The 59487-nt window shown below is 46.9% G+C and overlaps 3 protein-coding genes across 4 annotated transcripts; 1 reads left to right on the top strand and 2 right to left on the bottom strand.

The window, feature by feature from the left end:
• The first annotated feature begins 18018 nt into the window (after nucleotides 1-18018).
• LOC109772195 (uncharacterized) lies at nucleotides 18019-25158 on the top strand. Of its 2 annotated transcripts, XM_045228007.2 has the most exons (9): nucleotides 18019-19420; nucleotides 19510-19562; nucleotides 21978-22037; nucleotides 22719-22796; nucleotides 23127-23256; nucleotides 23488-23540; nucleotides 24030-24194; nucleotides 24298-24456; nucleotides 24669-25158. In XM_045228007.2, exons 1-8 carry the CDS (start codon nucleotides 19156-19158, stop codon nucleotides 24442-24444), a joined length of 951 nt encoding a protein of 316 aa, XP_045083942.1. In that variant the 5' UTR covers nucleotides 18019-19155; the 3' UTR covers nucleotides 24445-24456; nucleotides 24669-25158. The 2 variants fall into 2 exon arrangements, with proteins under 2 accessions (XP_045083942.1, XP_040243500.1); XM_040387566.3 differs by having other exon boundaries at nucleotides 24298-25158.
• Nucleotides 25159-25317: 159 nt separating this feature from the next.
• On the bottom strand, nucleotides 25318-28483 carry LOC120963119 (flavonol 3-sulfotransferase-like). Its single transcript, XM_040387567.3, has 3 exons — nucleotides 27797-28483; nucleotides 26819-26914; nucleotides 25318-26716 (listed from the first exon to the last, which is right to left on the bottom strand). Exon 3 carries the CDS (start codon nucleotides 26188-26190, stop codon nucleotides 25378-25380), a length of 813 nt encoding a protein of 270 aa, XP_040243501.1. The 5' UTR covers nucleotides 26191-26716; nucleotides 26819-26914; nucleotides 27797-28483; the 3' UTR covers nucleotides 25318-25377.
• A 122-nt stretch (nucleotides 28484-28605) lies between these two features.
• LOC109772167 (uncharacterized) lies at nucleotides 28606-32441 on the bottom strand. The gene is made up of 2 exons (XM_073497118.1): nucleotides 32081-32441; nucleotides 28606-31318 (listed from the first exon to the last, which is right to left on the bottom strand). The coding sequence occupies exon 2, from the start codon at nucleotides 31187-31189 to the stop codon at nucleotides 28904-28906; it is 2286 nt and encodes a 761-aa protein (XP_073353219.1). The 5' UTR covers nucleotides 31190-31318; nucleotides 32081-32441; the 3' UTR covers nucleotides 28606-28903.
• Nucleotides 32442-59487: the final 27046 nt, after the last annotated feature.

Here is a 59487-nt window from a genome sequence, read left to right as displayed (position 1 = left end):
GCCATCCAAACCGGTTGAAGATATCCCGAGCTACCATCTCCCAGCGGATAGATCCAGTAACCAAATGCTCCCTGGCCTCCATCGGAGTGAGTAGCGACCACGAACGGATCAATGCCGTGGCTCCGAAAATAACCTGCAAAAAATGAATACGTGATGTTCTGTTAAAAACTAAATCATTTCTGCAATTCCAGATAGTCCACAGCAAAGCGCATACTCCAACACGAATATGTCTCGCTAAGTCAGGCTCAATCCCATTAAGCCATGTCCCAAATAACGTGTTGACAGAATTCGGTGTAGTAATATTAAAAGCAATGTGGACCGTCCGCCAAAGAACTTTGGCTAACGGGCAATCAAGAAAAAGGTGCTTGATCGTCTCATCCCGATCACAGAAACTACACCTAGTAGGTCCTGTCCAATTACGCTTTATCAAGTTGCCCTTGGTTAAAATAACTTGTTTATGGACAAACCACATAAACACTTTTATTTTCAATGGAACTTTGACAGCCCAAACATGCTTGGAGGTAGGAATGAAGCTCGAATTGATAACATCAATATACATTGATTTAACTGTGAATACTCCAGACCTAGTAAGCTTCCAGCGTAATTCATCGGGTTGTTGAGAAAGCTGAACCTCCATCAGTCTCCTAACTAGACGGAGCCATGCTTCCCAACGATTGCCCGCTAGCGACCGTCTGAATTGAATATTAAGGGGGATAGATTGAAATACCGTTGCAACGAAAACCTCACGTCGTTGAACAATACGATATAAAGACGGGTATTGAATGGCCAAGGGTGTCTCTCCGAGCCAAGTATCCTCCCAGAAACGTGTACTAGCACCGTTGCCAATACTAAACTTTGTCCTATTAAACAAGGATTGTTTGACTTTCATCAGTCCTTTCCAGAAAGGCGAGTCGGTCGGCCTGACTGTCACCTGGGACAAAGTTTTGGTCTGAAGGTACTTGCTACGAAGGATTTGCGCCCACGTGGCATCGGTCTCACTGGACAGCTTCCACAGCCACTTACTGAGAAGGCATCTGTTCTTAACTTCAAGATTCTCAATACCAAGACCCCCTTGGTCTTTCGGTCTACAGATGATATCCCATTTAGCTAGCCGGTATTTTCTTTTTAGTTCATCACCCTGCCAAAAGAAACGCGATCGATAGAAGTCCAGTCTTTTCCTGACTCCAACTAGGACTTCAAAGAACGATAAGAGAAACATAGGCATACTCGTGAGCACCGAATTTATCAGAATTAATCGGCCGCCGTATGACATGAGCTTGCCCTTCCAGCAACTCAGTTTCTTTTCAAATCGGTCTTCGATGCACTTCCATTCTCTGTTTGTCAGCTTACGGTGGTGGATTGGTATACCTAGGTAAGAGAAAGGTAAAGCCCCCAAATCGCACCCGAACAATTGCCTATAAGCCTCTTGTTCATCGTTGGCTCTACCAAAGCAGAACAACTCGCTCTTGTGAAAGTTAATCTTTAACCCGGTCAATTGTTCGAAAAGGCATAACACCAGCTTCATATTTCTCGCCTTGGCCAAGTCATGCTCCATAAAGATGATTGTATCATCAGCGTACTGAAGGATGGATACACCTCCATCAACAAGATGAGGTACCAAGCCACCTACTTGACCATTCTCCTTAGCCCTTCCTATCAAAATTGCTAACATATCAACCACAATGTTAAACAGGATAGGGGACATCGGATCTCCTTGCCTTAGGCCTTTATGTGTCTGGAAGTAATGACCAATATCGTCATTCACTTTAATTCCAACACTTCCTTTTTGCGTAAACGATTCAACCTGGCGGCGCCAGGCGTCATCAAAACCTTTCATACGCAATGCCTATTGGAGGAATGGCCATTTGACTTTATCGTACGCTTTCTCGAAATCCACCTTAAAAACTACTCCATCTAATTTTTTTGAATGGATTTCATGGAGCGTTTCATGAAGGACGACCACCCCTTCAAGGATGTTTCTGTCCGGCATGAAAGCGGTTTGGGAATGTTGCACCACAGAATGCGCAATCTGTGTGAGCCTATTAGTCCCGACCTTGGTGAAGATTTTGAAACTAACATTGAGAAGACAGATCGGCCTGAACTGCTCTATTCTCACAGCATCCGTTTTCTTAGGAAGCAGTGTGATTGTTCCAAAATTCAAGTGAAATAAGTGAAGCTGTCCAGAGAACAGATCGTGAAACATAGGTAACAAATCCCCCTTAATAATGTGCCAGCACTTTTTGTAGAACTCGACCGGGAATCCATCCGGTCCAAGAGCCTTATTTTTTTCATCTGTGCAATAGCATCAAACACCTCCTTCTCTGAGAACGGGGCAACCAGAATATCATTATCAGCAGCCGATAGTTGAGGCACATCCTCAGTCCTGGACTCATCTAGGGACACACAACTATCCTCCGGAGGTCCAAATAACTGCTTGTAATACTCGGTTATATAAGTTTTTAGGTTGTCCTGTCCTAAAATAGTTCCTTCATCTTGTTCAAGCTGAAAGATCCTATCTTTCTGTGCTTACCATTAGCAATCAAGTGAAAGAATTGAGTATTCGCGTCCCCTTGGACCACTTTGCGGACCTTAGCCCGCAATGCCCACTTCAATTCTTCTTCACGGAGAAGTCCTTTCAACCTCTTCTCCGCCTCAGTTTTAACCTGAAGCTCTGCTGGCTGCAAAATCGTGGATTCAGCCTTTATGTCTAGGGTCTGAATAAGAGAAAGGAGCATGTCCTTTTCAATCTTATACACCCGACTAAGGTGCTTAGCCCACCCCCGTAAGAAACTTCTCAAATACCTAATCTTATTCTGCCAACGCTCGACCGAAGTCCTACCTCCTGCACCCTTAGCCCATTCCCTGGCAATCAGGTCCAAGAAACCTTCGCGTTCGAACCAGGCCATCTCGAAGGAAAAGGTGTTTTTGTTTCCCACATGGTTCGGCTCCCCTGAGTCCACGAACAAGGGTGTGTGATCGGATATTCCACGCGAGAGGGCTTGAACCATTATGAGAGGGAACTTCTGTTCCCACTCCACGCTCGCGAGAACTCGATCAAGCTTTTCATATGTCGGGTTTGGCATAGCATTAGCCCAGGTAAACTTGTTGGAAATATGCCCTAGAGGCAATAATAAAATGGTTATTATTATATTTCCTTGTTCATGATAATTGTCTATTGTTCATGCTATAATTGTGTTATCCGGAAATCGTAATACATGTGTGAATACATAGACCACAACATGTCCCTAGTGAGCCTCTAGTTGACTAGCTCGTTGATCAACAGATAGTCATGGTTTCCTGACTATGGACATTGGATGTCATTGATAATGGGATCACATCATTAGGAGAATGATGTGATGGACAAGACTCAATCCTAAGCATAGCACAAGATCGTGTAGTTCGTTTGCTAGAGCTTTTCCAAATGTCAAGTATCATTTCCTTAGACCATGAGATTGTGCAACTCCCGGATACCATAGGAGTGCTTTGGGTGTGCCAAACGTCACAACGTAACTGGGTGGCTATAAAGGTGCACTACGGGTATCTCCGAAAGTGTCTGTTGGGTTGGCACGAATCGAGACTGGGATTTGTCACTCCGTATGACGGAGAGGTATCTCTGGGCCCACTCGGTAATGCATCATCATAATGAGCTCAATGTGACCAAGTGTTTGGTCACGGGATCATGCATTACGGTACGAGTAAAGTGACTTGCCGGTAACGAGATTGAACAAGGTATTGGGATACCGACGATCGAATCTCGGGCAAGTAACGTACCGATTGACAAAGGGAATTGTATACGGGATTGATTGAATCCTCGACATCATGGTTCATCCGATGAGATCATCGTGGAACATGTGGGAGCCAACATGGGTATCCAGATCCCGCTGTTGGTTATTGACCGGAGAGTCGTCTCGGTCATGTCTGCATGTCTCCCGAACCCGTAGGGTCTACACACTTAAGGTTCGGTGATGCTAGGGTTGTACAGATACTAGTATGCGGTAACCCGAAAGTTGTTCGGAGTCCCGGATGAGATCCCGGACGTCACGAGGAGTTCCAGAATGGTCCGGAGGTGAAGAATTATATATAGGAAGTCCAGTTTCGGCCACCGGGAAAGTTTCGGGGGTCACCGGTATTGTACCGGGACCACCGGAAGGGTCCCGGGGGTCCACCGGGTGGGGCCACCTATCCCGGAGGGCCCCATGGGCTGAAGTGGGGAAGGGAACCAGCCCCTGGTGGGCTGGTGCGCCCCCCTTGGGCCTCCCCTGCGCCTAGGGTTGGAAACCCTAGGGGTGGGGGGCGCCCCACTTGACTTGGGGGGCAAGTCCCCCCTTGGCCGCTGCCCCCCCCCCCTTGAGATGGGATCTCTGGGGCCGGCGCCCCCCCTGGACCCCTATATAAAGAGGGGGAGGGAGGGCAGCCGCACCCAAGCCCCTGGCGCCTCCCTCTCCCTCCCGTGACACCTCTCCCTCTCGCTGAGCTTGGCGAAGCCCTGCCGAGATCCCCGCTGCTTCCACCACCACGCCGTCGTGCTGCTGGATCTCCATCAACCTCTCCCTCCCCCTTGCTGGATCAAGAAGGAGGAGACGTCTTCCCCAACCGTACGTGTGTTGAACTCGGAGGTGCCGTCCGTTCGGCGCTCGGTCATCGGTGATTTGGATCACGACGAGTACGACTCCATCAACCCCGTTCACTTGAACGCTTCCGCTCGTGATCTACAAGGGTATGTAGATGCACTCTTTTCCCTCTCGTTGCTAGAAGACTCCATAGATTGTTCTTGGTGATGCGTAGAAAAATTTTAATTTCTGCAACGATCTCCAACAGTGGCATCATGAGCTAGGTCTATGCGTAGTTTCTATGCACGAGTAGAACACAAACTTGTTGTGGGCGTAGATGATGTCAATTTTCTTGCCACTACTAGTCTTATCTTGTTTCGGCGGCATCGTGGGATGAAGCGGCCCGGACCGACCTTGCACGTACGCTTACGTGAGACAGGTTCCACCGACTGACATGCACGAGTTGCATAAGGTGGCTAGCGGGTGTTTGTCTCTCCCACTTTAGTCGAATCGGATTCGATGAAAAGGGTCCTTATGAAGGGTAAATAGAAGTTGGCATATCACGTTGTGGTTTTACGTAGGTAAGAAACGTTCTTGCTAGAAACCTATAGAAGCCACGTAAAAACATGCAACAACAATTAGAGGACGTCTAACTTGTTTTTGCAGCATATGCCTTGTGATGTGATATGGCCAAAAGGATGTGATGAATGAAATATATGTGATGTATGAGATTGATCATGTTCTTGTAATAGGAATCACGACTTGCATGTCGATGAGTATGACAACCGGCAGGAGCCATAGGAGTTGTCTTTAATTTATTTATGACCTGCGTGTCAACTATAACGTCGTGTAAATTACTTTACTTTATTGCTAAACCGTTAGCCATAGTAGTAGAAGTAATAAATGACGAGACAACTTCATGAAGACACGATGATGGAGATCATGGTGTCATGCCGGTGACGACGATGAGCATATCATGTCACTATTTGATTGCATGTGATGTTTATCATGTTTTACATCTTATTTGCTTAGAACGACGGTAGCTTAAATAAGATGATCCCTCGCAATAATTTCAAGAAAGTGTTCCCCCTAACTGTGCACCGTTGCGAAGGTTCGTTGTTTCGAAGCACCACGTGATGATCGGGTGTGATAGATTCTAACGTTCGAATACAACGGGTGTAAGCCAGATTTACACACGCAATACACTTAGGTTGACTTGACGAGCCTAGCATGTACAGACATGGCCTCGGAACACGGAAGACCGAAAGGTCGAGCATGAGTCGTATAGAAGATACGATCAACATGAAGATGTTCACCGATGTTGACTAGTCCGTCTCACGTGATGATCGGACACGGCCTAGTTGACTCGGATCATGTTTCACTTAGATGACTAGAGGATGTCTATCTGAGTGGGAGTTCATTGAATAATTTGATTAGATGAACTTAATTATCATGAACTTAGTCTAAAATCTTTACAATATGTCTTGTAGATCAAATGGCCCACGCTAATGTTGCCCTCAACTTCAACTCGTTCCTAGAGAAAACCAAGCTGAAAGATGATGGCAGCAACTATACGGACTGGGTCCGGAACCTGAGGATCATCCTCATAGCTGCCAAGAAAGATTATGTCCTAGAAGCACCGCTAGGTGACGCACCCATCCCAGAGAACCAAGACGTTATGAACGCTTGGCAGCAGCGTGCTGATGATTACTCCCTCGTTCAGTGCGGCATGCTTTACAGCTTAGAACCGGGGCTCCAAAAGCGTTTTGAGCAACACGGAGCATATGAGATGTTCGAAGAGCTGAAAATGGTTTTCCAAGCTCATGCCCGGGTCGAGAGATATGAAGTCTCCGACAAGTTCTTCAGTTGTAAGATGGAGGAAAATAGTTCTGTCAGTGAGCACATACTCAAAATGTCTGGGTTACACAACCGCTTGACTCAGCTGGGAGTTAATCTCCCGGATGACGCGGTCATTGACAGAATCCTTCAGTCGCTTCCACCGAGCTACAAGAGCTTTGTGATGAACTTCAATATGCAGGGGATGGAAAAGACCATTCCTGAGGTATATTCAATGCTGAAATCAGCAGAGGTGGAGATCAAAAAGGAACATCAAGTGTTGATGGTGAATAAAACCACGAAGTTCAAGAAAGGCAAGGGTAAGAAAAACTTCAAGAAGGACGGCAAGGGAGTTGCCGCGCCCGGTAAGCCAGTTGCCGGGAAGAAGCCAAAGATTGGACCCAAGCCTGAGACTGAGTGCTTTTATTGCAAGGGAAGTGATCACTGGAAGCGGAACTGCCCCAAGTACTTAGCTGACAAGAAGGCCGGCAACACCAAAGGTATATGTGATATACATGTTATTGATGTGTACCTTACCAGCACTCGTAGTAGCTCCTGGGTATTTGATACCGGTGCGGTTGCTCATATTTGTAACTCAAAGCAGGAGCTGCGGAATAAACGGAGACTGGCAAAGGACGAGGTGACGATGCGCGTCGGGAATGGTTCCAAGGTCGATGTGATCGCCGTCGGCACGCTACCTTTACATTTACCTACGGGATTAGTTTTAAACCTCAATAATTGTTATTTAGTGCCAGCTTTGAGCATGAACATTGTATCAGGATCTCGTTTAATTCGAGATGGCTACTCATTTAAATCCGAGAATAATGGTTGTTCTATTTATATGAGAGATATGTTTTATGGTCATGCCCCGCTGGTTAATGGTTTATTCTTAATGAATCTCGAACGTAGTGTTACACATATTCATAGTGTGAATACCAAAAGATGTAAGGTTGATAATGATAGTCCCACATACTTGTGGCACTGCCGTCTTGGTCACATTGATGTCAAACGCATGAAGAAGCTCCATGCAGATGGACTTTTGGAGTCTCTTGATTACGAATCATTTGACACGTGCGAACCATGCCTCATGGGTAAGATGACCAAGACTCCGTTCTCCGGAACAATGGAGCGAGCAACCAACTTATTGGAAATCATACATACTGATGTGTGCGGTCCAATGAGTGTTGAGGCTCGCGGTGGCTATCGTTATGTTCTCACTCTCACTGATGACTTGAGTAGATATGGGTATGTCTACCTAATGAAACACAAGTCTGAGACCTTTGAAAAGTTCAAGGAATTTCAGAGTGAGGTTGAGAATCAACGTGATAGGAAAATAAAGTTCTTACGATCAGATCGTGGAGGGGAATATTTGAGTCACGAATTTGGCACACACTTAAGGAAATGTGGAATCGTTTCACAACTCACGCCGCCTGGAACACCTCAGCGTAACGGTGTGTCCGAACGTCGTAATCGCACTCTATTGGATATGGTGCGATCTATGATGTCTCTTACCGATCTACCACTCTCATTTTGGGGCTATGCTTTAGAGACTGCTGCATTCACTTTAAATAGGGCTCCGTCGAAATCCGTTGACACGACACCGTATGAATTATGGTTTGGGAAGAAACCTAAGCTGTCGTTTCTAAAAGTTTGGGGATGCGATGCTTATGTCAAGAAACTTCAACCTGAAAAGCTCGAACCCAAGTCGGAAAAATGCGTCTTCATAGGATACCCTAAGGAAACCATTGGGTATACCTTCTACCTCAGATCCGAAGGCAAGATCTTTGTTGCCAAGAACGGGTCCTTTCTGGAGAAAGAGTTTCTCTCGAAAGAAGTAAGTGGGAGGAAAGTGGAACTTGATGAAGTACTACCTCTTGAACCGGAAAGTAGCGCAGCTCAGGAAGATGATCCTGTGGTGCCTGCACTGACTAGAGAGGAAGCTAATGATGATGATCAAGGTACTTCGGATCAAGTTACTACTGAACTTCGTAGGTCCACGAGGACACGTTCCACACCAGAGTGGTATGGCAACCCTGTCCTGGAAATCATGTTGTTAGACAACGGTGAACCTTCGAACTATGAAGAAGCAATGGCGGGACTAGATTCCAACAAATGGCTTGAAGCCATGCAATCCGAGATAGGATCCATGTATGAAAACAAAGTGTGGACTTTGACAGACTTGCCCGATGATCGGCGAGCGATAGAAAACAAATGGATCTTTAAAAAGAAGACGGACGCGGATGGTAATGTTACCATCTATAAAGCTCGACTTGTCGCTAAGGGTTATCGACAAGTTCAAGGGGTTGACTACGATGAGACTTTCTCACCCGTAGCGAAGCTGAAGTCCGTCCGAATCATGTTAGCAATTGCCGCATACTATGATTATGAGATATGGCAAATGGACGTCAAAACGGCATTCCTTAACGGCTTTCTTAAGGAAGAATTGTATATGATGCAGCCGGAAGGTTTTGTCGATCCTAAGAATGCTAACAAGGTATGCAAGCTCCAGCGCTCCATCTATGGGCTGGTGCAAGCATCTCGGAGTTGGAACATTCGATTTGATGAGATGATCAAAGCGTTTGGGTTTACACAGACTTATGGAGGAGCCTGTGTTTACAAGAAAGTGAGTGGGAGCTCTGTAGCATTTCTCATATTATATGTGGATGACATACTGTTGATGGGAAATGATATACAATTCTTGGGAAGCATAAAGGCCTACTTGAACAAGTGTTTTTCAATGAAGGACCTTGGAGAAGCTGCTTATATATTAGGCATCAAGATCTATAGAGATAGATCAAGACGCCTCATTGGTCTTTCACAAAGTACGTACCTTGACAAGATATTGAAGAAGTTCAATATGGATCAGTCCAAGAAGGGGTTCTTGCCTGTACTGCAAGGTGTGCAATTGAGCACGGCTCAATGCCCGACCACGGCAGAAGATAGAGAAAAGATGAGTGTCGTCCCCTATGCCTCGGCCATAGGGTCTATTATGTATGCCATGCTGTGTACCAGACCTGATTTAAACCTTGCCGTAAGTTTGGTAGGAAGGTACCAAAGTAATCCCGGCATGGAACACTGGACAGCGGTCAAGAATATCCTGAAGTACCTGAAGAGGACTAAGGATATGTTTCTCGTTTATGGAGGTGACGAAGAGCTCGTCGTAAAGGGTTACGTCGATGCTAGTTTCGACACAGATCTGGATGACTCTAAGTCACAAACCGGATACGTGTATATTTTGAATGGTGGGGCAGTAAGCTGGTGCAGTTGCAAGCAAAGCGTTGTGGCGGGATCTACATGTGAAGCGGAATACATGGCAGCCTCAAAGGCAGCACAAGAAGCAATCTGGGTGAAGGAGTTCATTACCGACCTAGGAGTTATTCCCAATGCGTCGGGCCCGATGACTCTCTTCTGTGACAACACTGGAGCTATTGCCCTTGCCAAGGAGCCCAGGTTTCACAGGAAGACCAGGCATATCAAGCGTCGCTTCAACTCCATTCGTGAAAATGTTCAAAATGGAGACATAGATATTTGTAAAGTACATACGGACCTGAATGTAGCAGATCCGTTGACTAAACCTCTCCCTAGAGCAAAACATGATCAACACCAGAACTCTATGGGTGTTCGATTCATCACAATGTAACTAGATTATTGACTCTAGTGCAAGTGGGAGACTGTTGGAAATATGCCCTAGAGGCAATAATAAAATGGTTATTATTATATTTCCTTGTTCATGATAATTGTCTATTGTTCATGCTATAATTGTGTTATCCGGAAATCGTAATACATGTGTGAATACATAGACCACAACATGTCCCTAGTGAGCCTCTAGTTGACTAGCTCGTTGATCAACAGATAGTCATGGTTTCCTGACTATGGACATTGGATGTCATTGATAACGGGATCACATCATTAGGAGAATGATGTGATGGACAAGACCCAATCCTAAGCATAGCACAAAATCGTGTAGTTCGTTTGCTAGAGCTTTTCCAAATGTCAAGTATCATTTCCTTAGACCATGAGATTGTGCAACTCCCGGATACCATAGGAGTGCTTTGGGTGTGCCAAACGTCACAACGTAACTGGGTGGCTATAAAGGTGCACTACGGGTATCTCCGAAAGTGTCTGTTGGGTTGGCACGAATCGAGACTGGGATTTGTCACTCCGTATGACGGAGAGGTATCTCTGGGCCCACTCGGTAATGCATCATCATAATGAGCTCAATGTGACCAAGTGTTTGGTCACGGGATCATGCATTACGGTACGAGTAAAGTGACTTGCCGGTAACAAGATTGAACAAGGTATTGGGATACCGACGATCGAATCTCGGGCAAGTAACGTACCGATTGACAAAGGGAATTGTATACGGGATTGATTGAATCCTCGACATCGTGGTTCATCCGATGAGATCATCCTGGAACATGTGGGAGCCAACATGGGTATCCAGGTCCCGCTGTTGGTTATTGACCGGAGAGTCGTCTCGGTCATGTCTGCATGTCTCCCAAACCCGTAGGGTCTACACACTTAAGGTTCGGTGATGCTAGGGTTGTACAGATACTAGTATGCGGTAACCCGAAAGTTGTTCGGAGTCCCGGATGAGATCCCGGATGTCACGAGGAGTTCCGGAATGGTCCGGAGGTGAAGAATTATATATAGGAAGTCCAGTTTCGGCCACCGGGAAAGTTTCGGGGGTCACCGGTATTGTACCGGGACCACCGGAAGGGTCCTTGGGGTCCATCGGGTGGGGCCACCTATCCCGGAGGGCCCCATGGGCTGAAGTGGGGAAGGGAACCAACCCCTGGTGGGCTGGTGCGCCCCCCTTGGGCCTCCCCTGCGCCTAGGGTTGGAAACCCTAGGGATGGGGGGGCGCCCCACTTGACTTGGGGGGCAAGTCCCCCCTTGGCCCCCCCCCCCTTGAGATGGGATCTCTAGGGCCGGCGCCCCCCCCCCCTGGACCCCTATATGAAGTGGGGGGGGGAGGGAGGGTAGCCGCACCCAAGCCCCTGGCGCCTCCCTCTCCCTCCCGTGACACCTCTCCCTCTCGCTGAGCTTGGCGAAGCCCTGCCGAGATCCCCGCTGCTTCCACCACCACGCCGTCGTGCTGCTGGATCTCCATCAACCTCTCCCTCCCCCTTGCTGGATCAAGAAGGAGGAGACGTCTTCCCCAACCGTACGTGTGTTGAACGCAGAGGTGCCGTCCGTTCGGCGCTCGGTCATCGGTGATTTGGATCACGACGAGTACGACTCCATCAACCCCGTTCACTTGAACGCTTCCGCTCGCGATCTACAAGGGTATGTAGATGCACTCTTTTCCCTCTCGTTGCTAGAAGACTCCATAGATTGTTCTTGGTGATGCGTAGAAAATTTTTAATTTCTGCAACGATCTCCAACAAAACTTTCTACCAGAAAAATCTATCTCCCTCAGATCCAAGCTTTCAATAATGGTATTGAACATAAACAACCACCTGCCGTCAAAATTATCATTATTCTTCTCCTCTCTCCTCCTGATGATATTGAAATCACCCCCAACTAAAATTGGAAGCTGCTCGGACCCACAGATTCGAACAAGGTCCGCCAGAAACTCCGGTTTAAGCTCGGGCTGTGCGGCACCATATACCGCCACCAAAGCCCAGTTGAAACCATCAGCTTTAGACCTGACTCGAAACTTAACCGTGAAGTCGCCCATCACTACACTTCAGACTTCTAGCGAATCGCATCTCACACCAAGCAAGATCCCACCCGATCTTCCTCGCGGAGGAAGACAATGCCAATCGAAATCAGCACCGCCCGCAAGAGAGGTAAGAAACTGGGGCGCAAAGTTTTCTCGTCCAGTTTCCGATAGAGCAATAAAATCTAAACGATGCTCCAGAGATGCCTCAGCAAGAAACCTTCTTTTAGCCAAGTCTTTCAGACCTCTGCTATTCCAAAAGATTCCTTTCATAATTCATCATGAAATTTTTTGGTAGTCTGAATCCTAGCACTCCTACGAACTGCAGAATCGGGATAAATCTTCCGTTTCCACTTGCATTTTGGTTTACTAGGTTCTTCCCCCCGGTCCTCATAACCGGGCTCAGCAGTACTAACAGCTGCATTATCTAGAGGTACATCGTCATCCTCAGACTCATGGTTGGATGGTGCTAGATCCGCACACAGATTATCGAGCACTCTGACCCCTAACGCATCAATCTCATCATCATTCATGGGTTTTACCGCTGCGAGATTACGAATAGTCTCTAAGGCACGCTCCGCCTCCAAATCTAAAAGATCATTCACCGAATTGGAAATTTCACTATCATTAGCCCCTAGTGAAACTCCTAATTGGTTTGCATTATTTATAATCTCCTCATTAGAAAAATGCAATAAAGAATTAGATATGTTGACGGACATACCAGTAGAGATCGCAGCATCACGAAGCTTGGCCGCCCTCATAGCGCACCTCTGCTGCATGTCATCAACCTCCGGAAGCTCCTGAATGCGAGCACTCATCCGTCTCCCCGTCGAGACCGGGTCAGGGATCCCGCTGAAAGCAACGACCTCCTCCCTAGTAAAGCCTCGCGCTGAATCCCGCAAAGGGTCAACCAAGGTTACCGGAGGAGGCGGCAGAAGGCTCCCATGCCCCTCGGACAAGTGACCCACACCGAGGCCCTGGGCTACGGGCAAGTCGAGAGAGAGGAGTGCGGGGGCCTCCTGCCCGAGCCCTCCTCCCGCCCCACCCCTTGGCCCAGAGGGAAGCGCCGGGGTCGTAGGAGACGCGGTCCTCCTGACCGCCAAAGAAGAAGGAGTAGCCAGGGCCACCTGCCCCAGACCCCCCCCCCCCAGCTCCACTGGATGCGTGGGCACCGTCGCCACAACCGGAGAAGAAGTAGCCGAGGCCACCTGCCTCGGACCACCTCTCCCAGAACCAGCCGACGTCATCATGTCCGGCGTCGCCGGCGTCTGGATAGGGAAGAGAGAAGTTGAGGCCACCTGCCCCGAACCCCCTCCCCCAAGCACCACCTCGGACGCAGTCATCATCTCCGGATCCTCGGCCACGGGTAAAGCGAGGGAAATAGAAGCAACCACAGGCTCCACCTCCCCAACTCCAACCAAAGTCCTCGCCGACGGTGTCCTCACCAAGCCTCCAACCATGGATCCGCCAGCACCCTCGAACTCCAACATAGGGAGCGTGTGTTCAAACACATCATCAGAATCTACCCGGTCACTCCAAAGTCTGGGAGGGGCAGCGCGTAGCCTCATCAGTCGGTGCCCCCTTAGCCCCCGCACTGTCGTCACCCTCGTGCATATCTACATCAATCCCATTAATCGCCTCAGCAAACAGATCAGTGTCCTCAAACTCGATCTCGAGAGGGAAAACCTCTCCCCTATAAGTCCAGTTGACCACATCAGGTACAAACTCAATATCCAGAACGCTCACTAGAATCCGGGCCACTCCATGAGCACGGGTAAAAGCCATATCCACTTTCTCCGTTTTCCCAACCATAATGCCCATACTGGCCACAACTCGGACATCCTGCAAAGGCTTAGAGGGAGCCCCCGAAAACCTCAACCAGACCTGCGTAAGGGGCTTGCCCTGAGGCTCCACCTTCTCCCACTCGTGAAACTCCAGAATGCACTTAGTGCCAGGAACTCTACACAAACCAAAGCTCAGCAGCCTCTGCAAATCATCCACAGTGGGGAAGTCAACCTTAAAAACATTGGCCTCGAGACTGACCAGCTCCCATTGGAAGTCACCCGGTGCCAGCTCCTGAAGCCTCCGCACAATCTGAGCCTTAGTCACCTCACCCTGGGTAACTTTGATAATCCCGGTGGTCAAACTCGGTGTCTCCTCCGGAATCTCTCTCACGGCCGGGGACTCAAAGAACATCAGCTCAGCACAATATACTCCATACATTGTAAGAGCCGGAGCCTGGTCACGCAAGAACGGGCAATCCCCCGAGGCATGTGCTGGCTTGCCACACGAATCACACAGCTCCGCCACACACTCAGCAATGAAGTGGCCCTTCTCACCACAACGATAGCATAACATCCTTTCCTTCTAACGCGCCCACTTGGACGCCCTCTCTGCATCAGACCTGTCGCTAGCCTCAGTCACAGCCCCAGTCGCAGGAACCTCCACATTGGCCAAGGCCGTCACCACGTCCATCGCCTAGATCAGTGGACTGTGCGTGATCAGTCTCCACGGCTAATGCCGCATGGTCACCAACTGCCGGAGGCGGAGGCTGTCTGCAATACCTCCCACGGCCACCACCCCGACCACCACGATGTCCACGGTAGCCACCTCTCTGGCGGTGATCCGGACCGGAGGCTCCCTCGACAAATCCACCTGGAGGGCCGAGAAACGGTCTCTCAGCAGACCCATCACTCTGCCAGGCATAACCACGACCTCCTCCCATGGATGAGGAACCACGATGTTGTCCATCTCCATACGCATCATAACCATCGTCCCCCCACTGGCCTCGGGGCGGATCATAGGACTCTCTAGTGTTCGAATTCTGCCTCGTCTGCGACGGTCCCGAACGGTTCTGAGCAGGCCTCGCGACGAAGTGAGGCGGAGGCGCGGCATGAGGCTGACCGCCAGTAGGCGTTGGCACAACCCCAAGGGCCGCACCACCCCGGCCTGCAGCAGCCACAACAGCCACGCCCGGCGCCTGAGGGCGAGGCCCTCCCCGACCCGCGGCCGGCTGCGCCACGGAAGCCGCACCTGGCGCCGGAGGCCTCAGCCCGCCCCTTCCGGCCACAGCTTGCAAGGGCACTTGCCCCGGCAGCCGAGCGCCCAAGTGGCCATTGCCACGACCCTGGGTGCCATGAGTCACACCACCACCCGCCGGCGGCCTCTGGCCAAGCGGCACCAGGGCACCACGCTCGGCACCCGCCGCCGGCGGCGGAGCAGCCCCGCCCCGACCTGCTGGAGCAGAGGCGGCGTGCTTCTTGGCTGGCGGCGCCACAGCCCCGCGGCCGGCCATGGCCTGTAGAGGTCGGATCCTCCTTGCCCGACCCGAACCACACGCCGGGAAGCCGCGAATCCCGCACCTAGGAACCCTAGCACCAGCAGAAGACGGCGCACGAGGGGAAGAACGATCGATCGCGTACGTGCATGGGAAAATGCTACGAGTAGGAATAAGGTCCGGTACAGCCTGGGCCACATACCCATCTGACCCTGGCCCATCCCCTCGCGGACCCGGCTCCCTCCGAGCCGGCCCAACGCTGCCCAGCAAGCGATTCAAACGCTGCGATCGCATCTCGGAGATCCCGATCGCCGGAACGGCCATCACGGTCGCCGCCGACACCGGACGAACGTCCCTCCGCTTCGCATTCTTCCTTTTCTTAACAGTAATCCACGACTCCGGCCTAATCATATCAAAAAGCGTAAGATTTGGAAGACTCACCTTAGGGAGGAGACCCTTCCAAGGTCTGAGCGCCGTCGCCGCCGTTCTCCGATGAACTACGCGTCGGATCATCTCTTTCTTCTCGCCCGCGTGAAGTCCGATTCATGCCGGATCGTCCGATGGCAGAACACGGTCGATCGTCGTTGCCACTTCGTCTTCGTTATAACCTGAATTAAAAAACTCACAAATGATATCTGAAGGCGTCGGTGACGGCGGAGAATCCGCCGGGGTCGCATCCCCATCGTCGTCCGCGTCGTCCTCGTCGGATTCGGCAAGAGCCCAAAACCGGCCGCCGAAGCGCCGGCGATCGCCGGCGGCAATGGACGGCGCCGGCGCGGTCGCGTGCACCGTCGTCCGCCCTGTCGCCCGCCCTGTCGCCCCCATCTTCACGAGCAATATTACTCTACATAATTGTTATACTCGCGGTGGCGCTGCGTAAGTCGGCCATGAAGCATTACCTCGGCAACGACGTGTGAGCTAGGGTTACGGTTCGGTTTCTTAGCATGTAATCTTTCGGTAGTCCTTTCAGTTGTGTTTGATAAACTCGTCTCAGTTTGTGTGCATTGTTTGTGATGAACTGCCACGTGATCTCGAACAAATTCTCGCGCGAAATAATTTTTTGAATTATCGAGTACCGTTGAGGGGATATGTTTCGGCTGAAGCTTTTGCAGCCCGTAAAACCAGTTTCGGGGGTACCGCAAACTGGTTTTACGGTTTGGGGTTTTTAATGGATCTGCTAGAGATGCTCTAAGCGGTAGGTTACGGCAGCCGCGTGTCGATCATGCGTTGTTAGTAAAGGCGTCACTATTGAGAGTTTTGACTAGCCAAAAGGACCAGTCGATGAGATAACGTTTAACACGATGATACGAAGAATTGATGGAACAACTGCACGATTTAAACTTGAAATACAAACAGATGTTGATAAATGGAGACGGTCTGAGGGGCGAAGTGCTTTCGCTGAAAAGACAACACCAGTAAAACATAATCCCTGACTTGATGCTCCCCTTCTTAGCGAAGGAAATTAGCAACTTTCTACTACCTCAATAAGGCCAAGGGGCGAGGGGAAGGAGCTCTGATGTCTGGTTCCTGGGTTGCGCTTGCACCAGATCAAGATTAAGAGGACGCAAATGGAATGGATATGCGAAATTACTTCACACACGAAAGATGCTGGGACGATCCTTACACGATGGCTAATCCAACAGCTTTCTGCAGTTTGGTCTTTCACATGGATGCCAAGATATGCAGCGATGTGCATGTATCCTGTGTGAAGTGTCTTGCGTGTATAGTGTGTGAAATATCATGCGTGTAGCAACGTTCATGGATAAGGTGGGAGAGTGATTATTACTTAGTGTGAATCTTCAAGCATCGGAGCGGTCTAGATTCCATGACCATCTGGATCCGAAACTCAAATTGATTATCCGCTTCGTCAAGGACCAAGAGCATGGTACGCAAAACTTGACAAAAGCCTAGTGTCATTCAGGTTTGAGAGAAGCCCACTTGAGCATGCTGTCTACAAGAGAATTATTGGTGATACAAGTCTCCTGGGTGGTTTATATGTGGATGACTTGATTATCACAGGAACGAGCACTGCTAAAATTGCAAAATTCAAGATGCATATGAAGCAATTATTCAGCATGTACCGTTGAGGATTGAGGTAAAACAGAAAGATGAAGAAATTTTCTTGTGTCAATCATCTTATGTAGCAAAAATAATAGAGAAATGTGGGCTTGCAACTTGCAACCCGTCACAGACGAGCAATGCTACACATACGAAGAGTTGTGTTTAATTTTACGTAATTACCCACTTGGCAATCTGTGGTTGGAAGTAGGGGGAGGAGCCCCCCCCCCCCCCCCCCCCCCTCTGAAATTCAGGGGGGAATTAGTGAAGAAAAGTGACGTAAAACTTTACGTAGCTATTCGTAGGTGTAGGATTATGGCGTCAGAGACACCGATGGAAGCGAGGTTCGAGTTGAGTAAATCAAGCAAGAGTCCTCTGGTTGATAAGACAGACTACTACAGTGTAGTTGGAAGCCTTCGATATTTGGTGAATACAAGACCATACATAGCTTATGTGGTAGCAATTGTGAGTCGCTACATGGAAACACCAACTGAGAAACATATGGTTGCAGTGAAGCAAATCTTGAGGTGTGTCCATGGTACAATTAATTTTGGATATCATTAAACCCATTAAGCTACGTATGAAGGGCGACCAACCAGCTATGCCACGTGGCGCAAGCTGATTGGCCGCGGTGAGAAATCTTTTGGACTTTTTTAGATGAAGGTGTGGATTGTTTTTTAAATGTATTTTTTTTAAGATGAAGGTGAGGACCTCTGGTATTTTTTAAATGAAGGGTTATGCAAAGTGGCACTCGCTGGTAGGCTTCGGAGGTAATTTTTCCTTTTTACTTTTTTTTAGATGAAGGTGAGGATTTTTTCTAAGATGATTTTTTAGACGGAGGTGAGGACTCTGTATTTTTTTTAAATGAAAACGTGTGCGCAACTTTATGTGAGAAAGGGCTTGGAAAATTATAGGCTTGTGGGCTATAGCAATAGTGACATGGCTGCAGAAGTTGATGACGGGAAGAGCACTACTGGCACTATATTTTTCTTAGTCGGTAACTTGGGGATCTCAGAAGCAAAGGACGATAGCATTACCATCATCTGAAGACTGAAGCGGAATACATTTCTGCTACTACGGCAGCTTGTCAAGGCATTAGGCTTGCATGCCTGCTTAATGAATTGAAAATGCAATCAGATGACAAGGTTACCCTCAGGGTGGACAACAAATCAGCAACTGCATTATGCAAGAATTCGGTTTATCGCGACAGAAGCGGACCACATCGACACAAGGTACCACTTCATACATGAGTGCGTGTGTGGAAGATGGTAAAATCGAGGTGGAGTACGTCACAACTAAAGATGATCGGTTAGCGGATATTCTCACTAAACCCCTCGGCAGACTCAAGTTCCTGAAAATAAGAGAGCGAATCGGCATACAAAATATATCAAAGATAGGCAACACGATTAGGGCGTGAAATGTTGCAAATAATCATGTTGGCTGGCAGGTGCATCTAGCAGTGAACTGATTGCTGGGAATATCTAACATGCATGTCGGCAGGGCACAAATATCTGAAGAGAAGAAATATCCTGATATAGGAAGTCGGCAAGGCTGCGTACTTACCACTTATAGTATTAGCTTCTAGCAATATGTGTGCTGGCTGTTCACGTGCAGCTCAATGCCACCTTGTATTCTCGATCCTATATAAGGATTGGAGTCCTCCTCGTGCAGCTGCTCCGGTCCTCTTGGTTTGATCTCGGGACAGCTAACTACATTTAGCTAACACTAACAAGGAGTCGAGCCCCAGCTCTATCTATCCCGCACCAGCAATGCCGGCCACCATGCCGCTAACCTTGTCGCTGCCCCGCCTCCTCCTCCTCCACCGCCGCCGCCACGCCAAGGTCCAGCAGCCGCGCTCCCTCGCGCGGCTCCGTTGCGCCCCCGACGAGGTCGCGGCCACGACCGCCGAGCAGCGGCAGGGGGAGGGGGAGGAGGAGGAGTTGGTGCTCCTCGCCTCCTACCGCACCGCCTTCAACGAGGTCATCATGGTCATCGACTCGCCCTCCAACCGCTACCTCGTCCTCGACCCCACCCGTACGTATCACCGGTTGCTCGCGGATTTGGATCGTGTTGGTTTCTTGAATCCAGTGAGTTCGAGCTCCATGTTTGGCTGTCTCGTGCAGGCAACGTCCACAGCATTCTCCCCAAGAAGGGCGCCTGGACCAATTCCTACTGGGTACTAATCTAACCAGAATTTAGATGAGCCGACATTTAGATTACTGCTCTACATCCATCATTTGAGTACCTCGTAGAGCTTTTTTCTTTTTTCTTTTTTGGACAAAACGTATGACGGTAGAGCTGTTTTTTAACATGGCCTCCTTAATAGAGGGCATAGAATATCTGAACAGTTGAGATAATTAAGGTGGTGTTTGGTTCTCTAGTCTTAGGACTTTTTCTAGTCCCTAGGACTTTTTGAAAAAGACTCTTAAGAAGGTGCTTTTAAGGACTTTTAGCAAAAAGTCCCACCTTGCTTGGTTTGCTAGGGACTTTTTCTAATCCCAACACAAAAAAGTCCTTGAAACCAAACACCCCCTAACATGTGTAAATATATTTGTCTTAGCCAGTCATCTCCTCAGGCCCTAAGGAAACACCCCCATTTCCAAAAAGGAAAACGAAAACGCCCCCTAATCGCATGGTCCAGGCCAAATAAGGAAACCTACTAACGTGTTTTCTTTACCATTTTTGTAGAAGTAATTACCCATATATCTTCCACACGAAATTAAAATATTGAGCGATATTTGTGGATGGAGATTCAACTGCCTTGTTCACTATAAATCGAACGGTTCTACCGGTTTTTACTAGTTTGATGATGGGATAGTCGATATGCTTAAAAACCACTAAGGCTAGTTTTAGCTTTTCTCCTTTGATGTATGGTACGGTCCGGTTTCTATAATATATATCAAGTACATTGATGTTTCCTAACTGAATTAAACCAACGAAAGTCAATTTGAGAGACATTTATGTTTAAACTTTAGGTTGCTTTTGTTTTTTGTTTCAAAATTTCAAAGTGTCCAGTCCTACTCGGAAGGGGAAATTTTGAGATTGACGAGGTCATCCTGGTTCTCATGGCGTTATTTCGCCGGTCACGGCATGTTGAACGATATAGGTTGTGTAGCCATACCCCTCTCCGTAAACCCACAATAGCCGCCACCGCTCCACCTGCTCCCCGCCGACAAAGCCACGAGTCCCCTCCTCCTCCGGTGCGGAGTGACTCATATATGTGTTGCGGCATTAAAGTTAGGTCTCTTAGGGTTAAGAGTTTTGTTCCCTAATAACGGCATTGTGGTGGTCCACCTTGATACACCTTGTTGGTGACGGTCATGTTGGCACCATAGAGGAGGTCGGTGGATCATGTAGTCACTGCTCTCCTAGAGTGTTGTGCCTTGGCGTTAAGTTCTAGTCCACACCTTCTTGTTGTTTCTTTACCAACATCTTTCTAGTTCATATTAATTTCAATTATTTTTATCTATTTATACTAATCATCATGAATTATCAAATATATGGAGCTAAATACAAGTTGAAAATTAGAGTCAATGTTTGTATTTAAAAAAGTTAGGGCATTTTTAAGACATTTTAAAACAACACATAGTTGCATTTTATCAGTCTCAAAACAGATGAAATACCATCCTCGGACCATCCCAAATCGTTTGACCAGCGTTGCGCATTTTGCATCCACACCGTAAATCTAGATTAATCTTGATTGAAATTTTAATTTTCAAAAGAAATTACCTGCAATCACATCAGATAAAAATAGTGAAAAATTGTAAAATAGGAAAATAGCAAAAACACAATACAAAGTTTTGAACTCACAACCTAACCAAAGGCTCAATACTAGGAGAGCGTGACATTTCCAATGTTTTTCCTGGCAATTCTAATTGTATAGGGGGTGACAGTTTCTTCGGAACAGCATGGCATTTTTTTGGAGGATGGTGGTTTTGAGTCTTCATTCCAGAAAATGCCATGTTGTTTTAAAGAAACTACCACACCCAACCAATTAAAACTGCCATCAAAACGTTCACAAATGTTACCCCCTCCCAGCGAACGGTCGCCAGATAAGAGGGTCTATGGACAAAGCGTGCTAACCGGTATGAATACATAATTGTTATAAGCATATTACCGAGCACCTAGTAGGCTGTAGGCCTTAGGAATTTATGCTCGATGCTTCCAGTAGGTCTGTTACTCTGTTAGCATTATAAATGTACCCCTACGTTTTCGGTATGACAACAGAAAAGTTGTTTTAAGAACCATCGCACGAAAAATATGTTTTATTGCACAGAAAAAGTTTTAATCAGCTTCCAACACTGCTCATTGCTGGCATCATCATTCATCGCCAGTTGGCCGTGCAATGTAAGGGTTTAATTTCTTAATGAAGGCATCATATATACTCCCTCCGTTTCAAATTACTCGTCGCACAAATGGATGTATCTAGAACTAAAATACATCTAGATACATCCACACCTGCGACAAGTAATTCGGAACGGAGGGAGTATTATTCTTTCACCTCTTGTATTTACATAGTACAATTTTTCTTTCCCTCAAAGCGGCCACTGAATGTAAATTCTTATAACCCGTTTTGTTTTTTATCATTCAGGATGAGTGTGTCAGCCTACCTACCGTTGTTCCACGCGGCCCTGTTGCACTTCTAGGTTTGGTAAATCCATTCTCTGACATTTCTTAGCCATGCTCCTGTTCTATACATGTCATTATTTCTGCGAAGTGAAAGTGATTTTGTGAGATCGGGCTTACATGATCTCGGGTGAACAGTAAAATCCAGAAAATAGTTTTAAAAAACTGTTGTTTTACCGAAAGTGTCGTTCTGCTCCCGAGCTCAAATGAGCTTGGTTAACAGTAAAATAAAAATATATGATTTTTTTTGTGACAAACATTGACAAAAGTTTCAAGTGCTTGCAAAAATTCATCATGGAATCACATTCCTGTAAGGCGTGGCAAAAAAAAATTCAGTGCTCCAAAATGCTTTTGAAAGTAGCATTTTCAGAGTATAGATTTTTTTTTTGGGCCACGGCTTCTAGGAATATGATTCCACGATGAATTTTTGGCAGCACGTGAAACTTTTGGCAATGTTTGTCACAAAAAAAGGATTTTTTTGAAAAAAAAAAATCGATTTTAAACTCTGCGTCCTTGTTTTACGCACTACTTCAGTATTCAACCAGTTGCAACGAGTTTGTGTAAGGTATTGTACATTACAATTCCTAGAAAGAGCATTAGGTGATCTACTTAGACAAGGAACCGTCGTAGCGGTCCTTACTTAAATAATTAGCTATTCACACCTCTTGCAGATGTGATTCGTTTCTTCTCTACATGCTTCTTTCAGGGTGCTGGGACAGCAGCACATATGATGCTGGAAGTTTGGCCTTGGATACAACTTATCGGATGGGAGATTGATCCGACGGTGAAAACTGTTATCACTGTCCTTTCATGTGTTTACTGAATACATGACTGAATGTCTGGAGAATTTTACCAATTTCAGTTATACGGTAGTCTTGGAAACTGCTCAGAAGAGCGTTACTTTTTTGTAATGTTTTTGGGGCTTTTTTGGGTAATGTTGGTTATGCTATTTCAAGAAAACATCCATTATCATTATTCTGTGATTGGTTATGCAATTACAACTATTCATGTTTTTCAGCCTTATTTTTTTGTTTTATGCTTTTCCTGATCATACAGCCATCTATTTACATTTTCATAACTGAAAACCCTGAAAAACTATATCGTTTCATGACAGGTAATTGAATTGTCAAGGGATTATTTTGGTATGTCCACTTTAGAGAAGACCACGGAACTAGGTGGTTCACTTTCAGTGCATATTGGCGATGCACTTTCCCCATCGGCTACAGTCGAAGGAGGATTTGCTGGTGAACATTTTATCTGATGCAAACATAATGCATGTTTTACTGCCTTCTTGGAATTTAATTATGGCAAGCTCTCTAGTGATCAGTTTTCAATGATTATCTGTAGTAAATTTAGACTCTGTGTGATAAAAATTGGTGATAGAATACATATAATTGGCTTTTCAGAGGCTTTAAAGTTTTTAGTTTCGGGAACTGGCTTGCTCATGCCTGACGGTACCTAGCTCATGTCTGCAGGTATTGTTGTTGATTTATTTGCTGATGGAGAAGTCTTACCTCAGCTACAGGAAGTAAATATCTCCCTTGCCATTCCTTTTTAGTTCATTTGTTATTATTCTGCATGTATTTCTACCATGGCTAGCATTTAGAGTTTGTACTTTTCACTATTATCATTGTCTGGTGCTCCTTGCATAACACGACAGAACCATATGGTGGTATGGTCTGCATGTGTGAGTCACCATAGCTCCACCACAAATATCTTCATGGTGGTTACAAATTTGAACTGTTAGCATGTTGTATAAATGAATGCTCATACTCTGTTCGGTCTGGTATGTAATTGGCATTGAAAAACTTTCCAGCATAAATGCAAATGCATAAAAAATTAAAAATGAAATGATCTCTATAACAGAATTAGAGGAACTGTAGTACATAAAGATTTTGCATATTTCTACAAACAGCACACCCGAGATTTGTAAATTGATGAATGGTACTTTTACAGAGTATTTACTTCATTTCGACGAACTTCCGCTGGCTCTAACGTGATGTCAACATTGTTGCAGGTTGACACTTGGTTAGAGATTGCGAAGAAGCTGATGCCCGATGGTCGAATCATGGTCAACTGCGGTGCGGGAGATGCCGCCGTATCTCTTGCTGCCGACGCGGATGTTTCCTCCTGGGTTCAGAATCCCACAATCAAGGCTCTATGCTCTGCATTTCCAGGGCAAGTAAGAATATTTTTTTTTTTTTACCAGACTACTGAACCTGTGTATTTTCGACTGCTGGTGCTAAATGATGTCATGCTGATGATACGACCCTACTATGTCGCAGCTAAACTGGAAGAGGCTTTCGGAGAAGGAGAGCGTAAACTACGTCGCGTTGACGGGTCCCCTTCCGGACCTGGAGGAGTGGTCAGCCTCGGTTCCGAGCGAGTTGAGCCTGAGAGTGAAACAATGGGTGCCTTGCAAGCTCGCGTGAGGATCGATCCATGTAAGTTTTCCTCTGGCTGCGCCTTGCTTGCTTCCACAACTTTGCATGTCTCCTTCCTCCACGGTCCTTTTCTGGTGAGTAGAAGCTTCAGTCAGTCGGCAGGTGCCGCACCCTGGAGCACGCTTGATTATTCGATGCACTAGTTCATCATGAGCCCATCTAACTCGTTGAACTATGTATATTGTTAATGGTTGACTTGTTGCTTGTTTAAGGTGTAGTTAAGGCCATCGATCTGCATTTGAAGAAGTGACATATCATATCAGCGCTCACATGTCCGAGGAAGGAATGGCAGTGGGGAAGGAACGAAGATGATATGGATCTGTCCGGCCCAAATTTATGTTCCTAGTTTGAAGAAGAGCAGAGCGAAGACCTGCCTGCATGTTGAATGGAACTCATGTGTCTACTCCTGAAATCGGGCGAGGGGAACTCCGGAACGCACCACGCTACAATTAATTTTTGTTATGTCCCGCTGATTAGTACTATCTCCGTATCAAAATATAAGATGTTTTTGCAGCTCAATTTAAACCGTAGAGATGTCTTGCATTTTGATACCCGAGGCAGTACATATACCATTCATCACCCCATTCCATGTCTTAGGCAGCGTGTCGCAAAGTGACAAGTTCATTGCCGTTGTGCAAAGGCTTTCGCTGGAGGTCGCTGTTCGTTAGTACCATTTGCTGACGGCTACACGTTACTTCTACACGATTGATCATCGCGCCGCGGTTGAGCTGGATGTATTGTTGTGGTTGCGTCTTCAGGTTCTTCTTACGCAGCTGTCGTGTTTGTTAGGCGCAAGAGTGAGTGAAATGCGTGCGATCCGTTTTTTCTGCGTCGCACAAGGCAGGCTGCTTTGCAAGATGCACCATCCACACTAGTCATGGAGATGCATTCATTCATCTAAATTGTTACTACTACGGTTTCTTACTTCTTGAACCAAATAACGATAACCCCTTTCCTGAAGAAGAACGCGTGCGGGAACTTGACAAAGACGGTCTTCTTGGCGCCGAGGCCCCTCGGCGTCTCGATGCTGCACAGCGTCACGATGTCCGCCGGCAGCCCCGCCGCCTCCTCGATCGCCGTGAACGGCACTCCGAGAATCCGCGCCAGCTCCCTGACGTTGCCGACCGGGTCGCGCAGCATCTCCTCGTACCGCAGGAAGAGGATCCTCTCCGGGCTGGCTCTGCTCGCCTGCCAGTAGCCGAGGACGTGGTCCCAGATGGGGCCGTTGGGGTGCTTGCCCTGGCACGCGTTCTCGAACAGGTCGGAGAACGCGTAGGTGCCGCCCTCTGCCGTCACCAAGCTTTCGTACAAGTGCCACAGCGAAATCAGCATATCCTTGGGCTTCCTGCAGGCGTGGACGATCTTGCAGTCTGGGCTGTGGGCGACAGGAGGGAGTGGTGGACGTGCGTGTTGATCAGCCTGGGCGACGGCAGCGCGTCCAGCTTGGTCTCCTGGCCGGCGCTGAAGAGGCTGTCGACCAGAGGGACGCAGTCGTGCGGGTTGAGGCGGAGCGCCGCTGGAAAGAGAGGACCCCGCCACCCACTGGTGGACCTGCCAGGCGCCCTGGTTCTGGCGCATCACCAGGCCTCCGCGCACGGTGATGGTAGGCATGGCGGAGATGACGTCCGCGTACTCTTCCGGCGGGGAGACGGCATGGTCATCACCGTCGCCGACGCCCTTGAAGGGGACCGGGCCGACGAGCGGGCAAGGGGATGCGCCTAGAGTGGCCGCCATGGTTGTATCAGCAATGCTAGTTAGCTAGCCACCCGGTCGATCTCCAACGAGTTGACGATGCTAATCAACGAGATAACAATGGCGCTAGATGCAATCCAGATTTGACATCAATCCACTTGAATGAAATGAAACCATTCAACAAGGAGAGTGCCGTGCTCCAGCCCTGGCTGGATTGCTGCCATTTCAAAATGAACGGCCACTAGATATGTGCCAATGTGCATGTGCTGTGTCTGCACATTTTTCAATTTGTTGGGCTCAAAGTTGAGCCTAGCCGTATGCAACAGTTTGGTACCAGCGTATAAGATGGACCACAGCAATTCATTCACTAACAAACCACAGCCACGCAATCCAATGCAGATCCCGAACCTCCATTAAGATGAATGGATGGGTACTCCTTTCATGGTTTACGGCAATCAGAAAGGAAAATAAAAAAGATAAAATCAGTAGCAACAGACGAACCGTGTCCGTGGGCAACCGAGACCGCATTCGACCGACTCTCGCAGTCAGGGCAGTCCATTCCAGCATCCTACAAGATTTCATATTCACATGATATAAAGAAAAAAGCAGATTTCATACTCACATCCCGGGAACATAAATGTTATTACAGAGAATCGATAACCAACCGTACCTGGATAACGCCTCGATCATGTCGTGCTCAGGCCGGAGATGCGCCATCCGTACTGTGAGCTCAACATCAGCCTTGCCAGGTTAACTTAGTCTTGCTCTGTTGCCGTCAAAATAGATGATGGTCTAGTTAGACCTGCCTCAACCTCTAACTGACAGTAAAATTATCGATGTAGGTCGTCGGAAATATAAGAGGCAACTAACACGGTACAAACACTTTGTAAGCACACAAGGTTTTCCACCCATTTTCCCGTTCAATTGCTTATTAATTTTTGCGCCTTTATGGTGAGTACGTGATAATGGAAAACTAGCCTTCATAAGACACACAGTAAGACATGACCTTACATATAGCTTGCTAAGCTTAAATCGGATAACAAAAAGACGAGAGACCGTTGGCGCAACATACTACTGTACCTAGGAAATATCTAAAGTCCCTTTAGTCGACATAGCTCCACCTGAGTTGTGCAAGCTCCCCCTACATATATGCAAAGCAGTATATCTGGAGCTAGATCAAGCACAAGCTCACATGTCCATCTCGACTTTGGGTAAAGGAAATGTGATGAATCTGGCTTTGCTTACATTCTTTCCTTTACGATAGAGATTCTTGTTCCTGGTGATATGGACCTAAAAGGGCTATTTCACCAGCAGCTCTTAAATGTTCTTCGAGTAAAGTTAAGGGGAATTTGCCAAAAAGGACATATTCCAATATCTTTACAATAAAAAATTATATAGGCTAGTTCAGCAGACGCGCTGTTTTACTAATAATGAAATAAATGCAAGTACACCAAGCCAAGCAAGGCACAAGTTTTTGCTAAGTCTAATAGTAACAGTAGTTCCAGCGGAAAAGTTTCACATCGACAGTAATACTATCTTATGCAGACATATACAATAGCTAAAGTATATTTTAAGACAAGGAAAACAGAAGAAAAGCAAACGATACTGTGCGAATGCAGGAAGACAGGAGAAAAATGACAGTTGGTACCTTGATTTTTCCCTGGGCTCAGTTATGATAAGAACCGATTTTGCTTCACTTAGCCATGCCAGGCCTGGCCACTCACTGTCAACAAAGGTCAACTGAGGTTGAAGAACCTTGCTTAGTTCCTCAGTTTCCACAACCACAATGACACCTCAGGATTGAACCATGCTTGATTGCTCACTCTCCACAAGTGTGCATCATCCATGAGGCTCACCAAGTAACTGGTTCTGCCTTCGATTGCTGCCAGACTCTTTTCTTTTGGAAACAGGAGGGTTGTACACCGCAGCTGTGGGGCATTGTAGACCGCGGCTGTGAGATCCAGAAAAGGCAATCTGTACATAATAAGCTGTGAATCTAATGTACATGTTTTTGCCCAGAAAAAAGGTTGTAGGTAAGCATTACCTGGACAGTCCGCATACCTGAAAACAAACAGCTGATATTCTGCAAAGAACTTTCTTCTTCATATGTCCAAATATTAATGCCATTCAGGATTTGGTTAACAGTACTCCCTCTGATCCATATTAATTATCACGGCTTTAGTACAAAGTTGTACTAAAGCTGCGATAATCAATATGGATCAGAGGGAGTAAAAGAATTAAAAAAAAACTCCGGAAAAGGGAAAAGCTTCGCTGACAATAAGGACAAAACAATACTGTAATACACTGTTCAGCCACAAATATCAGTACTGCTGGTAACAACCTGGAATAGGATGTTGGTGGAGTACCGATCCAAACCATCCATAATGGTAACCAAGTAAGTGGTATGTTGAGCAACCAGATAAAATAGCAAAACCTTCATCCTCATACAGCTAGAGATAAAACAACATATTGTAGAAGTATCAGCACTTCCAAGTTTTTGTGACATACAAAATGACTATGTCTCTAACTCACATTATGAGCATCACTGTTTAAGTTTTGAGATGACAAGACAGATGCCCAGATGCCATACAAGATAATTTAGGAATGGCTAGCCCCAGACCAACAACTGTATACAAAGGTGATAGTCAAAAGTAGTACAGGCTAGGAAACTATAGAAACTAGCAGATGTCAACAAATATTTGATTCAAAATGGCAGGTCAACAAAGGCATAACCGAGTCAGCATCACTGTTTTAATCAGCATTTAGAAGTTCCCTCTGCCTCCTTCACAGTTTCTGTGATTCCCTGAAGAAGTTCTTTAGAGATAGCAGCTGGATCTACCTCATAGCTATCTTTGGGGACATTTGGAGCTTCTTCCCCTGACATCCTGTAAAAGGGAACCTGGTGTGAAAACCGAAACATCTCTTCTTTTGGAATCCTCTTGATGACATCCTGGTCCTGATGATGCTGGAAAACTGTTCGAAATCCAGTAACCTTAATCAAGGGAATGACAGAAATTCCAATATCTTCATCATAATCATCCAGTACCTCAACCAGATCATAAACATGAAGCACACTATCAGGAGTATCTCCGCTCCAATCAGGGGACCAATTTCGGTACAAAGCCCAGATATCGCCTTTCCGTGGATAAATTTTGACCACCCCACGTGGACCTTTCTCCCATTTAATCTGGTGAGAGAACATGTTGATTATATCAATGGTTTCATATTTACCAATCCTGAAATCACCGCATGTCTTTATGAAGCCGGAAGAAGCCCAATTCAGTGGTCCAAACTCACTATTTGTCCTCGATGCGAGATAACTTATTTTGACCTTAAATGGAGTCAAGGAGATAACTTTCTGAATATATGCATAATAACGAGGCATACCATCTTCATCATCATATGAAGCCCAAATTTGATCACTCTGAAAAGATTCCTCGGTACGATCCTTGTCAAAATCATGGAAATCAGGATCAGGGACAGTATAGGAGAAAGTGTTGTCATCTTCATTTTCAGCATCTGCGCTATTAGCAGAACCATTCTCCTCTGGATCAGCACAGGCATCTTTGTTTGCAGTAGAATCATCTGATGCAAGACTTTCATTACCCTCAACATGTTTGTTAACCACATGTTTCTCGCTAGCTTTTCCATTAACTGTAACTTGGACTGGTTTACTTCTTATCTCCTTCACCTTCTCTCTCAAATCGCTCTTCATCTTGTCAATCAAAATGCTCCTAATATCCTTCTTAGAGAAAGTCCTAGTTACGCTGATCCGAGTAGAAGGCCTGGGTCTCCAATTGGGTATCACGCCATTAGCACCTTGAAACTCAAAGGCTCCACTGTTGGTTGAAAATGGTATAGTTCCACCTGGCGTTCCAACATAATTGGCCCATGCACCTGAGAGAATGGAGGAAGAACCAACTCCAGCATCTTTACCCACAGTTTTCATCTTCTTCCCAGATGCAACATCACCCATTCCATGGTTAACATTCTCGGACACATTTGCTTTCCTTTTTAGAGGATTGTGCTTCCTCTGAAGAGCTTCTTCCCTTCTTGCTGCAGCTTGTGCCTCCTCCCTCTCTCTCTTGACTTTCTCATACGTCTGATGAACCATATTAGCAGCTTGAGCACCAGCAGCAGATGATGCAGTAGCACTAGCTGGACCAGCTGTCCTTGAGAACAGACCCCACTGAAACTTTCTGCCAGTGCTTGCATCTTCAGTTGCACCGCGGATGTTTGAATCACGTACTGCCTGAACAACCTCAGGTGGTGGCATCGGCACCTCTTTTGCTATGAATGGCTCGCGGCAGCTAGGGCAAAGCAGATTGCGATTTAAATACTCTCTGAGGTATTCAAAATTCATCTTGCATTTGTTGCATGAGGTCCAAAATGTAGGTTGTGCTGCTGGAGGTGGAGCTGGAGCAGCAGCCTGATGGCGAGGAAGCGGGCGCTGTGGGGGTGGGGGTGGAGGCGGGCGCTGTGGGGGTGGGGGCGGGGGCGGGCGCTGACGCACTGCAGATGTTGCTGATCCTGTCTTTTCCTTGTTTGCACTTGCCTTGGAAGCGGGTGCTTTGGCTGCGAAATGTTCAAAGCCATTGGCTGCACTTGTCTTATTTGATTGAGATGTCTTCTGTTGCATTGCAATCAATTTCCTTTTTTGGTCAAACAGCGCTCTCTTGGTTTTGTCGGACAGCACCGTCCATGCCTCTTGAACCATCTGGAAAGCACCCTCAGCACCAACTGACTTGTTCTTGTCGGGATGGAGCTGGAGCACCAACTTCCTGTACTGCTTCTTCAGAGTTTCATCATCTGCCGACATGTCCACGGAAAGGATAGAGTACCAGTCCTTCCCACCAGCAATCTTCACCTCCGAAGTAAGGTAAACATCCAAGGTGGTGATCAGCTGCACAATACCTTCAAGATCCGGAAAGAGAGCCTTGGCCTTGAGGGCGAATTTCTTGGCCCCCTGCAGGTCCCTGGATTGGAACTTCCTCTCTGCAATTTCCTTCGCCCTAAGGGCCTCATCCTTGTTGCACTCCATTCCGTCACAGTTCAGAAAAGTACAAACAGCAGCCACGCTCTCGCTATGGATTCGAGAGAGACAACAGAGCGCCACAACACCTCCACCAATCAGCGCTGAGAGTGTGACCAAACAAGTACCTTCCAAGCCCTGCCCAAAAGGGATCAAATGTTACCAAAAATCATAGTATACAACTAATTGCAGCATAAAGATTTGTTGACAAATACAGTCCTCTCCAGCTTGACAGGAATTATAACTACACAAAACCAAACACCTCCCTAGAGTGCATGAACGACAAAGAGGATATGAAGGATCAACTGAAGATACATAATTTTGGTGCATAACTGGAATTATAACTACATCCAACTCAAAAATTGCCCTAGTGCCCAATGGGTGACAGCGGTGGATCTAGATGGTGCCTCCCCCCCCCCCCCCCCCCCCCCGGTGGGATTTAACTAGGAGAATCGCTGGATGAAAACAGCCAACTTATTCGCTTGTATTCAGTTTACACTGGTATTTCAGCAGGCAGTTGTAATTCAGTTCAAAAGAAAGCATCACGTCCGACAATTTTCCAGGATATTCCAACAATTTATAAACAGTTCATGAGCGGGACATCCAACTCAAAAATTGCCCTAGTGCCCAATGGGTGACAGCGGTGGATCTAGATGGTGCCCCCCCCCCCCCCCCCCACCCCGCCCCACCCCCCTGGTGGGATTTAACTAGGAGAATCGCTGGATGAAAACAGCCAACTTATTCGCTTGTATTCAGTTTACACTGGTATTTCAGCAGGCAGTTGTAATTTAGTTCAAAAGAAAGCATCAAGTCCGACAATTTTCCAGGATATTCCAACAATTGTATAAACAGTTCATGAACGGGAAATCAAACTAGCACTGTGGAGCACCGAATCTGCACCTAATCACACCGAGAGAGGAAGAAATCTGCAGACGCTGAAGAGGTCCGTCGCTCTGAATGGATATGGCGGCGGCGGTAGCGGCGGGGAAGCACGGAAAGGGTAGACGGCCGCGCCGGCGGCGGAGAAGCGCGATGAGGAGGCGCCCGCGACAGATACCCGACGCGGGGGGAGAAGCGAAGGGGATATATGGGTGGCAGCGGCGGGGAAGCAGAGGACGGAGAGGCGGCGGCCTCGGCACGACCCGCCGGCGGCGGCGAGCAAGCACGGGACGAGCCCCGTGTTTATGCCCGGAAAAAAATGGGGACGGGGAACAGTGTTTTGTTTTTTGAGATTTGATTTTGACTGGATTTCGACGATTTGCCTTCGTTTACTTTGCAACATATATATATCTTGCCCTAGCTTTTCTTGTCAATTGTTCCTCTCGATTTAGCGTGAAAAGACGAAAATACCCTTGCCCTAGGTTTTCTCGTTGATTCCATATGTAAAGACCAAAATGCCCCTGTCCCCTTTTTGTCCTAGCCTTTCTTCTTCGTCGGATTCAGATGCAAGGACCAAAATGCCCTTTGCCCTAGCTTTCTTGGGGGTTCGTATACAAAGACTGAAACGCCCTTGCCCTCTCACCCCCCACCAACCGCATAACACCGCCGGCCTTAGCTTGTTATATAGATGGGCTTTAGGCCCATAAAACAATTTCAGAAAAAACTCTAAAGGCCCATGTAGGTGTCATGACTAGGTGGTGAAAAGTTTAATACTCCCCGAGGGGTGGATGAAGCTTTAGACCTTCTTAAGATCTTGCTCAGTTGAGGTGGATTTGAAGGGAATTGAGAGGAATTAAATCCCAAGAGGTCTAAATCTCTCTAATTCCCCTTCAATCCTCTTCAATCCCCTTGAGAGAAGGTTTAACTGAACAACGCCTACAAGAGATTCTCTTCTATATGCTATTGGAGCATGAGAATAAAAGTGGTTCATGCGTGCCCCTCCTCCGCCACCCGTCTCACCTCGCTCGTGTCGTGTTTCATGAATGAGTCGAGCTCAAACCTATGTCATGCGTGTGTTATTTTTTGCCGGTTAGGAACGGAAATTTATTTAGTACTCCATTCGTGCTATAATGTAAGACATTTTTTGACACTACACTAGAATAAAAAATGTCTTACATTATGGGACGACGGGGGTAATTAATTACATTATGAGACGCCGGATCATGAATTGTTGTCGACTCTGAGCATGGTCGAGCCCACGTCTCCCTACCATGACCCTAATATATTGAAGGCATCAGCAACCCTAGCAGTCACCCAGATCAGATCGCATTTGCCTCCTCGCACACAACCCACCGGCGTTCCACTCCTTGTTGCTGCTTCCGGTGATCCCATCCCCACCCATCACGTGCACGGCTATACGGGAGAGCAGGCCTCCAGACCCGTGTCCTTTGCGATCCTGCACTAGGAGAAGGGATTAGGTTTTTGGGGAGCGTCTCATACGCGGCTGCTCGCCATTGTTCGTCTTTGGCCGTTACTTCGATTACGTCATTGTCCTCCTTGACATCATCATAAGGCTGACCGAGTAAGAGAAGAAGGGTGCCGAGGATACTGTCACCGTCGCGTCTATGACTTGGCCGTTAGGAGGGTATGATATGTTCATCTCCCTCATGTTTATTTCTGTGTTGGACGTACTAGCTATTTACGTAGATGTATCTGTTATATACGCAACACATGCTTACATGATAAAATATTAATATGAGTTTAACAATGTCAATGACATGTTCATAATTTATTCATGAATAAATCAATCCAAAAATCAATAACTTATCCATCATAGCCGTCACCGTGTCTCAATGTCAATTTGACACGTTTCCCCTTTTGATCCCTTCCCATCGGGGAGTTATGCTAGATGCTCTAATCCTTTTATTGATTGAAACATTTTCCTAAAAGATTTGATGTTATATCTGAGACTGGATGTTATTATTTTTAAATAGCTATTTGGTTTATAAACATATAGCCTTCTTGGCCTTTGTTTTCAGTTGGAAGATTTCTCATAGCCGAGCCTTAGGTAATTTTATCTTTAAAAGTAGATAATTTTTTGTGTATTACAGAAATGTATAAATATTCTAATATGTTAGTATGTAATTTACCTATCAGTATTAATATGATTGTGTAAACATATTGATAAATACTTATTTGGTAAGTGCTTATTGGCTTACCAAAGAAAATATATTTTATTTGGAAAGTCAATAAGTGATTGGGCAGTTGTGGCGGTTTTCAAGGAAAACGGCAGGAAAACCGAGTAGTGATAAAATAAGGGTTTGATGAAGGAGGAGTGGACTGACTCGCAACCTTACGTCTTTTTAAATAGCAAGAGATGTGCAGATTTATACGAAATCAGTGTATTGTACTAGTATTTCATATTACACGGAGGTTTTATATATTTTCTGGACATTGTTTCACTACTAGGGAAAACCTTATACACAGAACTTTAGCAGTAGCGCTTGTTAAAAAAGGGCGCTAGTGCTAAGTACCAGTAGCGCGTGCGTGATAAGGGCGCTACAGATACAAACGTAGCAGTAGCGCGCCTAACTATAAACGCGCTACAACTAAAATTCTCACGACTAAGCCGATAAGCTACACATAGTAGTAGCGTTCTTATTTAAACCGCGCTACTGCTATGTCTATTGTAGCAGCGCGTTTACATAGAAAGGCGCTACTGCTAACGAAAAGAAAACAAATCGAACAACAAATAGAAAAGTAAATGAAAATGAAATAAATAGAAAAAGGAAAAAGGAAAAAATAAAATGTAAAGAAAAATAGATGAGAAAGGAAAAAAAGAAACAGGCTTAGCAGTAGCGCGTTTTGTGAAACGCGCTATAGCTAACGCGTTACCGCTATGTTTCACTTAATCAGCGGTTTTCCCTCCACCCGGCCACCACTTCTCCCCTAAATCGCTCGCCCCCACTTCGCCGTCGTGTCCCCAATTCACCGTCGCCCCACTTCGCCGCCGTCTCCTGCCGACGTCGACGCCCCCGGAGCCACCAGAGCCGCGCGCCGTCGACGCCACCTGAGCCGCCCCCAACGCCACCGGAGCCTCCCTCGGCGCCACCAGAGCCACCCTTGATGCCCCTGTCTCCCTCGCCACAACTGCCTCCCTCGCCGTCACCGGAGACGCCCCTGCCTCCCTCGCCACCACTGCCTCCCTCGCCACCACCGGAGCCATCGTCTGTAAGCACCCCTCCTCTCTCTCTCTCTCTGATGCATAGCACAAACATTGGACATACTAACTAGCTAGGTTAACTAGCTTAATTAGGTTAATTTTCTAGGTTAGTGCAAAAATGTAGGTAGGGCTTTCACAGAGAACTAGTTAGGTTAACTAGTTTAATTAGGTTAATTATCTAGGTTAAGAAAAAAATTATTCAGGGCTTTGACAGAGAACTAGCTAGGTTAACTAGTTTAATTAGGTTAATTATCTAGGTAAACTAGGTTAACAAGCTAGGTTAACTAACCTGCTAGGTTAATTTGGTTCGTTAGGTTAACAAGCTAGGTTAACTAGGCTCTCTAGGTTAGAGGAAAAATTTATTTTCGACCACTATTTTTCTAGGAAAAGAATTTAGGCAAGTTTTATTTTAAAGATGATCCCTTCCTAGACTTTTATTGTTGATTATATCTTTTCATTGAAGTGGTCATGTTATATCTTTTCATTGAAGTGGTTCAATTGTGCCCAAGTGGCCTTTTGTTGTTTCCAGGGAATGAAGCTGAGTGGCCTATGTTTTGACGGAATGTTGATTCATTTCCGTTCCGGCAAATTTCAGGTTCTCGATTTGTCCACTTTTTAGCAAAGGTCATGCCGAAATTTTTCATGAATTTCGGCATGATTTGTGCTACAAACTAGGACATATCGAGTGCCCGGGATTTGCCGCACCGGGAAGGAGTCAACGTTCCTGCAAAACATAGGCCTTTTTCATGTCATTATTCATTTTATTAGGTCTAGAATTAATTGACTAGATTTAATCGTAGGAAACATGGATAGCAACGATGAAGGACAGGTTTCTAGTGATTGCGACGACGTCTACCTGGCGGCAAACGAATTTTTGAGCCTTGCCGACGATCAACCGATGTTGTTGCTGGGCCCACCGGTGTCATCGGGGACTGAGACCGACACGCAGACCGGTGCTGAGACTGAGACCGGCGCTGAGACTGAGACCGACGCCGAGACTAGCGGAGCCGGTGTAGAACCGAAAGCAAAGAGGCAACGGCTTCCTAACAAGCTCAGGACTACTAGACTGGTGGCCACGGAGGTGGACGACGGCAATTTTGAGCCAAAGACGCCCGAGGAAGCGCGCGCGTGCTACGGCAATCAAATAGGCTGCATCGTACGGACAACCGCCACCATCAACGATGAGAAACTACAGAAGATAGACAATATGAGGCCCTCCCTCCTAAAGAAGCTGCACCAGATATTCTTGTTCCCGGGCCGGAACGAAAATGATTATAAAGATCCAGATAAGGACCCGGCAATGAAGAAGATAAACAAACACGCCATGACCAAGTTTAGCGACGCGTTGGCCGCCTGGAAAACAAGGGTGAAAGCAAGGATCATCGACAAAAAGTAACCCTACTCCGAGATTGTAAAGGATAATCCGACAATCACGGCAGAGCACTTTGAAATATTCAAGGTGGCTTGCGAGGCCGAAGCTGCCAAAAAAAGTCGAAGTACATGAAGGGGCTTCAACAGAGGAACATTGGGTGCCACCACCTCGGAAGCCGTGGTTACGGTGGGAAGAGGTCCATATGGGCCAAGGAGGACGCGGAAGCCACGAGTCTGGGCATCCCAGACCCCTTGGCGGAGTTCACCGTCCCGCAGGAGCGTGACGTCCTCAGGGCCCGACACCGTTGGGACCCAGTGAAGAAGGTTTTCGAGACGAACACGGTCACGACGGAGTTCATGAGACTGCTGGTAATTTTAGTTTCTGATCAATTCGACTACACGTTAGTCATATTTGTAAACGATCCTTGTGCCTTTTGCAGAGAGAGCAGCACAGGATTGCGGCCGAAAGCGACTCGCCGTCTGAGGCGTTGGCGAGGCCCAAGTGGGACACTCCATTCAACCGGGCGTTGAACATATTGAAACGACTCCCGATGGAGACTCGACTGTCGTATGGACGCGTGCACGGTGTCGGAGACGGCGCCACGTGGAAGAAGTACTACCGTGAGACCACGGAGGAGAGAAAGGAAAGACGGAGGTTAACTGAAGAAAACATCGACAAGAAGGTTGAGATTGCGGTTGAGAAGAAATCATCTCAGACAGTCGCAACAGCGGTAGCTGCCGCAAAACAGGTTGTTGTAGATATGTCTACTTCCTTGGTTCCGGCCGTTTTCAATTGGACCAGGCAAAATCCAGAAAAAAATGCAGCGGACTTTCCCCTTGCTGACTTCTTGGGGAGCAGCTCGACTAGCGTTGCACCAGCACCTACAGCTGCACCTGCTCCCGCACCAGCTCCCGCACCGGACGTGCTCAGTGGTGCTTCGTCTTTGGCTGAGCTCGACGCCCTCACGGTATCTGTCACACCGGCCCCCTTCAATAAATGTATAATCTCCCGTTTTCGTTGCCTTTCGGATGTCTCACGTTGCAGACTTTTCTTTGCAGGCCGACGAAACCCCGTGCACCATATTGTACACCTTCGGCGACTAGAAGGTGGAGGTGGGGAAGGCGACGATAATGAAGCCGAAGGAACCATTGTTCCACAGCCGGCCGATCCCCCCAAACGTCTTCAAGGTTTCCGTGGCCAGTGTCAAACCGGGCCACGAGAATTTGCCTCCTCTGGTACTAGTGGGGGATGACGACGAGACCCCACGGCGGCTTGGTGATTGTTGCAATGGGTGGGTCCAAGGTAGTTAGAGTCGGGATTCAGAGTCGGATCGGTTTTCCTCAGACAGAATCGAGTCGTAAGATCGAGTCGTGGAATCGAGGATTCTACTAGATTTACTCAAATAAGATATTTTGTATGCACACAAGAAATTTATATGGGTTCTCTAGCGTTTTGACACTAAATATGGAGTAGAGAACGCACACATCAATGCTAGTTGTATTCCACTTCTTTTTATAGCTAACCTACCATCTAGCTCGCATGTATGGAACATATATGAGAGGGAAATATGTAGAACATTTATACCTTCAATGCATGAAATTTACTTAAGTTCTTTTTAGAGTGCGTGAATAGTCGATCACTTGTCTATCTGACCTACAGTGCTAAACCTTGAAGGGTCTTTCTCTCCTTCTCTGATCAATCTTGAAGCATCCTCCTTTTCACACCAATTCCATATGTCGACAAGCCTGATGCTCAATTTCGGTCTAGGGTTTCTTAGAGCTAGATCAAAGGTGTTTGCGAGTGAGCGTTTGGACTTGGGATGGGAATAAAGGTCCATGAGGCATATGAAAAGGGGTTTGGATGATGGCATACTATTTTGCTACAACTAAACAAACAACTTAGATAGGTTAGTAGAATCGGATGTAGTCCATACCATAGTCGGGATTGTACAATTTTGTACATGATTCTATGATTTGGATCGCGACTCAACATGGATTCTACCTGATCCGGATTCATTGTGGGATTTGGATCGACATGCTTCCGTAGGGTCGTGAAGTCGTAGGATTCTAGCAGTCGAATCGGGATTCTGACTACCTTGGGTGGGTCCTGTTGTGGCCAAAGAGTCTGCTTCGTCTGGAGGCGGTCGGGAGCACACCCACGAGCACGCGGTTAGGTATGAACATCAACACCTCACCTACCCAGTTAGCGTCGGCTGTCGTGCTGGGTGATAGCGGAGGGGGTGAGGAAAAGGCTCCATTAGTCGCTGGTGACGTCGCCATAGATGAGGATGAGGATGACGATGGCACTCAACAGTATGTCTATACTGGCGCCTACTTAGGGTTTGAGCGTCATGAGTCGGTGCCTGAATTGCCGTCTCCGGAGGCTGAACGTATTATGGACGACCTTCCGGTAGTAAAGAAGTCTAGGAAGTGACCGAGGAAAGGCAAAAAGCTGATTCTATGATCCAGCCGCCTCAGCAGCCTCGGGTTCAAGACCGTATAGATATCCCCGGTGCGGATAAATGGCATATCCGGTCAACCAATCCTACCTGCAGCAGCGCTAGGGGCCAGATTCGGCGATCTAAGGAGACTTCATGGCGATGTGCTGTGGATAGAGAAAGGCCTCATCGCCTCAAAATATCCAGGATACCCACTCTACGTGGTTAACGTTCCACGGCAATTGTCGTACGTCGACACATTCCCCGCGGAGAAGTTCTTCCTTCGATTCGATTACATATTCGACATGTTTCACGGGAAGAAGCTGGATTTTACGTTTGTCTGCCTTTATGCCTTGCACATGAACTACATCATCGGTGTTGAGTAGATACCGCATACCTGTGTCACTGACCCGTACTTCATGCACGGGGGCTTCTTGGGAGTCTGCGCAAAGCACCGTGAATACGTGAGAGAATACATCGTCAATTTCATGCTCGCCAATAAGGACAAGGAGGCGATTCTCGTGCCTTATCATCCCCTGTAAGTCATCCGCACGGATATCCTTCCTTCGATTTCAATCATTCATTTGCACGGTGGAGGCTAATTAATTTGAGGTGTACTTATTTTGCGCAGCGGCGGGCGCGCCGTCCTCATCATCCTCTACCCCCGATACTCCCACGCTCTTTACTTGGACTCATCGAAGAACATTAACAAAAAGGATTACACCCACATCAAGGATGTTCTCGACAGTGCTATGTTTTACTACGACGCACGGGGTGGAGAGGTCAAGGACAAGAAGAGAAGGAACGGCAGGCCCGCCTTCGGCCATAAGACCGACTTCTGCTGCATCCAGCAACCGAGTGATTCTCTTAATGATGGATTCTATGTCCTACACCACATGCTGGAGTACAGACGGGATCACCAGAACCTTCGCATGTCACCTACATTCGGTGATACGTCTCCAACGTATCTATAATTTTTGACTGCTCCATGCTATATTATCTTCTGTTTTGGACATTATTGGGCTTTATTATTCACTTTTATATTATTTTTGGGACTAACCTATTAACCGGAGGCCCAGCCCAGAATTGCTATTTTTTTGCCTATTTCAGAGTTTCACAGAAAAAGAATATCAAACGGAGTCCAAACGGAATGAAACCTTCGGGAACGTGATTTTCGGAACGAACATGATCCAGAGGACTTGGACCCTACGTCAAGAAATCAAGCAGGAAGCCACGAGGTAGGGGGTGCGCCTACCCCCCTAGGCGCGCCCTCCACCCTCGTGGGCCCCCTGTTGCTCCACCGACGTACTCCTTCCTCCTATATATACCTACGTACCCCAAAACTACCAGATACGGAGCCAAAAACCTAATTCCACCGCCGCAACCTTCTGTACCCACGAGATCCCATCTTGGGGCCTGTTCCGGAGATCCGCCGGAGGGGCATCAATCACGGAGGGCTTCTACATCAACCCCATATCCTCTCCGATGAAGTGTGAGTAGTTTACCTCAGACCTTCGGGTCCATAGTTATTAGCTAGATGGCTTCTTCTCTCTTTTTGGATCTCAATACAATGTTCTCCCCCTCTCTCGTGGAGATCTATTCGATGTAATCTTCTTTTGCGGTGTGTTTGTTGAGACCGATGAATTGTGGGTTTATGATCAAGTTTATCTATGAACAATATTTGAATCTTCTGAATTCTTTTATATATAATTGGTTATCTTTGCAAGTCTCTTCGAATTATCAGTTTGGTTTGGCCTACTAGATTGATCTTTCTTGCAATGGGAGAAGTGCTTAGCTTTGGGTTCAATCTTGCGGTGTCCTTTCCCAGTGACAGTAGGGGCAGCAAGGCACGTATTGTATTGTTGCCATCGAGGATAACAAGATGGGGTTTTTATCATATTGCATGAATTTATCCCTCTACATCATGTCATCTTGCTTAAAGCGTTACTCTGTTCTTATGAACTTAATACTCTAGATGCATGCTGGATAGCGGTCGGTGTGTGGAGTAATAGTAGTAGATGCAGGCAGGAGTCGGTCTACTTGTCTCGGACGTGATGCCTATATACATGATCATACCTAGATATTCTCATAACTATGCTCAATTCTGTCAATTGCTCAACAGTAATTTGTTCACCCACCATAAAATACTTATGCTCTTGAGAGAAGCCACTAGTGAAACCTATGGGCCCCGGGTCTATTTTCCATCATATTAATCTTCCAACACTTAGTTATTTCCGTTGCTTTTATTTTACTTTGCATCTTTATTATAAAAATACCAAAAATATTATCCTATCATATCTATCAGATCTCACTCGTAAGTGACCGTGTAGGGATTGACAACCCCTTATCGCGTTGGTTGCGAGGATTTATTTGTTTGTGTAGGTGCGAGGGACTCGCGCGTAGCCTCCTACTGGATTGATACCTTGGTTCTCAAAAACTGAGGGAAATACTTACGCTACTTTGCTGCATCACCCTTTCCTCTTCAAGGGAAAACCAACGCAGTGCTCAAGAGGTAGCATCCGGCGATGCCCATATTCTGCAATGGGCAAAGAACGTAGGAGATATCGAGGATCATCGACTTCGAGCTGAGTTCTATCACATCCAGCGCGAACTTGCCCAAATCATCATGAAGGAGGTCGTCGGAAAAACAGGGATGTTCTACGAAGAAGGACAAATGTCGCGGGAGGACGTCCGAACACGGGTAGCCTCTCAGCGTCTCGACCTGAAGCCTTTCACTAGGCTCCGGGACTATCTCCCTGACTTGGATGGATGGCACGACATGTTGGAGTGATTGTCGATATATGACAATGTGTCCGTTTAGTCCATACTTTCTGTATGACGAAACTTTGAGTTATGCACGACGAAACTTTATTTGTGATGTAATTAAACCGTCCTCCTCGACTAGCGACAATCACTCTAGTTAGGGAATTTTGGGTACGATCAACTTTGTTATTTATGCTTATGATATGTTGCTTCTATTTTTGCCAAGTCTGTCTCTTTCTGTTGCTCAACTATATATGTTGCATATCATCGACTCATGTGACGATGCAGGTGCATAGATCGTCGATGGTGAAGAAGTGCTACGCCAGGAGTATATATATGACGAGTGGCCGGAGTATCAGGCCCAGGTGTACCAGTTTCCGGTTTCCGAGCGACAGGCAGTAGTTAGTTTAGGTTCACGCTAATGCGAGAGAGGGATACGAACTCATGTACTGCATAGTTCCGCTCTCACTCAAAGTGATAGCTCTTCTCGCGTATGTCATTATTTAGATGGATGACGATGTAGTTGCAAGTAATCGAGACTTGTATCGCTATTTTCGAGATGATGACGAGAGACCACTTTGTGCTGGATGATGATTATGATGATGACATGATTTGATGAGACTAGTTGTATGTATATGCTATGATTACATTTGTATGTGTATGATATGCTAAAGATTATTGTATAAAGCCTATTCAAATACAAAATAAATATGCAGATTTTTTTTAATAAAACTAGCAGTAGCGAGGGGAACAAAGTTAGCAGTAGCGCTGCCTTACCAGTAGCGCTTCCTTCTAAAAAGCGCTGCAGATATTAGCAGCAGCGCTCTTCACTAAAGCGTTCTACTGCTATCCATGTATAGCAGTAGCGTGGGACGACAGGCGCTACTGCTACACGTTAGCTGTAGCGCCTTATCAGTAGCGCGTCGTCCCGCGCTACTGGTAGGCAAAAGACCCGCGCTACTGTTAGGGTTTTCCCTAGTAGTGTTTCTACACCTCGAGAGCTCATCTAAACACCAATTGGTAAGAATCGTCCTTGTCAGTTACTGGTTACATGAGCAAAGGGAACACAACACAAGGCGTTTGTCACGTGGAAAACGAGAAAATCTCCGATGCAAATCAAGTTACACTAAAAACTTAATGGGAACCATGTTTCGATGTATTCAAAAAGTATTTAAAAAGATGTTTTAGAAAGAAGTTGTCTGATAAACATGTGAAGTTAGAAGTTCAAATTCGTGTGCATTTGGGAGCGAAGAGAAAAAAATACAAATTGTGCATGAATAGTGGCGTTATATAAAGCTGGACCAAAAGCTGACAGCTCACAAGATTAATGAGCGCTCGATAGTTCGGCTTGTTAAGCTCATAGCGCGATTGAAAGGATCGAGATGGACCTAGAGGGGGGTGAATAGGTACAATTACAAATTTTAATTCTTACTTAGCAATTTTAGGCACTAATGCGGAATATGAAAGTGAACCTAACAATTGCAAGTATGATACTAAGAGCTAAGCAAGGTAAACAAGTACCACAAGTATATGAGTAAGCAAGCACAATATGGTACGAGTAAAGACTAAGAGACAAGTAACCACAAGTAGGGAGTTAGAGTTAGGAATAACCACAACTCCGAGAGACGAGGATGTATGCCGATGTTCACTTCCTTGGAGGGAAGCTACGTCACCGTTTCGAGAGGTGGGTGTTACCATGAAGGCTCACCATATTCTCTCTTTGATATATCACCACGAAGGCGATTCCCAACCACTAGTGGTAGACCTTGGGGTGGTCTCCAAATCCTCACACACTTTTCCGAGGGTAATCACAATGGTCGATCCATCTCCGAAGTACTCCTACCGCCTAGGAGTCTCCAACCTCCAAGAGTAACAAGAACGATGGGGAAAAGCTCAAGACTTGCTCAAATCACGAATTCTTTTGGTGCAAAGAAGGGGGAGGAGTGGATCTATCACTTGATTGGACAACTTCTCACAAATGTTCTCAAATCCCTTCGGGATCTAAAATTTGGTGTATGAGTGTGTGTGTGTGAGAGAGAGAGAGAGAGAGAGTGAAATGTGTTCTAGGGGTTGCTCAAAGTGAATGGTCAACCCTCTCCCATGGAGGAAGAAGGCTATATATATTATTGGAGCAAATATGGCCGTTGTAGTGTAAGTGACAGGGGTAGACCGGACATCTGGCATAGTGTAACGTCTGTGTAATAAAACAAAGAGGAGTGAATAAAGCAGAGAGGCCGGACATCCGGGGCAAAGCCCGGACATCCGGCGTGGTGGCCGGACATCCGGCGATTTCACACAACACAGACGCTCTCTGGATAGCTGTGGCCGGATATCCGACTGGCCAGCCAGGACATCCGGGGACACGAAGAGCCCGGACATCCGGCAGTGTGGCAGGACATCCAGAAATATCATCATCACAAATGCTCTTTGGTCAGCAGGGTGACGGACATCCGGCGTGGGAGCAGAGGCAATATTTTAACTCCAGTTTTTAGTGTATGTGCCTAAGATGGAGAAGCTAGGTTTCTGTGACATGAGTAAGTCCTTCACTACCACTACTGATCCCCTCTTAATAGTGCGGGATCCCTATACTCAAGAATAAGCAAACATGCAACCTTTTTGATCTAGTATTTCTTCCTTGATAATATCAACTCCATATGTTCATGATCCACACACCTTTGTCATCCGGGGACTAACACCTGAGATATACTTGACGAGCATAGCTAGTCCCCTACATGTATATTGTCATCAACATCAAAACTTGATGTAAGGGCATGATTGCACTTTCAGCGATTCTTAACGAACAGAGTCAATCACTGATTTCAGCTTGTTAAGCTTAACGAAACGAACTAAAGAGTTTCACGCGCATCTCGTTAATACAACACACACCGCATTTTACCTTATGTGATGACATTTTATAGCACCTCGGACCATCTATTCAATCAAATCGACACAACCTAGCCCATATGAGGCAGCAAACTAGTTCCTGTAGTCACCATCTTACTTTAGAAAACACACCAGCACACTCATCTCAGTCATCTGGTACGCCATAACATAATCTTATCTGTTAACAAGTGCTCATGAGATCTTGCGAGCTTAACGAGCTTCCAACGAACAGGGCCACGTAGAGTTTTTCTGCTCGTTAAGTTTAACGAGCCTAGTCTTAACGTGTCGAGCAGCTCGTTAATCCACACCTAGTGTTGTACTGTTTGTCACTAATCATCCTTGAATTGGGATCTTCCATACATCTTTGATGACTTTGTTCGCGAAGTTTGATTTTTTGCGTGCTTGTAGAACATCACCTCCCCAAATTTACTCCTTATTTTAGAAATTTTTGATTAATCGTAATATAGTTTTGGGAAACGCTTGTGTTCACCCAGTGGATCTACCCGCTCGGGTCAACTTCCTCCGCGCCCGTCAAATCTTCATTGGTCAGACGGTCGGGAGACAACCTTCGCCACTTCACTTTCCTACAACTTGACCCATGTTTTAGAAGCGTTTCTACACTCGGCCTTTGTTTGCAAACCGCGTCTTCGCCTGGATTTTTTGAAGGAGACGCTGCAAGGCTGCTCGTGTGGTGTAGGTGTTGGGAATCGTAGCATAATTTTAAAATTTTCCTACGCTCACCAAGATGCATCTATGGAGTATACTAGCAACGAGGGGAAAGGAGTGCATCTACATACCCTTGTAGATCGCGAGCGGAAGCGTTCCAATGAACGTGGATGACGGAGTCGTACTCGCTGTGATCCAAATCACCGATGACCGAGTGCCGAACGGACGGCACCTCCGCGTTCAACACACGTATGGTGCAGCGACGTCTCCTCCTTCTTGATCCAGCAAGGGGAAAGGAGAGGTTGATGGAGATCCAGCAGCACGACGGCGTGGTGGTGGATGTAGCGGGATGCCGGCAGGGCTTCGCCGAGCTTCTACGAGAGAGAGGGGTGTAGCAGGGGAGGAGGGAGGCGCCCAAGGCTGAGATGTTGCTGCCCTCCCTCCCCCCCTTTATATAGGCCCCCTGGGAGGGGGGGCGCCGGCCAAACCCATCTAGGGTGGGGGGCGGCGGCCAAGGGGGTGCCTTGCCCCCCAAGGCAAGTGGGAAGCCCCCCCACCCTAGGGTTTGCAACCCTAGGCGCATGGGGGGAAGCCCATGGGGGGTGCCCAGCCCACTAGGGGCTGGTTCCCTTCCCACTTCAGCCCACAGGGCCCTCCGGGATAGGTGGCCCCACCCGGTGGACCCCCGGGACCCTTCCGGTGGTCCCGGTACAATACCGGTAACCGCCGAAACTTTCCCGGTGGCCGAAACTTGACTTCCTATATATAATTCTTCACCTCCGGGCCATTCCGGAACCTCTCGTGACGTCCGGGATCTCATCCGGGACTCCGAACAACTTTCGGGTTTCTGCATACACATATCTCTACAACCCTAGCGTCACCGAACCTTAAGTGTGTAGACCCTACGGGTTCGGGAGACATGCAGACATGACCGAGATGCCTCTCCGGTCAATAACCAACAGCGGGATCTGGATACCCATGTTGGCTCCCACATGTTCCACGATGATCTCATCGGATGAACCACGGTGTCGAGGATTCAATCAATCCCGTATGCAATTCCCTTTGTCAATCGGTATGTTACTTGCCCGAGATTCGATCGTCGGTATCCCAATACCTTGTTCAATCTCGTCACCAGCAAGTCTCTTTACTCGTACCGCAATGCATGATCCCGTGACTAACGCCTTAGTCACATTGAGCTCATTATGATGATGCATTACCGAGTGGGCCCAGAGATACCTCTCCGTCACACGGAGTGACAAATCCCATTCTCGATCCGTGCCAACCCAACAGACACTTTCGGAGATACCCGTAGTGCACCTTTATAGTCACCCAGTTACGTTGTGGCGTTTGGCACACCCAAAGCACTCCTACGGTATCCGGGAGTTGCATGAACTCATGGTCTAAGGAAAAGATACTTGACATTGGAAAAGCTCTAGCAAACGAAACTACGCGATCTTTTATGCTATGCTTAGGATTGGGTCTTGTCCATCACATCATTCTCCTAATGATGTGATCCCGTTATCAACGACATCCAATGTCCATAGTCAGGAAACCATGACTATCTGTTGATCAACGAGCTAGTCAACTAGAGGCTTACTAGGGACACGTTGTGGTCTATGTATTCACACATGTATTACGATTTCCGGACAATACAATTATAGCATGAACAATAGACAATTACCATGAACAAAGAAATATTATAATAACCATTTATTATTGCCTCTAGGGCATATTTCCAACAGTCTCCCACTTGCACTAGAGTCAATAATCTAGTTACATTGTGACGAATCGAACACCCATTGCATCCTGGTGTTGATCATGTTTTGCTCTAGGGAGAGGTTTAGTCAACGGATCTGCTACATTCAGGTCCGTATGTACTTCACAAATATCTATGTCTCCATTTTGAACACTTTCACGAATGGAGTTGAAGCGACGCTTGATATGCCTGGTCTTCCTGTGAAACCTAGGCTCCTTCGCAAGGGCAATAGCTCCAGTGTTGTCACAGAAGAGAGTCATCGGGCCCGACGCATTGGGAATCACCCCTAGGTCGGTAATGAACTCCTTCATCCAGACTGCTTCCTGTGCTGCCTCCGAGGCTGCCATGTACTCCGCTTCACATGTAGATCCCGCCACGACGCTTTGCTTGCAACTGCACCAGCTTACTGCTCCTCCATTCAAAATATACACGTATCCGGTCTGTGACTTCGAGTCATCCAGATCTGTGTCGAAGCTAGCGTCGACGTAACCCTTTACGACGAGCTCTTCGTCACCTCCATAAACGAGAAACATATCCTTAGTCCTCTTCAGGTACTTCAGGATATTCTTGACCGCTGTCCAGTGTTCCATGCCGGGATTACTTTGGTACCTTCCTACCAAACTTACGGCAAGGTTTACATCAGGTCTGGTACACAGCATGGCATACATAATAGACCCTATGGCCGAGGCATAGGGGATGACACTCATCTTTTCTCTATCTTCTGCCGTGGTCGGGCATTGAGCCGTGCTCAACTGCACACCTTGCAATACAGGCAAGAACCCCTTCTTGGACTGATCCATATTGAACTTCTTCAATATCTTGTCAAGGTATGTACTCTGTGAAAGACCAATGAGGCGTCTTGATCTATCTCTATAGATCTTGATGCCTAATATATAAGCAGCTTCTCCAAGGTCCTTCATTGAAAAACACTTATTCAAATAGGCCTTTATACTTTCCAAGAATTCTATATCATTTCCCATCAACAATATGTCATCCACATATAATATGAGAAATGCTACAGAGCTCCCACTCACTTTCTTGTAAACACAGGCTTCTCCATAAGTCTGTGTAAACCCAAACGCTTTGATCATCTCATCAAAGCGAATGTTCCAACTCCGAGATGCTTGCACCAGCCCATATATTGAGCGCTGGAGCTTGCATACTTTGTTAGCATTCTTAGGATCGACAAAACCTTCCGGCTGCATCATATACAACTCTTCCTTAAGGAAGCCATTAAGGAATGCCGTTTTGACGTCCATCTGCCATATCTCATAATCATAGTATGCGGCAATTGCTAACATGATTCGGACGGACTTCAGCTTCGCTACGGGTGAGAAAGTCTCATCGTAGTCAACCCCTTGAACTTGTCGATAACCCTTAGCGACAAGTCGAGCTTTGTAGATGGTCACATTACCATCCGCGTCCGTCTTCTTCTTAAAGATCCATTTGTTTTCTATGGCTCGCCGATCATCGGGCAAGTCAGTCAAAGTCCATACTTCGTTTTCATACATGGATCCTATCTCGGATTTCATGGCTTCTAGCCATTTGTCGGAATCCGGGCCCGCCATCGCTTCTTCATAGTTCGAAGGTTCACCGTTGTCTAACAACATGATTTCCAGGACAGGGTTGCCGTACCACTCTGGTGCGGAACGTGTCCTTGTGGACCTACGAAGTTCAGTAATAACTTGATCCGAAGCTTCATGATCATCATCATTAACTTCCTCCCCAGTCGGTGTAGGCATCACAGGAACATCTTCCCGCGCTGCGCTACTTTCCGGTTCGGAAGGGGTGACTATCACCTCATCAAGTTCCACTTTCCTCCCACTCAATTCTTTCGAGAGAAACTCCTTCTCCAGAAAGGACCCGTTCTTGGCAACGAAGATCTTGCCTTCGGATCTGAGGTAGAAGGTATACCCAATGGTTTCCTTAGGGTATCCTATGAAGACGCATTTCTCCGATTTGGGTTCGAGCTTTTCAGGTTGAAGTTTCTTGACATAAGCATCACATCCCCAAACTTTTAGAAACGACAGCTTAGGTTTCTTCCCAAACCATAATTCATACGGTGTCGTCTCAACGGATTTCGACGGAGCCCTATTTAAAGTGAATGCGGCAGTCTCTAAAGCATAGCCCCAAAATGAGAGCGGTAAATCGGTAAGAGACATCATAGATCGCACCATATCCAATAGAGTGCGATTACGACGTTCGGACACACCGTTTCTCTAAGGTGTTCCAGGCGGCGTGAGTTGTGAAACTATTCCACATTTGCTTAAGTGTGTACCAAATTCGTGACTTAAATATTCTCCACCACAATCTGATCGTAAGAATTTTATTTTCCTGTCACGTTGATTCTCAACTTCACTCTGAAATTCCTTGAACTTTTCAAAGGTTTCAGACTTGTGTTTCATTAGGTAGACATACCCATATCTACTTAAATCATCAGTGAGAGTGAGAACATAATGATATCCTCCGCGAGCCTCAACACTCATTGGACCGCACACATCGGTATGTATGATTTCCAATAAGTTGGTTGCTCGCTCCATTGTTCCGGAGAACGGAGTCTTGGTCATCTTACCCATGAGGCATGGTTCGCATGTGTCAAATGATTCGTAATCAAGAGACTCCAAAAGTCCATCTGCATGGAGCTTCTTCATGCGCTTGACACCAATGTGACCAAGGCGGCAGTGCCACAAGTATGTGGGACTATCGTTATCAACTTTACATCTTTTGGTATTCACACTATGAATATGTGTAGCATCACATTCGAGATTCATCAAGAATAAACCATTGACCAGCGGGGCATGACCATAAAACATATCTCTCAAATAAATAGAACAACCATTATTCTCGGATTTAAATGAGTAGCCATCTCGAATTAAACGAGATCCAGATACAATGTTCATGCTCAAAGCTGGCACTAAATAACAATTATTGAGGTTTAAAACTAATCCCGTAGGTAGATACAGAGGTAGCGTGCCGACGGCGATCACATCGACCTTGGAACCATTCCCGACGCGCATCGTCACCTCGTCCTTCGCCAGTCTCCGTTTATTCCGTAGTTCCTGTTTTGAGTTACAAATATGAGCAACCGCACCGGTATCAAATACCTAGGAGCTACTACGAGTACTGGTAAGGTACACATCAATTACATGTATATCACATATACCTTTGGTGTTGCCGGCCTTCTTGTCCGCTAAGTATTTGGGGCAGTTCCGCTTCCAGTGACCACTTCCCTTGCAATAAAAGCACTCGGTTTCAGGCTTGGGTCCATTCTTTGACTTCTTCCCAGTAACTGGTTTACCAGGCGCGGCAACTCCCTTGCCGTCCTTCTTGAAGTTCTTCTTACCCTTGCCCTTCTTGAACTTAGTGGTTTTATTCACCATCAACACTTGATGTTCTTTTCTGATTTCCACCTCCGCTGATTTCAGCATCGAATATACCTCAGGAATGGTCTTTTCCATCACCTGCATATTGTAGTTCATCACAAAGCTCTTGAAGCTTGGTGGAAGCGACTGAAGGATTCTGTCAATGACCGCGTCATCTGGGAGATTAACTCCCAGCTGAGTCAAGCGGTTGTGCAACCCAGACATTCTGAGTATGTGCTCACTTACAGAACTGTTTTCCTCCATTTTACAGCTGAAGAACTTGTCGGAGACTTCATATCTCTCGACCCGGGCATGAGCTTGGAAAACCAACTTCAGCTCCTCGAACATCTCATATGCTCCATGTTTCTCAAAACGCTTTTGGAGACCCGGTTCTAGGCTGTAAAGCATGCCGCACTGAACGAGGGAGTAATCATCAGCACGCTGCTGCCAAGCGTTCATAACGTCTTGGTTCTGTGGGATTGGTGCATCACCTAGCGGTGCTTCTAGGACATAATCTTTCTTGGCTACTATGAGGATGATCCTCAGGTTCCGGACCCAGTCCGTATAGTTGCTGCCATCATCTTTCAGCTTGGTTTTCTCTAGGAACGCGTTGAAATTGAGGACAACGTTGGCCATTTGATCTACAAGACATGGTGTAAAGATTTTAGACTAAGTTCATGATAATTAAGTTCATCTAATCAAATTATTTAATGAACTCCCACTCAGATAGACATCCCTCTAGTCATCTAAGTGAAACATGATCCGAGTTAACTAGGCCGTGTCCGATCATCACATGAGATGGACTAGTCAAGATCGGTGAACATCTCCATGTTGATCGTATCTTCTATACGACTCATGCTCGACCTTTCGGTCCTCCGTGTTCCGAGGCCATGTCTGTACATGCTAGGCTCGTCAAGTCAACCTAAGTGTATTGCGTGTGTTCCGAGGCCATGTCTGTACATGCTAGGCTCGTCAACACCCGTTGTATTCGAACGTTAGAATCTATCACACCCGATCATCACGTGGTGCTTCGAAACAACGAACCTTCGCAACGGTGCACAGTTAGGGGGAACACTTTTCTTGAAATTATCATAAGGGATCATCTTACTTACTACCGTCGTTCTAAGCAAATAAGATGCAAAAACATGATAAACATCACATGCAATCAAATAGTGACATGATATGGCCAATATCATTATGCTCCTTTGATCTCCATCTTCGGGGCACCATGATCATCTTCGTCACCGGCATGACACCATGATCTCCATCATCATGATCTCCATCATTGTGTCTTCATGGAGTCGTCACGCCAACGATTACTTCTACTTACATGGCTAACGCGTTTAGCAATAAAGTAAAGTAATTTACATGGCCTTTATTCAATGACACGCAGGTCATACAAAATAATAAAGATAACTCCTATGGCTCCTGCCGGTTGTCATACTCATCGACATGCAAGTCGTGATTCCTATTACAAGAATATGATCAATCTCATACATCACATATATCATTCATCACATCTTCTGGCCATATCATATCACATATATCACTTGCTGCAAAAACAAGTTAGACGTCCTCTAATTGTTGTTGCAAGTTTTTACGTGGTTTGTAGGTTTCTAGCAAGAACGTTTCTTACCTACGTATGACCACAATGTGATTTGTCAATTTCTATTTACCCTTCATAAGGACCCTTTTCATCGAATCCGTTCCGACTAAAGTAGGAGAGACAGACACCCGCTAGCCACCTTATGCAACTAGTGCATGTCAGTCGGTGGAACCTGTCTCACGTAAGCGTACGTGTAAGGTCGGTCCAGGCCGCTTCATCCTACAATACCGCCGAAACAAGATACGACTAGTAGCGGCAAGAAGAATTGGCAACATCAACGCCCACAACTGCTTTGTGTTCTACTCGTGCATAGTAACTACGCATAGGCCTGGCTCATGATGCCACTGTTGGGAATCGTAGCATAATTTTAAAATTTTCCTACGCTCACCAAGATGCATCTATGGAGTATACTAGCAACGAGGGGAAAGGAGTGCATCTACATACCCTTGTAGATCGCGAGCGGAAGCGTTCCAATGAACGTGGATGACGGAGTCGTACTCGCGGTGATCCAAATCACCGATGACCGAGTGCCGAACGGACGGCACCTCCGCGTTCAACACACGTACGGTGCAGCGACGTCTCCTCCTTCTTGATCCAGCAAGGGGAAAGGAGAGGTTGATGGAGATCCAGCAGCACGACGGCGTGGTGGTGGATGTAGCGGGATTCCGGCAGGGCTTCGCCGAGCTTCTACGAGAGAGAGGGGTGTAGCAGGGGAGGAGGGAGGCTCCCAAGGCTGAGATGTTGCTGCCCTCCCTCCCCCCTTTATATAGGCCCCCTGGGAGGGGGGCGCCGGCCAAACCCATCTAGGGTGGGGGGCGGCGGCCAAGGGGGTGCCTTGCCCCCCAAGGCAAGTGGGAAGCCCCCCCCACCCTAGGGTTTGCAACCCTAGGCGCATGGGGGGAAGCCCATGGGGGGCGCCCAGCCCACTAGGGGCTGGTTCCCTTCCCACTTCAGCCCACGGGGCCCTCCGGGATAGGTGGCCCCACCCGATGGACCCCCGGGACCCTTCCGGTGGTCCCGGTACAATACTGGTAACCCCCGAAACTTTCCCGGTGGCCGAAACTTGACTTCCTATATATAATTCAAACCTGGCTCTGATACCACTGTTGGGAATCGTAGCATAATTTTAAAAATTTCCTACGCTCACCAAGATGCATCTATGGAGTATACTAGCAACAAGGGGAAAGGAGTGCATCTACATACCCTTGTAGATCGCGAGCGGAAGCGTTCCAATGAACGTGGATGACGGAGTCGTACTCACCGTGATCCAAATCACCGATGACCGAGTGCCGAACGGACGGCACCTCCGCGTTCAACACACGTACGGTGCAGCGACGTCTCCTCCTTCTTGATCCAGCAAGGGGAAAGGAGAGGTTGATGGAGATCCAGCAGCACGACGGCGTGGTGGTGGATGTAGCGGGATGCCGGCAGGGCTTCGCCGAGCTTCTACGAGAGAGGGGTGTAGCAGGGGAGGAGGGAGGCGCCCAAGGCTGAGATGTTGCTGCCCTCCCTCCCCCCTTTATATAGGCCCCCTGGGAGGGGGGGCGCCGGCCAAACCCATCTAGGGTGGGGGGCGGCGGCCAAGGGGGTGCCTTGCCCCCCAAGGCAAGTGGGAAGCCCCCCCACCCTAGGGTTTGCAACCCTAGGCGCATGGGGGGAAGCCCATGGGGGGGAGCCCAGCCCACTAGGGGCTGGTTCCCTTCCCACTTCAGCCCACGGGGCCCTCCGGGATAGGTGGCCCCACCCGGTGGACCCCCCGGGACCCTTCCGGTGGTCCCGGTACAATACCGGTAACCCCCGAAACTTTCCCGGTGGCCGAAACTTGACTTCCTATATATAATTCTTCACCTCCGGACCATTCCGGAACCTCTCGTGACGTCCGGGATCTCATCCGGGACTCCGAACAACTTTCGGGTTTCCGCATACACATATCTCTACAACCCTAGCGTCACCGAACCTTAAGTGTGTAAACCCTACGGGTTCGGGAGACATGCAGACATGACCGAGATGCCTCTCTGGTCAATAACCAACAGCGGGATCTGGATACCCATGTTGGCTCCCACATGTTCCACGATGATCTCATCGGATGAACCACGGTGTCGAGGATTCAATCAATCCCGTATGCAATTCCCTTTGTCAATCGGTATGTTACTTGCCCGAGATTCGATCGTCGGTATCCCAATACCTTGTTCAATCTCGTCACCGGCAAGTCTCTTTACTCGTACCGCAATGCATGATCCCGTGACTAACGCCTTAGTCACATTGAGCTCATTATGATGATGCATTACCGAGTGGGCCCAGAGATACCTCTCCGTCACACGGAGTGACAAATCCCATTCTTGATCCGTGCCAACCCAACAGACACTTTCGGAGATACCCGTAGTGCACCTTTATAGTCACCCAGTTACGTTGTGACGTTTGGCACACCCAAAGCACTCCTACGGTATCTGGGAGTTGCACGATCTCATGGTCTAAGGAAAAGATACTTGACATTGGAAAAGCTCTAGCAAACGAAACTACACGATCTTTTATGCTATGTTTAGGATTGGGTCTTGTCCATCACATCATTCTCCTAATGATGTGATCCCGTTATCAACGACATCCAATGTCCATAGTCAGGAAACCATGACTATCTGTTGATCAACGAGCTAGTCAACTAGAGGCTTACTAGGGACACGTTGTGGTCTATGTATTCACACATGTATTACGATTTCCGGACAATACAATTATAGCATGAACAATAGACAATTACCATGAACAAAGAAATATAATAATAACCATTTATTATTGCCTCTAGGGCATATTTCCAACAGTAGGTCGCCACTGGATTTCGTGGGAGGCACCGCTGCACCATGGGTGGGTGTTGCAGGGTGGGTCGTCAGAGTTTCTTCAACAGGTCGGTGGTCGGTGATCGCGGTGCTCCAACATGCTCGTCACTGGAGAGGAGGATGGCGGCGAGGTGACCTGGTCAGAGGTCCGACGCTCGTCAGCAGCGGCACGATGGCAAGGACGGGCGGCGTTGCTCCTCCCTCACCATTGTACGATGGGAGATCAAGGCGAACAACGGCGGATTTTTTTCTTGCAACATCCTCCCTATTGCAAGACAGATTTCTGCAACACTAGTGATGTTGCCTAATTTTCTTCTGTAGCGCCACATAAAAGGTAAAAGACAAAAAATTCAGCTCTGTTGCAAAAATATTCTGCAACAATACCTATGTTGCAAAAGTTTTGTAACATGAACTCTATTGCAAATGTCCGAGTGCAACATCATCCTTGTTGCAAAGCTGATATGACGACCATCCCGCGTTAAATCTAATGGCTCGCTAGGCGGCGGGTCTTTCTTTCTTTTGAACACGGTACACGCAGACGATCATACATACATACGCATATACACTCTGTTGGGGAACGCAGTAATTTCAAAATATTTCCTACGCACACGCAAGATCATGGTGATGCATAGCAACGAGAGGGGAGAGTGTAGTCCACGTACCCTCGTAGACCGTTAGCGGAAGCGTTATGGCAACGTGGTTGATGTAGTCATACGTCTTCACGATCCGACCGATCCTAGTACCGAAAGTACGACACCTCCGCGATCTGCACACGTTCGGCTCGGTGACGTCCCACGAACTCTCGATCCAGCTGAGTGTCGAGGGAGAGCTTCGTCAGCAGGACAGCATGATGACGGTGATGATGAAGCTATCGGCACTGGGCTTCGCCTAAGCACTACAACAATATGACCGAGGTGGATTATGGTGGAGGGGGCACCGCACACGGCTAAGAGACCAATCATCAACTTGTGTGTTCTAGCGGTGCCCTCCCCACATATATATAGGTGGGAGGGGGAGGGAGCAGCAGGAGGCGCGCCCCAAGTAGGAGCAATCCTACTTGGGGCCTAATCCTATTCGGCCTCCCCCCTTGCCATGTTTTCCGAAGGGAGAAGGAAAGAGGAGGGGGGGGGAGAAGGAAAGGGGAGGCCGAATTGCCCCCCTTCCTTTTTCTCCTCGCCCTTTCCTTTCCCCCACCCTATTCGGCCATATATGGGGCGCATCAGCCCACTAAGGGCTGGTCTGTCCCGCCCTAGGCCCAATTAAGGCCCATATCTTGGCCGGGGGTGCCCAGAACCCCTTTCCGCTGACCCGATACGTACCCGGTACCCCCAGAACACTTCCGGTGTCCAAATACTATTGTCCTATATATGAATCTTTATGTCTCGGCCATTCCGACACTCCTCGTCATGTCCGTGATCTCATCCGGGACTTCGAACAACCTTCGGTACATCAAAACACATAAACTCATAATACCGATCGTCATCGAACGTTAAGCGTGCGGACACTACGGGTTCGAGAACTATGTAGACATGACCGAGACTCATCTCCGGTCAATAACCAATAGCGGAACCTGGATGCTCGTATTGGCTCCCACATATTCTACGAAGATCTTTATCAGCCAAACCGCATAACAACATACGTTATTCCCTTTGTCATCAGTATGTTACTTGCCCGAGATTCGATCGTCGGTATCTCAATACCTAGTTCAATCTCGTTACTGGCAAGTCTCTTTACTCGTTCTGTAATGCATCATCCCGCAACTAACTCATTAGTCACATTGCTTGCAAGGCTTATAGTGATGTGCATTACCGAGAGGGCCCAGAGATACCTCTCCGATACACGGAGTGACAAATCCTAATCTCGATCTATGCCAACCCAAGAAACACCTTTGGAGACACCTGTAGAGCATCTTTATAATCACCCAGTTATGTTGTGACGTTTGATAGCACACAAGGTGTTCCTCCGGTATTCGGGAGTTGCATAATCTCATAGTCAGAGGAACATGTATAAGTCATGAAGAAAGCAATAGCAATAAAACTTAACGATCATACTGCTAAGCTAAGGGATGGGTCTTGTCCATCACATCATTCTCCTAATGATGTGACCCCGATCATCAAATGACAACACATGTCTATGGTTAGGAAACATAACCATCTTTGATAAACGAGCTAGTCAAGTAGAGGCATACTAGGGACACTTATGTTTTGTCTATGTATTCACACATGTACTAAGTTTCCGGTTAATACAATTCTAGCATGAATAATAAACATTTATCATGAAATAAGGAAATAAATAATAACTTTATTATTGCCTCTAGGGCATATTTCCTTCAGTCTCTCACTTGCACTAGAGTCAATAATCTAGATCACATCACCATGTGATTAACATCAATAGTTCACATCACCATGTGATTAACACCCATAGTTCACATCGCCATGTGACCAACACCCAAAGGGTTTACTAGAGTCAATAATCTAGTTCACATCGCCATGTGATTAACACCCAAAGAGTACTAAGGTGTGATCATGTTTTGCTTGTGAGAGAAGTTTAGTCAACAGGTCTGCCACATTTAGATCCATATGTATTTTGCAAATTTCTATGTCTACAATGCTCTACACGGAGCTACTCTAGCTAATTGCTCCCACTTTCAATATGTATCCAGATTGAGACTTAGAGTCATCTGGATCAGTGTCAAAGCTTGCATCGACATAACCCTTTACGACGTACTCTTTGTCACCTCCATAACCGAGAAACATTTCCTTATTCCACTAAGGATAATTTTGACCGCTGTCCAGTGATCCACTCCTGAATCACTATTGTACCTTCTTGCCAAACTCATGGCAAGGTACACAATAGATCTGGTACACAACATAGCGTACTTTATAGAACCTATGACTGAGGCATAGGTAATGACTTTTCATTTTCTTTCTATCTTCTGCCGTGGTCGGGTTTTGAGTCTTTACTCAACTTCATACCTTGCAACACAGGCAAGAACTTCTTCTTTGACTGTTCCATTTTGAACTACTTCAAAAACTTGTCAAGGTATGTACTCATTGAATTTATCAAGCGTCTTGATCTATCTCTATAGATCTTGATGCTCAATATGTAAGCAGCTTCACCGAGGTCTTTCTTTGAAAAACTCCTTTCAAACACTCCTTTATGCTTTCCAGAAAATTCTACATCATTTCCGATCAACAATATGTATTTCACATATACTTATCAGAAAACTATAGTGCTCCCACTCACTTTCTTGTAAATACAGGCTTCACCGCAAGTCTGTATAAATCTATATGCTTTGACCAACTCACCAAAGCATATATTCCAACTCCGAGATGCTTGCACCAGTCCATAGATGGATCGCTGGAGCTTGCATATTTTGTTAGCACCTTTAGGATTGACAAAACCTTCTTGTTGTATCATATACAACTCTTCTTTAAGAAACCCATTAAGGAATGCAGTTTTGACATCCATTTGCCAGATTTCATCAAATGTGACAATTGCTAACATGACTTGGACAGACTTAAGCATCGCTACGAGTGAGAAAATCTCATCGTAGTCAACACCTTGAACTTGTCAAAAACTTTTTGCGACAATTCGAGCTTTGTAGATAGTAACACTACTATCAGCATTCGTCTTCCTCTTGAAGATCCATTTATTCTTACTGGCTCGCCTATCATCGGGCAAGTCAATCAAAGTCCATAATTTGTTCTCATACATGGATCCCATCTCAGATTTTATGGCCTCAAGCCATTTCGCGGAATCTGGGCTCATCATCGCTTCCTCATAGTTCGTAGGTTCATCATGGTCTATTAACATGACTTCCAGAATAGGATTACCGTACCACTCTGGTGCGGATCGTACTCTAGTTGACCTACGAGGTTCGATAGTAACTTGATATGAAGTTTTATGATCATCATCATTAACTTCCTCACTAATTCGTGTAGGCATCACTGGAACTGATTTCAGTGATGAGCTACTTTCCAATTCGAGAGAAGGTACAATTACCTCATCAAGTTCTACTTTCCACCCACTCACTTCTTTCGAGAGAAACTCCTTCTCTAGAAAGGATCCATTCTTAGCAACGAATATCTTGCCTTCGGATCTGTGATAGAAGGTGTACCCAACAGTCTCCTTTGGGTATCCTATGAAGACACATTTTCCGACTTGGGTTCGAGCTTATCAGGTTGAAGCTTTTTCACATAAGCGTCGTAGCCCCAAACTTTAAGAAACGACAGCTTAGGTTTCTTGCTAAACCACAGTTCATACGGTGTCACCTCAACGGATTTAGATGGTGCCCTATTTAATGTGAATGCAGCTGTCTCTAATGTATAACCCCAAAACGATAATGGTAATTCGGTAAGAGACATCATAGATCGCACCATATCCAATAAAGTACGGTTACGACATTCGTACACACCATTATGCTGTGGTGTTCCAGGTGGCCTGAGTTGTGAAACTATTCCACATTGTTTCAAATGAAGACCAAACTCGTAACTCAAATATTCACCTCCATGATCAGATCGTAGAAACTT

Source organism: Aegilops tauschii, chromosome 4, assembly GCF_002575655.3.
Source record: "Aegilops tauschii subsp. strangulata cultivar AL8/78 chromosome 4, Aet v6.0, whole genome shotgun sequence".
NCBI lineage: Eukaryota > Viridiplantae > Streptophyta > Magnoliopsida > Poales > Poaceae > Aegilops > Aegilops tauschii.
The sequence above is the reverse complement of the archived record's forward strand: the minus strand, read 5'-3'. Positions and strand labels throughout refer to the sequence as shown.

Bases quoted from the DNA above. Each gene is read 5' to 3' on its own strand.
- LOC120963119 (XM_040387567.3), bottom strand. From the start codon at position 26,190: ATGGCGGCCACTCTAGGCGCATCCCCTTGCCCGCTCGTCGGCCCGGTC.
- LOC109772195 (XM_045228007.2), top strand. From the start codon at position 19,156: ATGCCGGCCACCATGCCGCTAACCTTGTCGCTGCCCCGCCTCCTCCTC. The intron at 22,038-22,718 runs GTAAATCCATTC...TGCTTCTTTCAG, and splicing joins CTGTTGCACTTCTAGGTTTG to GGTGCTGGGACAGCAGCACA. The intron at 22,797-23,126 runs GTGAAAACTGTT...GTTTCATGACAG, and splicing joins GATGGGAGATTGATCCGACG to GTAATTGAATTGTCAAGGGA.
- LOC109772167 (XM_073497118.1), bottom strand. From the start codon at position 31,189: ATGGAGTGCAACAAGGATGAGGCCCTTAGGGCGAAGGAAATTGCAGAG.